The sequence below is a fragment of the Pleurodeles waltl genome, chromosome 7, assembly GCF_031143425.1.
Source record: "Pleurodeles waltl isolate 20211129_DDA chromosome 7, aPleWal1.hap1.20221129, whole genome shotgun sequence".
Lineage (NCBI taxonomy): Eukaryota > Metazoa > Chordata > Amphibia > Caudata > Salamandridae > Pleurodeles > Pleurodeles waltl.
Genome location: NC_090446.1, coordinates 618,854,190 through 618,926,278, shown reverse-complemented (window position 1 = coordinate 618,926,278; position 72,089 = coordinate 618,854,190).

Here is a 72,089-nt window from a genome sequence, read left to right as displayed (position 1 = left end):
ACACCCTCACCCAACTGAACACACACAGACACGCACCCCCACCCACCCAACCAAACACAAACAGACATGCCACCCACCCAAACGAACACAGACATGCTCCTCCACTCACTTGCATGCATACGCAGCTCCCCACATCCATTCACACACACACACCAACCCTCCGCATTCTTTCACACACACGCACAAACACCCTTCTTCATACATTCACACACTCCACCGCATAAATTCACATAGACACCACCATGTACGCATACAGTCAGACACACACACACACACGCAAACCCTCTGGCACACACACATGCTCGTACACATACATGCACACACCACACACATGCACCTACCACACACACATACCCTTCCGTTCTGTCCACCTACCTGTCTGGGCAGCACAGCAGCCTACGTTGAGATGGTTGTCCGGGAGGGGGTGTATGTCGGCGGTTCCCCCGCCAATGCCGCACCGCCTTGCAAGGAACACCATGCCATATTACTGCTCGCAATATGGCAGGCGGAGTACTTCCAACATGGCGGTACTAGAGTTGGAACCGATTCTCACCTGCCAGCGGTGAGATGCTTTTTTACTTTGTCATAAAAGATGACAACATCTGTAGTTTGAAGGGAGGCGAGTTGGTGACACTTTGCACATTAGTTACCATGCCTCTACACAGCTAGTTTCCATGGTTATTTGCTGATGGACCTGTGCCTCTTCCTGATGATGCTCTCTCCCTTATCATCCTTATGTAAGCATGCTGATTAATTGTTTTCACATTCTAACACATAGAGGAAGTTCCAGGGCTGTATTTTTTTTAGATGCCTCTTGATAGTTGTTTATCGCACAGTTTGCACTCAACAAACCTTGCAGATCCTTCTTCCCCCCTGGTGGTATCAAAAACCACTGCCACACATCACTCTCCTTCCTCAATGTACCTGGCTCTTCCTGAACTTCAGGATCTTCCTCCGGTCCCACAGAAGCAGGTGGAGAATTGCCTTCTGTCATCTTTCCTCTGGAGCAAAAGATTTTCATCTTTACTCCATCAAGAAATAGTACAGAAATAACTGCTTCTGGGTGTGGTATTATCAAAGAGTTGACTGTGGTTAAACAACCCATAGAAAAAGAGCTTTTAGTTTTGACATCAAGGGATCTTGCCACGGAACCTCGGATTCACCACAATTATAAAACAACTGATTTCTGTAGAAAAAAGTAGAGAGGATAATTTATAGTGTTTCACATAGGTTCAGCTTTAAGCTATAATTGATTGGAGAGATTCCTACATACTTAAAATATTTTATTTTAATTTGTGGGATCCACAGATCCAGATCTGCAAATCCCTCCGTATCATGTGGACAGAACAAAAACCATAGAGTTAGTCCTGTCCACATTCTATGGGACGCCTGAGCATTCATAGATGCTTAAATGTTAAAAAAATAATTGAGTAGATATACCTTCATTTAAATTATCAATACTTTCTTATTGTCTTAACCAATTTATTTTCTTCTCCTTATTATTTTTCCCTCATTTTCACTGCTTTCTCCTTACTGTTACAACTGTTTTTTGACTGCCTTAATATTGCTTTTGCCTCATTCTGACTGATTACTCCTTGTTTCTTCTCCTACATTTAGTATATCATCTTCTTACTTTTCCCTTGTTATCACAGGTGTTTCCTTGGTTTGTTTTTTGCCTTTTTTGAGTACCTTCTCATTCCTTTGGCATAGTTTTTACTAGTTTCTTCTTGCTTTTTTAGCCATGTTTCATAATTACATACTCATTCTTTTTCCCTTGTAGTGTGGGGTTGGAACAATGCAGGGGGTGCCGCAGGGCCAGACCATAGGCCAGGCCCTTCGGGCCAACCCCATCCTGCATTTTAAAAACACATAGAAATCCTCAGAGAAAAACAAAGGTTACAGGGACATTATAGTAAGGAAATAAAATGTAAAAACCTTGGAAATTCACTTAAAAAACAAATGTTTCGGGGATGCTATAGTTAGGTTTTGAATATACTTACACAAACCCAAAGATATTCAACAGTTATAGTTATAAGACCTACATATAACTTATGTCCCTGCAATACACTGCTCATGACCTCACACATTACATCACTCATGACACAGTCAGTGACATCACTGAAGACATCAGATTGGTTTTTTAAGCGGTCGCCATTAGGTAGTTATAGTTAGGACCTAGTTTCCATATAAAAAGCGTTTTTGACTTGCCTATATCTTTAGCACCGTTTCACGAATTTTCACCAAATTTTCCAAAACAAAGTGCCCTGGTGATTCTTGTTGAACATGGAAAGTGTCAGGGTGATTTGTCAAGTGGGGGCTGAGAAAAAGGGGTATAAAAAAAGTTACATTTCCCATGTTAATTTCCATATGACCTTTAGAAACAACTACAGCCTGAACTACTGGATGGAATTCCATGAAATTCAGCAGAAAGCTAGCGTTCAGTACGCAGATTATGCTTTGCCTTATTTGGTGATAATCCATGCAGTACTTTAGGAGATATTAAAGGGAAAACAAATTTGTAAATCTGGGCTCATGAATAATTCACGAATATTCATAAATCTTTGTGAATGCACGTGCAAAAATTAGCACTCTAATTGGCGGGCTGCAACCTGACTAGAAAGTTGAGACTGCAATTTTATTTCATGGGACACAGTCCCAAAGGGTGAAATCCTAATTAAAAGTGGCATGAGAGGCCAAGGTGGAAGAACCCCGACCCCAGGGGTGTGATATAGATGTGTTTTAGGGGAAAATTATGGGTCGAAAATAATTTTGTGTCACCATGCGCGAAACCCTTGAAAATCTGCAAATATTCACAAACATTTTTGAAATGTATTCACAAATTATTTGTGATTATGAACACATTGGGAAGAGAACCCATAGACTCATTCATACACTAATTCCTTCAATTATACTTTTGTTCTGAGACTCGTGAGCCCACTCAGACACTGACACACCCACTCACAAACCCACTCAGAATCTCATGCACCCGCTTACAGACCTACTCAGATACTGATGCACCCACTCACAGACCCAGTGAGACACTGATCCACCCACACACAGACCCACTGAGATACTCATACACCTACTCCCAGACCATTCAGAGCCTCATTCACCCACCCACAAACCCACTGAGACACTGACACAACCACTCACGACCCATTCAGACCCTCACACAGTCCCTCATGCACCCACTCACAGTTCCATTCAGACTCTCATGTACCCACTCACAAATCCACTCAGATCCCCATGCCCCACTCACAGACCCATTCAGTCACTGTCACACCCACTCACAGACCCGCTCACACACTGTTGCACCCACTCACAGAGCAAGTGAGACACTGATGCACCTACACACAGACCCACTGAGACACTAATACACCCACTCACAGACTACTCAGAGCCTCATGCACATAGTCACAGACCCACTCAGACACTGATGCACCCACTCACCAACCCACTCAGACCCTCACACACCCACTTGCAGAACATCTCTGACCCTCACACACCCAGTCACAGACCCACTCAGACACTCATGCTTCCACTCCCAGACCCACTGAGACAGTGGCACACCCACTCACTGACCCACTCAGTGACACATCCACTCCAGACCCACGCAGACACTCATACACCCATTCACAAACCACTCAGGTGCTCATGCACCCACTCACAGACCCACTCAGACACTGACACACCCACTCAGACACTGACGCAGGCACTCGCACACACAGACAGAGACTCTCACAGCCACTCCTATCCCAGATGCATCCTCTTACACCTACTCTCACACCCAAGGAGACAATCTGCAGAGGTTGGATTAACATATAGTAATGAGAATTACTAAACTATACAAATTCACTGAAAAAAACAAAAGTTACAGAGACGTTATAGTTATAAAATAGAATTTTTAAAAACATAAAAATTTACTGAAAAAAATAAAAATTATAGGGACATTATAGTTAGGAAATAAATTTAAAACAAAAACCTTAGACATTCACTGAAAAGACCAAAGGTTATAGGAACATTACAGTATAGTTAGGTGAGAATTTTCCACAAAACCAGAAACATTCAGCAGTTATAGTTACCTTAGCTAACTACAACTTGCGTCCCTGTAAGGCACTGCTTATGACATCACATATTACATCACTCATGAGACAGTCAGTGACATCACTGATGACATCACCAATGACATCTCAAATGACATCACATGACATCACTGATGATGTCATCCTCAGAACCACTCACACACCCAATCATACTCCTAGAAAAACTCACATAGATCACCACACATATAAATACTAAAACAATCATTGACAGACCAACACAACTACTGGCACACACCTACTCACTCACTCACACATCACTAACTTACCCACTCACTCATGCATACATAACTATGTGATTACCATACTCATACAACCATTCACACACCCGCTCACAGCCCAATTACCTACTGATATACCCTCTCACTCACCAATACATGACTCACAAATCTACTTTAAAATACATATATCCACAGACACATCCATTCACTCACTCATACAACAAAAACACACCCATAAACTCACCCAAACAGTTACACAACCACTTACCCACCAATACAAAGACTTACACAACCAATCACTGACACAACAACTCCTACTCCCAGTCACCAATATATATAGGTACTCACTCACCTACATACTCACCCATACATCCACTCATACTCCCACTTTTCTACAAATAAATATACTCAAACATTCACTCGCTCTCACAGTGACTCACTGGTACAGCACTCACTTATGGGAACAGCAACTCAAAGATAAAATCAGTCACTGATACACTCACTAAATCAGCCACTAACTGACTAATAAAGACGCTATTATGGCTACTCAGTCCCCAATTAAACCTCTCATACACATACATAATTACCCTTACAGCTACTAACAGATCCTCTTTCTTACGTTTACACCTTCTCAAACATACACTTACTGTACCACATAAGAAGTAAAAGAGCCACTTATCTGTGGATAGAGCCACTTATAAAGGCATTCACTCATCCATATTCTCAGTAACAGAGAGAGTTACACACTAACTCAGTTGCTGAAACATACAGGCAGTACTCTATACATACACTCACACACCCATAGTCTCACAGCTATACAACTACTTAGACACCCACTCACTCTACCAATACAGACTACCACACAGACACTTCCTCATATATACACGTAGTAACACATCCACTTATGGTTTCATACAGAAATTAACTCAACCATGAATGCACCAATCCAAGCACTCACACCTTCAGTCATACATACATATAACCACTTACAGATACTGGATGGTGTCATCAGTGATGTCATCACTGATGTCACTAGCTATGTCATGAGTGTTGTAATATGTGATAATAAGCAATGCATTACAGGGTGAAAGTTATAGTTAGCTCAGGTACCACTAGGTAGTAACAGTTAAGACTTTTTTTTTTTACCATAGACGGAGCATTTTTTGTTTTGCCAATAACTTTGGCACTGCTTGATGAATCTTCACAAATGTTTCAAAACTTATACTTTGGTCAGTTCAGCTGCATTCTAGAAAGTATCAAGGTGGTCTGTCAGACGGAGGCTGAGAAAAGAGGGGGAGTCCCAAAACACTCATTCCCCATTCCATGTCTAAGGGGCTTTTCAAAATTTTGAACATGACTAAAGCTCTGAACCGCTGAAAGGAATTACACCAAATTTGGCAGAAAGCTAGATATTGGTCCCAAAAGCACGCTTTTTGTGATTTGGTGTAAATCCATTCAGTAGTTTCTGAGATATTAGAGTTTAAAAAATCCAGATAGATATGGCTGGGAATTCGCTGGTTTGGATCCGTGGATTCAAGGGGAAAGCAAGGCCCTGATTGACTGGCTGCAACCTGACAGAAAGGTTGTGGCCGCCTTTTTGTTTTGTGGCATCGGCTTGGGTGGTGGGAAATGATCAGAGAAAAAACACATAAGGGATATCCTGATCCCATATGACAAATAGAGGAGTCCCTTAGAGCCCTCTCGTGGGCAACTAACTGACCTTTTTTTTTTTCCAATTCACAGGTGGAGCCATGGATCAGGAATTAAGACACTGCATCCAAGCTCATACTGCGGACGGCCGAAGGCGGTGAGCAGCTTGGGTTTGGGTGTGAGAGAGATCAAGTTTTATTAATAAATTAGTGGCATAGACATGGCATATGGCAACTAATAAATCTGTAGTTTAAAGGCATAACAAAGAAAACATTGTAGAAACGAAAACGTGCCCATTTAAAAAGTGGTGGACATTTGTGCCTCCCTTTCGTATTTCTAACACCACATTTAACTTATTCATACATGTGTGAATTAATAATGAATATTAACATGAGTATTATTTCAAAGTAGAAACAGTAGAAATAAAATGTTTTAAGACTAAATAGATCAATTTCATAATCAATTATGTGTTTAGATAAATAAGTACATGTTTTAAAAATTGTGTTGGCATAACATCAATAATATTTAGTAAAATAATGTGCTTTGCATATTCATTTTAAATTAAAGGTGCACTAATAGTTGTATTAATGTATAATTGTATTAATATGCATTAGGCTTTCTTAACATGACTAGGCCTAAAACTTCATTTTACAAGCAGCAATGGAAAATGGTGGTTTAATTTTCCCTTTGACATGAATTATTTTCTCTAGGCAGCAAGTCTAATTTTGAATGTTCTATTGTATTCTAGGAGAAGAGCATGTTTCAAGTGTAGCTATTGTAACAATAGTTGTTCTAGCTGCTGATTTGCACAGGAAGATTCATGAAGCGTATGTGAAAGAATATTAGCCTAGTTTATTGTGTCCCATGAGAAAGGAAATGTTAGTTGTCGATAATAAGAAAATGTAATATTTTAGCTGAACCATATGAATTCATAGTAGAAACAATGGACTATTGCTGAGAGAATTTCTTACAGTTGCAAAACTTGGTGGTTCCATCTACAGTGACTGGATGCTGAAACCAACGCCCACCTAATGGACCAATTGAATGGACTTTGTGTATTTTAATTAGTTAAGAACTTTGGAACAGATGTCAGTCCTCCTCAGAACATGTTTGATGTAAGTTTCCATCTGAACCTGCTTGATGTCAGTTCTCTTCCTGCCTCAATGCTGGTCATAGCCCAGCCAAAGTCTGCTCTCTCACACTCTGTTTCTCTAGTTTTCTTATGAATTTTCACATCAGAGTCTTAACTGCCCTATTCTGTTATGTGGTTCAGTACTAATAAGCCCAACTAATTCTGAACTGCTGAGCTGTCTTACATGCAGCTTGAGTTCTGCACTGTCCTGATGCTGATGCCAACTGATGCCAGAAGATGATGTATATTCTACTTGACGGATCAACAATGTCTGCTGTCCCCTAATGAGAGGTATAACTAAATGTGATTTCTTGTTTCCCTTTTATCTTAGTCACTTACACCAGCATATTTTTGTAGTGAGTTATCCTAGTTAGATGTTTTCCAAATTATTTTTGTCTTCTTTTATTTTTGCATTTGCCTGCATGTGTTAACCCGTTCTGACACATGCAAGTCCCAATCTTGGTTAGTGTTAGGAATGTCCCAGCACTGAAACTTGAAATCTGAAATTGAATTGCTAAAATTGTATTTTGATGATTTTCTGATGTCACCATCATCTGCTTTGAAGTGTGATAATCATGTGTATATTGTGTTGTTGCTAATCTACATTTTTTGGAGTCTCACAGTATTGATGTTTAGTAAGTTGAATCTTTTCAGACGCTTTGTTCAGCCTATGATCTTCATATAAGTTTATAACTTAGTTTTGCGCACCATTTATGTGACATTGATTTTGGGAATGTAATAAAGCTTTGAAACTTTAATCAGTTTGGAGTTTTGTTTTAGTGTTGAATAATTCATACTGTTTAATATTGTTTATTGGGTTTTATGTTAATGATTTGTGGTTGTTAGAGCCTAACAACTGACTTCATCATCAAGTCCAAAGGTTCAGTTCACCTCTGAGGGTGAGTATCTGTGATGATATCTTACCTGTGAACGCCCCAACAGGTGCATGGAGGAGGGTTGGCTGCTAGGCCAGTTCATAGAGGCCCTGCAGCTAACTCCTGCTACGCACGGCCAAAGGCCTTATAGGGGTTGGGTGCAGAGTCTGGCCAGTAGGTGCCTAATCTAATTAATGGGTCCCATTCTGTAACTCTGGGCAATAGCTTGCTTAATCTCCACAATGGCCCTCACAGCACTTGGATGCCTGGCTTCACCCTGGGGCTGTCCAGGAGTGGGGGCCTCACAGGGAAAATCCAGGAGGGGTTCCACAGCGGTATGCGTACAGCGCCTTGAGACCCTAACGGGTGAGTAGTGCGCTATACAAGTGCAAAGTTTACAGTTCAACATTGTCCAACTCCACCACAAGGGAGTTCTAAAACATATTCTGAAAAGTTTACATATTTTTCTGGGCACGATGTTAAAAATGCTGAGTCATATTATTTTAAATTGCCACCAACAGCAAATGTATGCATACTTTTGACAAATACGAAATGTATTTATTCTGATTCCTTTGTTTTCCAGTTGACTATAGAAGGCTATGAATATTGACTGAAGTTGATTGACTTAAAAATTGTGTGGGGAACGAGACATTGGCAAATATGGGGGAAGGATGCTTTATTTAGAGCATGCCTGATACCTGTTCAAATTATATTTTTAAATGAAACTGTACAACAAACAAGTTGTTTAGACTTAGCAAAGATTAAGGAATTGAACAAGCCCAGTATTCCTGCACCTGAAAATTTCATAAATGTCAAAAATATATACATGCAATTGAAGATCAGCTTGATGAATGGGTCCCGAATGGCACGTTTAATGCTTCACTGTCCCGTCCTGGCGAGTGGTAATTATGGCCAATAGATACCAATGTGTGTCATAAGCATTTTATAAATTGCACTGGGGTTTTTAGAACTAGTAGGCCGGACCCTCTCTTTATATATTATCCAAACATGCGGGTATAGTAACAACATACAGTGTAGGGAAACTATGCCAGCAATGGTTAAAGAGTTCCTCACTAGATGCAGTTAGAGAACACTTCACTCTCCTTTCTAATGATAACGGCTTAACAGGAATTCCTGTTAGGCCCCAGAAAACAACACAGAAAGTGCTTCTTATATGAAGTATATAATGAAATTTGGAAGCTTTCCCAACAGGAAACCGCTGCCCGGTTAAGGCAAAGAGACCAAGAAAACTTACAGAAGGCATAAGCTGTTGTAGATAATGGGATTAATACCCTGTCCGACCGGACATACACCTTAAATAACATTGTCTCTTCTGCTATAGACATCATACAAACAGATATGTCTTCCTTACCCATGGACCGAGTCAACTACGGTCCATTATGCACTTGGGTTGGACACTTCCAACACTGAAGGCGGGTCGCATTCTCTGGCAACATGTCAGTGCAAGGGAAATATTTTCTACATTTAATTTAACGTGACAACAACTAATGGCTAATCAAGAAGCGACTTATGTCATGCTAGACATTGAAAAGTTGCCTTTTACTGTTGCTTAAATACCATCTGCTGAGTGGTCATTAATCTGCCTATTTCCACACTTGAATTCACTTCCTGTTTAAAACACATTCCGGTAGGCAGATATGAAAGACTGGGAGATAGTTAAATCCATGAGGTGTGGGAGCTACCCTTCTCGTACAAATGTCTCAGTGGCATGAAAGAGGTCTTTCTTAGCGGTAGTGAATGCAAGACTTCTGTCAGCTATTCAATGGTTTGTAAACAGCTGTCCTTGCATGGAGCGTGTAATGCGTCTGCAGTGAACTTGGCTTGTTATCTGAAGGGATTTCCAGTCCCCTTGATTAGACCTACGTTCCGAGTGCTTTCAAAATTGCAGCTATGTCCTCCTCAATGGTGAAGACTGTTGTGTGATGCGAGCCGGAATAGTTTATGTTGTTTCGGTCTCTAAGATTGTTACATGCTGCAGGAATGTACTTTTTCCACTGACTAGATTAAAGGAAGTAGCTGACATTTGGCTCCATATTGCTACTTCTAATGTGAATTTTGACAAGTTGAGCAGACTCAAATCTTTACTGTTTCAGAAACATGTGGCTCTCACATCTGCACGCGAGACCTACGCACTTCAGGGGGCAAGGTCGTCTGCATAGATACAGTCCCTTTTAAGTACCAACTTTCCGAGACACTTTATGAACTCATTGAAAGAATATTTAATTTGTCCAGTACTACGGGAATCGCACATTTCTTTATGGCTGTTGGTTCTGGTTTTGTTCACACCTTCTCCACCACATTCGGTTTGATTCCATCAGCCATCTGTAGGAGGCTGGCCTGGCTTGCAGTGGGTACCAGAGGTACTTACACCTTGTGCCAGGTCCAGTTATCCCTTATTAGTGTAGAAGAGGTGTTTCTAGCAACTTAGGCTGATAGAAGGTAGCTATGGCAAAGCAACTTAGGCTGAACTAGGAGACATGTAAAGCTCCTACTATACCACTGGTGTGATATGCACAATATCATAAGAAAACACAATACACAAAGTTACTAAAAATAAAGTTACTTTATTTTTATGACAATATGCCAAAAGTATCTCAGTGAGTACCCTCAGTATGAGGATAAGTTATATACACAAGATATATGTACACAAACCAAAATTAGGTAAGTAATAGCAAGAAAAGTAATGCAAACAGTGTAGAATTACAATGGGTTGCAATAGGAGCAAATAGGTATAGGGGCAACACAAACCATATACTCCAAAAGTGGAATGCGAACCACGAATGGACCCAAAACCTATGTGAGCTTGTAGAGGGTCGCTGGGACTGTAAGAAAACAGTGAGGGTTTGAAAAATAGCCCATCCCAAGACCCTGAAAGGTAGGCGTAAAGTGCACCTACTACCCCCAGAGAGCACAGAACTTGTGATAGGGGCATTCTGCAGGAAGAACAAATACCAGCAATGCAACAACAGTGGATTTCCAGACCTGAGTACTGGTAAGACAAGGGGACCAAGTCCAATAGTCGCGACAGTGTTGAGAGTGGACAGGAGCTCAGGAAATGGCAGCTGAGGGTGCAAGGAAGCTGCCACCGGATGGAAGAAGCTTGCAGTTCCACAAGAAAGAAGAGAGCTAGGGACTTCTCCTTTGGAAGACCGATGTCGCACGTAGGTATGAAGCTTCCCACGGAGAAAGACCGCAAACAAGCCTTGCTAGCTGCAAGGGTCGTGGTAGAGGTTTTTGGGTGCTGCTGTGGCCCAGGAGGGACCAGGATGTCGCCACTTGGAGGAGGAGACAGAGGGGGTCTCCTGCAACTCAGGGAGCCCTCACAGAAGCAGGCAGCACACATAAAAGTACCTGAACAGGCTCTTGGAAGGAAAGTGAACCGGAGTCCACACGAAGTCACAAAAGGGAGTCCCACAACACCAGAGGACAACTCAGAAGGTTGTGCACTGCAGGAAGGAGTGTCGGGGACGCACGCTTGGCTGTGCATGAAGGAAATCCTGGAAGAGTGCACAGGAGCCAGAGCAGCTGCAAATCACGCGGTACCCAGCAATGCAGTCTAGCGAGGGGAGGCAAGGACCTACCTCCACCAAACTTGGACTGAAGAGTCACTGGACTGTGGTAGTCACTTGGACAGAGTTGCTGAGTTCCAGGGACCACGCACGTCAGAATGAGAGGGTACCCAGAGGACCAGTGTTGCAGTCTTTTGGTGCCTGCGTTAGATTTCTTCTAAGCTTCTGGTGCAGGGTGAAGACAGGCTACCCCCAGAGTATGCACCACCTGGAAACAGTTGAGAAAGCCGTCAGGATGAGGCGCTGCAATGTTGCTGGTAGTCGTCTTGCTACTTTGTTGTGGTTTTGCAGGCGTCCTGGGCAGTCAGCGGTCGATCCTTTGGTAGAAGGTGAAGAGGGAGATGCAGAGGAACTCTGATGAGCTCTTGCATTCGTTATCTAACGAATTCCCCAAAGCAGAGACCCTAAATAGCCAGAAAAGGAGGTTTGGCTACCAGGTTAGGAGGATTGCCTACCAAGAGAGGTAAGAGCCTATCAGAAGGATCCTCTGACGTCACCCGATGGCACTGGCCACTCAGAGCAGTCCAGTGTGCCCCCAACACCTCTGTTTCCAAGATGGCAGAGGTCTGGGACACACTGGAGGAGCTCTGGGCACCTCTCCTGGGAGGTGCAGGTCAGGGGAGAGGTGCCGCAGGAAGGCAGAAACCTGTCTGAGGGGTTGGCAGCAGCAGCAGCTGCAGTGGAGACCCCGGAAAGGCAGTTTGGCAGTACCCGGGTACTGTGCTAGAGACCCAGGGGATCATGGAATTGTCACCCCAATACCAGAATGGTATTGGGGTGACAATTCCATGATCTTAGACATGTTACATGCCCATGTTCGGAGTTACCATTGTGAGGCTATACATAGGTAGTGACCTATATATAGTGCACGCATGTAATGGTTTCCCCGCACTCACAAAGTCCGGGGAATTTGCCCTGAACGATGTGGGGGCACCTTAGCTAGTGACAGGGTGCCCACACACTAAGTAACTTTGCATCCAACCTTCACCAGGTGAAAGTTAGACATATATGTGACTTATAAGTTACTTAAGTGTAGTGGTAAATGGCTGTGAAATAACGTGGACATTATTTCACGCAGGCTGCACTGGCAGGCCTGTGTAAGAATAGTCAGGGCTCCCTATGGGTGGCAAAAGAATTGCTGCGGCCCATAGGGATCTCCTGGAACCTCAATACCCTGGGTATCTCAGTACCATATACTGGGAATTATATGGGTGTACCAGTATGCCAATGTGAACTGGTAAATTTAGTCACTAGCCTGTTAGTGACAAATTTGGAAAGCAGAGAGAGCAGAACCACTGTGTTTCTGGTTAGCAGAGCCTCAGTGAGACAGTTAGGCATCACACAGGGAACACATAAAGGGCACATACTTATGAGCACTTGGGCCCTGCCTGGCAGGGTCCCAGTGACACATAGACTAAAACAACATATCTACAGTGAAATATGGTGGTAACATGCCAGGCAAGATGGTACTTTCCTACACAACCCCCCCAAACGAAGGACAATAAGACTAGCCATGACCTGATGAGTCTTCATTGTCTAAGTGGAAATATCTGGAGAGTCCATCTGCATTGGAGTGGGTACTCCCAGGTCTATGTTGCACTGTATAGTCCTTTCCCTGTAGAGATATGGACCACCTCAACAATTTAGGGTGTCCAACTTTAATTTGTTTTAGCCAAAGTAGAGGTTTGTGGTCTGTCTGAACAATAAAGTGAGTGCCAAACAGTTATGGCCTCAACTTTTTCAGTGCCCAGACCACAGCAAAGGCCTCCCTCTCAATGGCAAACCAACACTTTTCTCTAGGGGTCAACCTCCTACTAATAAAAGCAACAGGTTGATCCTGGCCCTCAGAATTAAGTTGTGATAGGACAACCCCTACTCCTAATTCAGATGCATGTTTGGACAATGAATTTTTTGGAGTAACAGGGGCTTTTCAGGACAGGTGCAGAGCACATGGCCTGCTTCAGCTCCTCAAAAGCTTTCTGACAGTTTGCTGTCCATAATACCTTTTTAGGCATTTTCTTAGATGTGAGGTCATTAAGAGGGGCTGCTATGGAACCATAGTTTTTAATGAATCTCCTGTAATACCCTGTGAGGCCTAAAAAGGCTCTCACCTGGGTCTGAGTTGTAGGGGGAACCCAATCCATGATTGTCTGGATTTTCCCCTGAAGTGGTGCAATCTGTTCTCCACCTACGGGGTGTCCCAGATAAACCACCTTTCCCTGCCCTATCTGGCACTTTGAGGCGTTGATAGTGAGGCCTCCCTTTTGCAGGGCCTCCAAAACTTTCCAAAGGTGGACCAGGTGCTCATCCCAGGTGGAGCTAAAGACAGCAATATCATCTAGATATGCTGCACTAAAAGCCTCCAACCCTTGCAGGACTGTGTTCACCAACCTCTGAAAAGTGGCAGGTGCATTTTTCAAACCAAAGGGCATCACTGTAAATTGGTAGTGCCCTCCTGTAGTTGAAAATGCAGTTTTAGGTTTAGCATCCTCAGCCACTTTGATCTGCCCATACCCTGCAGTCAAATCAAAGGTGCTAACATACTTGGCAGTTGCCAGTGTATCTATGAGCTCATCTGCCCTGGGTATAGGGTGAGCATCAGTTTTTGTTACCTGATTGAGACCTCTGTAGTCTACACAAAACCTCATCTCCCTTTTTCTATCTTTTGAGTAAGGCTTTGGTACAAGCACCACAGGACTCGCCCATGGGCTTTCAGAAGGTTCAACCACTCCTAGATCAAGCATTTTCTGAACCTCTGGTTTTATGCAGTCCCTGACATGGTCAGGCTGCCTATAGATCTTACTTTTGACAGGCAAGCTGTCTCCAGTATCAATTGTGTGTTCACACCAGGATGTGGTGCCTGGCACAATTGAAAAGAGTTCAGAAAATTGTCCAAGGAGATTTATGCAGTTGTCTTTCTGTTCTGCAGTAAGACAATCTGCCAACACTACTTCATCCACTAAAGCATCATTTTCAGTGGTGGAAAGGAGATCAGGAAGAGGGTCACTCTCTTCTTCCTGTCCCTCATCTGTTGCCATGAGCAGGGTGAGATCAGCCCTGTCATATTAGGGTTTTAGGTGGTTGACATGAATCACCCTAAGGGCACTCCTGGCAGTGCCCAGGTCTACCAGATAGGTAACCTCACCCTTCTTTTCAACAATGAAATGGGGTCCACTCCATTTGTCCTGGAGTGCTCTTGGGGCCACAGGCTCCAATACCCAAACCTTCTGTCCTGGATAGTACTGGATCAGTACAGCCATCTGGCCATGCCATTGCTTCTGGAGCTCCTGGCTGGCCAGAAGGTTTTTACTGGCCTTTTTCATGTACTCGGCCATTCTGGATCTTAGGCCAAGTACATAGTCCACTATGCCCTGTTTGGGAGCTTTTAAAGGTTGTTCCCAACCCTCCTTCACAAGTGTTAGTAGACCTCTTACAGGGTGTCCAAAGAGGAGTTCAAAGGGGCTGAAGCACACTCCTTTCTGGTGTACCTCCCTGTAAGCAAAAAGGAGGCAAGGTAACAGGACATCCCATCTCCTTCTGAGTTTTTCAGGGAGTCCCATTATCATACCTTTGAGAGTTTTATTAAACCTCTCTACCAGTCCATTAGTCTGTGGATGATAGGGAGTGGTGAATTTGTAGGTTACACCACATTCCTTCCACATAGCTTTCAAGTATGCAGCCATGAAGTTGCTATCCCTGTCCGATACCGCCTCTTTAGGGAAACCCACCCTGGAAAAGATTCCCAGGAGGGCCTTTGCCACTGCAGGAGCTGTAGTGGTCCTTAGAGGAATTGCTTCAGGATATCTTGTGGCATGGTCCACAACCACCAAGATAAACCTATTGCATGAAGCAGTAGGAGGGTCAAGGGGGCCAACTATGTCAACCCCTACCCTTTCAAAGGGGAACCCAACCACAGGTAGTGGAATAAGGGGAGCCTTTGGAGTGCCACCAGTCTTGCCACTGGCTTGGCAGGTCACACAAGACTTGCAAAAATATTTAGTGTCCTCTGACATCATAGGCCAGTGAAACAGGTGGACAAGCCTTTCCCACGTTTTGATCTGGCCCAAATGCCCAGCCAAAGGAATGTCATGTGCAAGAGTAAGGAGGAACTCTCTGTACTGCAGGGGAATGACCAATCTCCTGGCTGCTCCAGGTTTTGGGTCCCTTGCCTCTGTGTACAAGAGGTTGTCCTCCAAGTAAACTCTATGTGAGTCACTGACATCCCCATTTTGCTGTTTGACAGCTTGCTGCCTGTGACCCTCTAATGTGGGACAGGTTTGCTGTGCCACACTCAGCTCTTCCCTGGCAGGTCCCCCTCCACCCAAAAGCTCAGCAGTGTCTGCCACCAGCTCATCTGGTGAAGGTTCTGCACAGGGAGGACATTATTCTTCCTCAGAAGGAGAATCATCTGTAGAGGGAGGGATAGTGGGTAGGGATTTACCCTTGCTACCCCTAGCTTTAGGGAGCACTTGGTCCATTGTTCCAGGATCCAAGTTAACCTGTCCTCTTTGTTTTTTGGCCTGAGCCCTTGTCAAAGCAAAAATATGCCCAGGAATGCCCAGCATTGCTGCATGAGCCTCCAACTCCACCTCTGCCCAAGCTGATGTCTCTAAATCATTTCCTATTAGACAGTCTACAGGTAAATCTGAAGCAACCACAACTTTCTTTGGACCAGTAATCCCCCCCAGTTGAGATTCACAACAGCCATGGGGTGGCTAAGAGTGTTGTTATGAGCATCAGTCACTTGGTACTGGTGACCAAGTAGGTGTTGTTCAGGGTGGACCAGTTTCTCTATCACCATGGTAACACTGGCACCTGTGTCCCTGTAGGCCTGAACCTCAACACCATTTATTAGGGGAAGTTGCTTGTACTTATCCATATTAACGGGACAAGCAATCAAGGTGGCCAAATCAATGGTACCTTCAGAGACTAACACAGCCTCTGTGGTCTCCCTAACAAGACCAACCCCAACTACATTACCAATAGTGAGCCCAGCTACTCCCTTGGATTGGCTATTTGTAGGTTTGCTCCCACCACCACTGCTATTACTAGGGGCACTAGACATTGCAGTAGGGGTTGTGGTAGTGGGAGATTTGGTGTTTTTCTTTGGGCAACTGGCATCAGTTGTCCAATAGCCTTTGGCTTTACACAAATAACACCAAGGCTTTTTAGTTTGATTATTGGAAGAGGATTTGGACCCACCACCCACACCAGAGGATTTTTGTGGGCCTGATGAAGACTCAGTTTTACTTTTATCCCCACCCTTGTCAGAAGACTTACCATCCTTCTTCTTGCCATCCTTGTCACCCCCTGTATGAACTTTTCTGTTCACTCTTGTTCTGACCCATTTGTCTGCCTTCTTTCCCAATTCTTGGGAGAGGTGAGATCTGAGTCCACTAGATATTGGTGTAACAAGTCAGACACAGTTATTCAGGATATGCTCGCTCAGAATAAGATTATACAGGCTTTCATAGTCAGATACTTTACTGCCATGTAACCACCCCTCCAAGGCCTTCACTGAACAGTGTACAAAGTCTGTCCAGTCTTGTGAGGACTCTTTTCTGGTGTCTTTGAACTTAATCCTGTATTGTTCAGTGGTTAAGCCAAATCCATCCAAGAGTGCATCCTTCAAAACTGTAAAATTGTTAGCTTCACTTTCTCTAACAGTAAGGAGCCTATCCCTACCCTTTCCAGTGAACGATAGCCACAAAATAGCAGCCCACTGCCTTTGAGGGACCCCCTGTACCATACAGGCACTCTCAAGTGCAGCAAACCAATTGTTGATGCCATCCCCCTCCTTGTGAGGGCGGACTATCTTGTGCAGATTCCTGGAATCATGCTCTCTAACAGGATTACTATCAGGAATACTGCTGCTGCCACCATGGGGTCCAAACCCCAACCTCTGTCTCTCCTTCTCAATGTCTAGGGATTCCCCATCTAAGGCCAGCTGTTGCTGTTTAAGCTTCAGTTTGGTCTCCTCAACCCTCAACTTTTTGAATTCCCTTTCTAACAAGTTATCCTCAGGGTGGGTGGGTTGTTAATGCTTGGACACCGAAGACAAGTTTGAAACAACAGAGGGGGATCTGTCCCTAACTGGCTGGACCCTAGCAACTTGGCCTCTAGGAATAAAGACTCCCCTACTGTTTTAGGAACCTCCATTACTACAAACATTACTGGGTGTCCTGCTAGTGGGCAGATCCGGTTCAGAGCCCTCCACACCTCCCTCAAGGAGATCCCCTGGGTCAGAATGGGAATCTTCTATTAACCTCTCATTTGATGTGCCTGCTTAGGACTCATCATTCACAATGAGCATGTTAAATAGAAACTCTTTTGTAGGGTTCTTTCCTATCACTAAACCTCTATCTAAGCAGAGACTCGTATTGACCATTTTAAGAGTAGAATCTTCTACAGACATGACAGTAAAAGGTTTAGAAATAGTGAAAAGGAAGAAAAAGTTTCAGAACTTTTTAAAGAACAGAGTAAAAACTTTTTCTAACTTTTAGAAAACTTTTAGAAGTTTTAGAAAACGTTTCAAAACATTGTAAAAAGTTTAAGAGGAGAAAAGCAAAACTTTTTGGTTAGGTGTACATACACTGAACTGTTTTGTATATTATTCTCTTATGAAAAGTACACAATGACAAAGTGGTAAGTTGTTACAAGTACTTATCCCACTGCTGCACAACCAATGTAGGAGGCTGGCCTGGCTTGTAGTGGGTACCAGAGGTACTTACACCTTGTGCCAGGTCCAGTTATCCCTTATTAGTGTAAAAGAGGTATTTCTAGCAGCTTAGGCTGATAGAAGGTAGCTATGGCAAAGCAGCTTAGGCTGAACTAGGAGACATGGAAAGCCCGTAGTATACCACTGGTGTCATATGCACAATATCATAAGAAAACACAATACACAGAGTTACTAAAAATAAAGGTACTTTATTTTTATGACAATATGCCAAAAGTATCTCAGTGAGTACCCTCAGTATGAGGATAAGTTACATACACAAGACATATGTACCCAAACCAAAATTAGGTAAGTAATAGCAAGAAAAGTAATGCAAACATTGTAGAATTACAATGGGTTGCAATCGGAGCACATAGGTATAGGGGCAACACAAACCATATACTCCAAAAGTGGAATGCGAACCACAAATGGACCCCAAACCTATGTGAGCTTGTAGAGGGTCGCTGGGACTGTAAGAAAACGGTGAGGGTTAGAAAAATAACCCACCCCAAGACCCAAAAAGGTAGGTGTAAATTGCACCTACTACCCCAGAGAGCACAGAAGTCGTGATAGGGGGATTCTGCAGGAAGAACAAACACTAGCAATGCAACAACAGTGGATTTCCGGACCTGAGTACCTGTAACACAAGGGGACCATGTCCAGTAGTCGCGACAGTGTTGAGAGTGGGCAGGAGTCCAGGAAATGCCAGCTGAGGGTGCAAGGAAGCTGTCACAGGATGGAAGAAGCTTGGAGTTCTGCAAGAAAGAAGAGAGCAAGGGACTTCTCCTTTCGAAGATGGATGTCCCACATCGCAATGAAGCTTGCAGAGGTGTTCCCACACAGAAAGACCGCAAACAAGCGTTGCTAGCTGCAAGAGTTGTGGTAGAGGTTTTTGGGTGCTGCTGTTGCCCAGGAGGGACCAGTATGTCGCCACTTGGAGGAGGAGACAGAGGGGATGCCGAGCAACTCAGGGAGTCCTCACAGAAGCAGGCAGCACATGCAAAAGTACCTGGACAGGCACTTGGAAGGAAAGTGAACCGGAGTCCACGCAAAGTCCCAAAAGGGAGTCCCATGACTCCGGAGGACAACTCAGAAGGTTGTGCACTGCAGGAAGGAGTGTTGGGGATCTTGCCTTATCTGTGCACGAAGGAAATCCTGGAATAGTGCACAGGAGCCGGAGCAGCTGCAAATCACGCGGTACCTAGCAATGCAGTCTAGCGTGGGAAAGCAACGACTTACCTCCCCCAAACTTGGACTGAAGAGTCACTGGACTGTGGGAGTCACTTGGACAGAGTTGCTGAGTTCCAGGGACCATGCTCGTCAGGATGATAGGGGGCCCAGAGGACTAGTGTTGCAGTCTTTTGGTGCCTGCGTTAGAAGAGGGAAGATTCCGTCGACCCACGGGAGATTTCTTCTGAGCTTCTGGTGCAGGGTGAAGGCAGGCTACCCTCAGAGCATGCACCACCTGGAAACAGTCGAGAAAGCTGGCAGGATGAGGCGCAACAATGTTGCTGGTAGTCATCTTGCTACTTTGTTGCGGTTTTGCAGGCGTCCTGGAGCAGTCAGCGGTCGATCCTTTGGTAGAAGGTGAAGATGGATGCAGAGGAATTCTGATGAGCTCTTGCATTCATTATCTAAAGAATTCCCCAAAGCAGAGACCCTAAATAGCCAGAAAAGGAGGTTTGGCTACCAGGTTAGGAGGATTGCCTACCAAGAGAGGTAAGAGCCTATCAGAAGGATCCTCTGACGTCACCCGATGGCACTGGCCACTCAGAGCAGTCCAGTGTGCCCCCAACACCTCTGTTTCCAAGATGGCAGAGGTCTGGGACACACTGGAGGAGCTCTAGGCACCTCCCCTGGGAGGTGCAGGTCAGGGGAGTGGTCACTCCCCTTTCCTTTGTCCAGTTTCGCACCGGAGCAGGGCTTGGGGATGCCTGAACAGGTGTAGACTGGCTTATGCAGAGATGGGCACCATCTGTGCCCATCAAAGCATTTCCAGAGGCTGGGGGAGGCTACTCCTCCAAGCCTTCACACCTATTTCCAAAGGGAGAGGGTGTAACACCCTCTCTCAGAGGAAATCCTTTGTTCTGCCTTCCTGGGACAGGGCTGGCTGGACCCCAGGAGAGCAGACACCTGTCTGAGGGGTTGGCAGCAGCTGCAGTGGAGACCCCGGAAAGGCAGTTTGGTAGTACCCGGGTACTGTGTTAGAGACCCGGGGGATCATAGAATGGTCCCCCCAATACCAGAATGGTATTGGGGTGACAATTCCATGATCTTAGACATGTTACATGGCCATGTTCGGAGTTACCATTGTGATGCTATACATAGGTAGTGACCTATGTATAGTGCACGCGTGTAATGGTGTCCCCGCACTCCCAAAGTCTGGGGAATTTGCCCTGAACGATGTGGGGGCACCTTGGCTAGTGCCAGGGTGCCAACACACTAAGTAACTTTTCACCCAACCTTCACCAGGTGAAGGTTAGACATATAGGTGACTTATAAGTTACTTAGGTTCAGTGGTAAATGGCTGTGAAATAACGTGGACGTTATTTCATGCAGTCTGCACTGGCAGGCCTGTGTAAGAATTGTCAGAGCTCCCTATGGGTGGCAAAAGAATTGCTGCAGCCCATAGGGATCTCCAGGAACCCCAATACCCTGGGTACCTCAGTACCATATAGTAGGGAATTATATGGGTGTACAAGTATGCCAACGTGAATTGGTAAATTTAGTCACTAGCCTGTTAGTGACAAATTTGGAAAGCAGAGAAAGCATAACCACTGAGGTTCTGGTTAGCAGAGCCTCAGTGAGACAGTTAGGCATCACACAGGGAACACATACAGGGCACATACGTATGAGCACTGGGGCCCTGCCTGGCAGGGTCCAAGTGACACATAGACTAAAACAACATATATACAGTGAAATATGGGGGTAACATGCCAGGCAAGATGGTACTTTCCTTCACCATCCACTCAATATTCTCCAGTATTTTCGGGGGATTTCCAATAACTTTGGCTATAATAGTTGGCATTTTGCTGTTGCTACTTTTCATGCGCAATGGCAGTCCCGCTGCAACAAGGAGGAATGAGAGCGCTCCCATCAACGCAGCTGTGTCGTGAACGTATGATGCAGTACTTTGGAGCAACACTCCTGCAGGAATTGGAGTGTGACTGGTCTCTGTCATTTAGACCGGTTTTGCCTTGTGTGTAGCCCATGTTTCGGTGCCTTTAGTGCTCTTTCGAACATGCACTCTAAATTTGTCTTTCTACGCAGCGCTTGTTTTCATTGGACGCTGATCTGTTGATGTTCTAGCTGAGGGTTCATTACAGGACATGCGCCTTGAGGGTGCGTTTGCTACGGTAAGCTGCTTATGAGATGCCCTTTTGGAGGATGCAGTTCTTAACTCATTATTGGGCACTCCACGGAATGCTGCCACCTTGGCTGAGGCTCAGACTAAGGAATACGACTGCTGCTTGGTCCTTCTCGGCAATGCCTTTCCAATTTTAACACCTGCAGAAGTGGAAGATTTCCTGTCCTCCATTGACCTAGATTCAAATGGCAACTTTAAAAATGACTCCGACTCTTGAAATTTGGCTTCTTTTTAAGCCACATGTTAACATTTAAAATTGTCCTTTTTTATATGCTAATGTGTTCTTTTAACTTGTCATTAATTACATTTTTTACATATATGTCTTAGGTTGAGTTTTAGTAGCTTTTATATGTATTTAGGCATTGAACCACCTTCAACTGACAAGGGGAGAGTGTTGTGTAGCCATTTTAATTATAGCTCCACACACGTTATTTTAGCATACTAGGCCTGCCGCTGTGCACTTTAACCTAGATATATTTTATTCAGCTTCATTTTATTACTCTTACAATTGCCACTTTTGCGGTCTTGTTGTATTTTTCTCTATCTAGCTGTTTTTACCTAGGCCAGCACTACGTTCTCAAACAAGACATTCTTGCTCACTTCGTGCTTCTTTCAAGACTGTAGTAAGATAGGTTGCCAGTGAACGTGGTACAAGTTTTGTCTCTTACATTCATAGAAAAACACACATCCTTACTTATGGACATTTTCTCAGTACATCAGCTGTTTTATTATAAAACACTTTCTTGTCCCTTACACGTTAGAGGGAGATTCCAGCCAGAGAACCACAACTGTATGCTGATTGCTGAACGCTTCACTACAGCTGCTTTTGCAAACTTCAGGACTTTGCTCAGGTGTAGGGTATGATGTCTTCCCAGGGGAACCTGAAGGGCAGAATTAGATCTTAACATGCTGTGCTCTATTATAGCCTAGGTATGAATTAGTCTATTGACTCTAGGGACAATATGGTAGCCTTATTTCTATGCTTTACTCTCCTTGTCACAATTTTAATCTTGTCATGCTATATTGTCGTGGTAATAGCAGCACATGCTTTGCTGTCTAAGATGCAGTTGCTTCATTAAAATCTTATTAAAACATAAACTGCCTCTGTTTGTCATTGTGTATGTGAGACTAAGGTAACTGGGAGAAATGGATGAGACCTGAGTGACCACGGTTTCCCTGAGAAATCAATTATGTCATGCGCTCGGCTGCCCAATCATCTCTGCCCTTGGGTAGAGATGAGGCACTGCTGGTTAGCCGGAGCAAAAACTGGATTGGGGCGACAGGCGTCACCTGTAGTGGGTAAGACTCAGTCTCCCAAACAACAGGCAATTCTGCCGCTCAAAATCCAGTAGTCTCATTAGAATAATGAGAGCCTACGCGACACACCCAGGCATGTGACCCGAGACAGGCTACAGGCACAAAGGGCTAGGGGCAGGAATATGCCAACTTTCTCAAAGTGTAATTTTCTAAATTATTATAAAGAATCCAACATTACAGTTAAAGAGGGTTTAACATTACAGTATCATAGGTACCAAACATGATATATTTCCCTTCTCCCTATTAGGAATTACAGCCTATTAAATGTAATGAGAAACCCCCAATATTATCCTATGGGAGTGGTAGGTCTCACAGTAGTGAAGAACGAATTTAGGAGTTTTACACTATTAGGACATGTAAAACTTAAAAGTACATGTGCAGCCTATTAACTACACAGGACCCTACCCCATGGGCTACTTAGGGCCTACAATAAGGGTGACTAATATGTTGAAAAGGGGGAGTTTAAGGTTTGGAAAAGGGGATCAAATGCCAAATCGACATGGCAGTTCAATACAGCATTCAGTCTGCAATTACAGGCCTGGGACATGTGTTAGAGTTCAACTTAAATGGGTGGCGCAATACGTGCTGCAGGCCAACTGGTAGCATTTAACTTACTGGCTTTGGTTATATGGTAAACCACTCTACAAGGGACTTATAAGTAAATTAAATATGTCAGTTAGGTATATCACAATCAAAACATGTTTAGTGGAGTGAGAACATGCACTTTAGCACTGGTTTGCAGTCACAGACTACACAGAGTCCTAAGGCCAACAAAAGTAATAAGCATTGGCAAAGCCAATATGTCTCGCCTATGCAAGAGCTGTTGGCTTTGCCAATGTGTTTTAGCCATGGTGTTCACAAACATGGCTGCTGCTCAGCATGGTTAAATGTTAGTGCCATAGAGGAGAGTGGCGTGGAGTGTCGTAGAGTGGAATGGTGAAGACTGCAGTAGAGTGTTGTTGAGTGGAGTGGCAGAGAATGCAGTGTATTAGAGAGGTGTAGTGTGGAGTTGTGTAGAGTGGCATACACTTAAGTGGCATAGAGTAGAGTAGACTTGTGTAGAGTGCATTGGCATAAAGTGTTGCACAGTATGGTGGCGTAGAGTGCAGTGCCATTAAATTCAGTGGCGTACAATGCAGCATAGTAGAATGCAGTGGTATAGATTACAATGGTGCTTAGCAGACTGCAGTGGTCCACAGTGGAATAGAGCAGAGTGGAGTGACGCAGAGTGGATTCACACAGAGCAGAGTGGCTCAGAGTAGAGTGGTGCAGAGTAGAGTAGAGTGGCATAGACTGCAGTGGCGTAGAATGCAGTGGAGTAGAGTGGGGTAGTGTGGTGCAGAGTTGAGTGACATAGAGTTGAGTGATGCAGAGTGCAGTGGTGCACAGCAGAGTCGAGTGGCAAAGAGTGTAGTGGCATAGAGTGCACAGTAGAACTGAGTCGCAGAGAGTGCTGTGGCGTATAGTCATGCAGAGTAGAGTAGCATAGATTGGTGGGGGGGAGAGTATAGTGCCATAGAGTGCAGTGGCATAGAGTTCAGTGGTGTATAGTGGAGTAGTGCAGAGTAGAGTAGCATAGAGTTCAGTGGCAGAGAGTGCAGTGTTGCAGAGTAGAGTGTCAGAGTGCAGGGGGGTAGAGTTGAGTAGAGTGGGGTAGAGAGCAGTGGCATAGAGTACAGTGATGCAGAGTAGAGTGCAGTGGCATAGAGTGAATTGACATAGAGTACATTTGTATAGAGTGCACTGGCAAAGATGGCAGTGGTTAAGAGTAGAGTGGCATAGAGTGCAGTTGCATAAAGTGGAGTGGCACAGAGTAGAGTACAGTGGAGTAGACTGCAGTGGCATAGAGTAGATTGTTTTGGAGTAGAGTGAAGTTGCATAGAGAGAAGTGGTGCAGAGAAGAGTGCAGTTACATAGACTGGCATAGAGTGTAATGGCATAAAGTGGTGTAGAGTGCACTGGCATAGAGTGCAGTGTTGTAGAGGTCATTAGAGTGGCATTCAGTGGATTGGCGTAGAGAGCAGGGGCATAGCGTTGAGTGTTACAAAGTAAAGTGAATTGCTGTATTGTTTGGCATAGAATGCAGTGATGTAGAATGCAGTGTTGCAGAGTGGCGTAGAGTACAGTAGTGTAAAGTGAAGATGTGTAGAGTAGATTGATGTGGCCTAGACTGGATTTGTGTAGAGTGCAGTGGACATGAATGCAGTGTCTAGAGCAGAGTGGCAAAGAGTGCATTGGCATATAGTAGAGTGGTACAGGGTAGAGTAGAGAGGCATAGAGTGAAGTGGCATAGAGTGCAGTGGAGAGAGTGGAGTGGTGTAGAGTGCAGAGGTGGAGAGTAGTGTAAAGTGGAGTGGTGCAGAGTACAGTGCAGTGGTGTGGAGTGGTGCAGAGTAGAGTGGAGTGGCTTAGAGTGGCGTATTCATGGTGTGGTGACACACTGCCATTACGGACAAAACATTTTCAATTGAAATTACCATTACATTTGCACACACATACAGCTTTTCTGATAAAACTATACAGTGCACAAATGAAAATGTATGGAAATAGCATCACCTAGTTTAATGATTTGTTCTGATCCTATTGAAGTATGTGTTTCCAACACACCTCAGAAATAACAAAAAATGAGCTCCAGAACGAAAATTATCATAATTCTGATATATTCAGAAATACTTCCACAGTTCATTTAAATGTTGCTGTGAACTAGAAAAAAACCTCTTTCATATCCCCGGTATCCAGCAGGATCGTCAGTCCTTTCACTTTAAATTCAGAGAAAGATAAGTAAACGAGCCCCCTTGGAAGACTGCCCTGACGTTTGACCTTGGTTTTTGAATGCACAAAAAATGTTACAAGATTAGAACAAGATATAAAGGGCTGTTAACAGAAAGGGAAGGCGAAGAATACAGAAAACACGCTAAAGGCAACTGGAGGGATAAACTGAACCCGGAGAGCCTTAAGCAAGTAAAACCATCAACTGGGAAGCCAGAAAGTGAGTTAAAAAACACCCAGCCAATGGTAATCATCGAGCAGAATGCATTCCTAGGTCAACTTTCTGAAATTCCCAATTAGGTCTGCGACCTAAATATTCAGCAAATATTGGCAGTAAGTAGGAAAACGTTTGGGTGAAGACCACCCTAAGGCTGTCAGCCTTAACAAAGTTGATGTAATTATCAGGCCTGGAAAGACTCATGGACTTGAAAGGGTGTTTGTTAGATATAATAGAAGGATAGCCTAAGTTATGGATGATTTGAAAAGATCTGCTCCCTTTAAGAATATGATGGAATTCGAGGACGTTCACATTGAGTGATCAGGCAATGAAAGAAAGAAACAGAGTTTGTTTTTCTCAAGAGGGTAAACAATTAATGGTGCAAATATGCGGATATATTTTTTGAGTGCTCAAACCTGATTGGGTGCATCTGTCAAATCTAGGAAGGGAACTACACCTGTTGAAAATGATGACTATGGGGGTCATTACGACCTGCCGCCTGCCAAGATCTGACCGCCATTCGGCCGCCAATGCGGCCGCCAATGCGGCCGCACCCCCGCCGCGGCCATTTGGAGATCCCCGCTGGGCCGGCGGGCGGAAACCTGGTTTCCGCCCCTGGCCCAGCGGGGATCATGGCCGCAACAGAGGAGCCGGCTCCAAATGGAGCCGGCGGTGTTGCGGCCATGCGACGGGTGCAGTTGCACCCGTCGTGCTTTTCACTGTCTGCTCAGCAGACAGTGAAAAGCCGCATGGGGCCCCCAGGGGCCCCGCGACTCCCCGTACCGTCAGCCTTTTCCTGCCGGTTCAGACCGCCAGAAAAAGGCTGGCGGTCGGGGACTCGTAATCCCCTGGGCAGCGCTGCCCTGGCGGATTACATCCGCCGGGGCCATTGTGGCAGTAAACCGCCGGCCCCGGCGGTGCGCCGCGGTCAAAATACGCCAGGTGGCACCGCCAGCCTGTTGGCGGTGCTCCCGTCGTTTTGGCCCTGTGGTTATAATACCGCCAGGGTCATAATGACCACCTATGTCATGAAAGCAATTAAAGAAACAAATTATGGGACAGTGGGTGGTCAGAAATAGACATTTGAGGATTTTTTTATTTATTTACCAGAGGGAGTAACATGGGTTTCAGTGTTTCTTTACTAATAGGAACTAGAATATCACAGTGGAAACCAAAATCAACCCTGCTAAAAATGTTCAAATCCACGCCATGCTGCCGCAGGGACCAAAAGTATTGGGGCCATCAGAGCGTTCATGGTTTGGTCTTGGCAGGCCATGCAGCTCTGAATACACCTCTATAACCTAAATTCCACCTGGGAAATGGCAAAATACCCATTCTGGCCGTGTTGGCAGTTTCTTTAGGGAAAGTCATGGTGATGAGATACAGCAGCGCTGCTTCTAAGAACGATCCAGAGGACAAGAAGCTACCTGGTGTAGGACTGCTGAAGCAACGGAACAGAAGAGCAATTAACGATGTAATTGGAGGTTGGATGGGCTGGTTCTCATCAGAGACAAACGGAAAAGGGGACATTTTTGAGTGGGTGGGGAAGGTATCGTTTTAGAGCTTTGCTAACTTCGTGGCAGGGTTTGGTTTGTGTAAAACTCAGGGGTGTTTAACATTTGGACGCAATATTCTGCCTGAATTAAAACAGCGTTTTATCAGGTTAAAGAGATGTGTCTGCAGCTCCTTCGCAGAACTTCCCAATGTCAAAACGACTAAAGAGATGGGGCAGGCAGAGGTGTGCTCGGCGTGCGCAATCCGCCACAATTATTAGTCGGGTGGCACCACCTGCAATTCCAACTCTGTAACGTAATCAGACTTTGGTCACCCGGGTTAGTCATTTCGCTGTCACTAAGACTTTCACTCAGCACACTTAAACCCCCGCTCCGCCTACTCTAGCCTCTCTGGGCTCATTAAGAAAACTTGTTGCGAGAGAACATTTTACAGAACCGTTTTTTTTTTCGAGCCGCCTGCCAAGTCTCGTTTTACTTTCCTCAGGGACTCCGGAAGTAACAATTTTCCGCACAAAGCCCTGCCCACCAGCGCTTTCACTGTGCTTGCGTAAAGAAAAGATAAGAGCTGCGCACGGGGCGAGCGCGGTGCACTGATGGCAATTGTTTTCGCTTGTTAGTTTATTTAGAGAAAGAAAAGGCTCATAATTGCAACCCTCAGTCCTCCTCCTCGAAAATGTGTGGTTAACCGATGTCCATACATTGCTGGTGAGGACAAGGCGCTTCCTTCTGGCTGCTGGTGCTGCCTCACCTTCTACAGTTGTCTGGTGGTCGCCGCTGCAAACATGGGAGTAGAGGGATGCTTTCGTTTTCAGTGTTGAACTAGTTGTATATGCTCCTTAGCTTTCCCAACCCCCAAAGTGACTAGGCAAGTACCTGCACAAAGAGTTAGGAGAATGTACCTCCAAAGTGATGTGCTGCCAGCTGCCTCCTACCTATTTCTCTTCTGAAACCCAGCAGGGTTCAGCAGTTGCACCTTTCATCCTGCCACATTCCGTGGTATAATCCAGCAGAGCTCTGCAGTCTTGAGCAGTGACCAGGCCCCATTTTACAGTAAACAGCGAGTGACCCCAAAGCTATGAATATACAATTAAAATGTCAACCAGCCATCTCGGGCAAATGTAATCCTGGATTTCCTTGTATAATTTTATTAACATATGAAGCAGGACGAGGTGATGCAAGAATTAATGCTGACCTAAGTGAAGCAGCTTTCTGGCACCGCTGACTCACCACCCCACATCCACAATCAACCCTCTCTCTGGCTTGGTGAGTGGGGTGGCATGATTTGCTTCTTAAAGGGTCGATAGTATGATGTCCCTTACCTCCTGTGATTGAAAGCCTCTCAGGATAAGAGCAGATGGATGTGGCAGTCACAGTGAAACAGCTGATATCTATTAGATAGGTTGTATAGACTACATGTCCCAGACCTTCTTTGCCAGCCTCAAACTTCAAATGTGGGGAAACCGGCAAGTGTGGAATTTGAAACCAGCATTACCACACGTTGTGAGGAGGAGGGGAAGCAGAAACTTGTGACAGTGCGAAGCACAAAAATAAAATAAGAAAACAGAATTAATAAAGTGCAAAATAGATTTAGGAGATTAGATAGATCTTAGAATAACACCACCTAATCCCTCTCCTAGCAACAGCCTCAACTGAAGCTCCCAGTAACCCAAAGGCTCCCATGAGAGCCACCCCCCTAATATCTCTCACAGTAACACCTTACCTCGAAAGAAGCACCTTGTATTACATCACGTCATATACAATGACAATTGCTTTGCTATCCAGTGTTGCTCAACGCTGCTTTGTGGGTTTGTCATGTTTTGGAAACCTCTGATTGGAGCCAGCCCCATTGCAAACTGCTGTGAGAGCAGTCACTTTCTACAAAGACTGTCTGGAGAGGAGACTGGAAATGGTATTTCAAGGAGAACTAGCTCACATCAGTTAATAACTCACATCCTCTGGCTGAAAAGTGTTTTTAAAAGTGGGATTCACATCTTTGTCCCCATCCCAAGTTCTTCTTGACCAAGGAAGTGAGTGCTTCACAGAGCCCTTGAGCTGCTGCGCAACCAAGGCTGCATTCTGCCTGACAGCCAGTCTTCCAGGGATGAGGGGACATCTGAAATTACCACTTTCTGCTGGACGAGCTGACGATCTGGCAAGTCTAGAAGCCTGTCTGCTTCCTGAGCGAGGGATCTGTGCCTGGCTTGTAGGAGGAAAGAATGTCCAGGAGGAGAAGACATTCATATTGCTGGCATGAGGGACATACAGAGGAAGCTGACAACCCAAAAGAGAGCAATCCAGGAATGACCTGTGCTGTGAAGAGATTCCCCTCAGAACTCTGCTCACTTCCTGAGTGACATGTAACAAGGCAGTAATAGAACATGAAGACACATGTTGCCCGGCAGCCTGCCACAGGCTCAAGAAAATGGTGCTGCCTCTTCTGAAGGGAAGGTGAATTAGCTGCCTCTGAATAGGCAAAACTCATCATCCCAGAGGCTGCAACTGCTCTAAACAAACCATGTGAGAGTCTCGACCTTGAGGCTGCAACTGCCACAGGTAAGTACCACTGAGCACCCAACCCAGAGGGCCACTGCTGCTGAAGCCTGTCACTGTCACTGTCACGCAGACCCGCCTCCCAGAATCCATCCCGCTAAGACAGTCCTATATGAAACAGCCACCGTGGTATAATACAAAAGAAGAATCAATTCTGTGAGGCCCAGGGTGGAACAAGTGACCACCGCACCCTTCGATTGCCACTGACAACCAGAAGAAAATGGTGGGGACTAGTCTTCCATTGGGAATAAGAGACTGAGGTGCACTGGCAAGTTTGCAGAGCCTGTTTGACACTTTGAAACAAACTGCAAAAGATATTGAGCTAATTTGCTTATTTAACTCATGACAACCTCTGACCCTAATCTTTGCCTATGGTCATGGTGATAGGGTAGTGGGAATGGTAGTTAGGAGCTCTTGACCCTAAGGGGAGGGAGAATGCTTACCGGGATGGGGATGTTTAGTTCCTCACGGTGTGTAGTGCCTCACTGTTATGTGAGACACCTATATGACAACTATAAGATATCTGTAGTATTGTGTAGTATTTAGTTCTGCTGTGAGATTAAAGTACTTTCTTCTTCCATAAAAGATAAGCACTTTGATGGGTGTTACTTTATTGTGTCTGTTGGTTGGGAATTGAACTCTGAACTCTTGTTCCATCCTCCACCTCCCTGAAAAGACTGTGACCCTGAGAGCGAGGCCCAGTTTGAATAACCATAAAAGACAGACCCCAGGGTGCCAGAGGCAAACAACCTCAGTCTCAAGAACCTGAACCACCACAGTCGTGGTACAGAAGTTTTTGCCTCCTCTGTACCACCACCACAAGGTCCCCGGCTCAGGTTTGACAAAAATGTTTGACAAAGCACATCTTCTTCTTTTGGCTAGAAATGTTAAGGAGTACATTGAGAGTTTAAGGAATACATCAATAGTTTAGGAGTATGCCTTGACCCATGGTTAGCAATGGATTATCAAGCTAAGAAAATCTCCTCCACCTGCTTTGGTACGCTAAGACTCCTCAGAAAGGTATTTAAAATACTCCCATTTATTGCAAAGAGACTAATTATCCAGGCACTCATTATCTTTCGGCTGGACTATGGGAATGCCCTCTACATCGGTGCTCCAAAATATGTTAAAAAGAAACTACAAGTGGTGCAAAACACTGCCGCCCGCCTTCTCTTCAAAATACCTAGACATGAATCGGCCAAACCAGCTCTTTCCACTTTGCACTGGCTCCCAGTTGAGCAGCGGATAAAATTTAAAACGCTGTGTTTCATCCACGGAGCCCTCCACAACAAAGGTCCCCATCTCTTAACCCTTGCCTCCTTCCATATTCCTGCTAGATGTCTTAGGTCCTCCTTGGCGGCCCTTGCCGTAATCCTTTTAACAAAAAAGGCTAAATGGGGTGGAAGATCAGTGGCCTTTCTTGGTGCCAAGTTGTGGAACTCCCTGCCCACAGACTTATGACAAACCAGCACGAACTTTCCTTCCGTCGCCTAATTAAGGCCTGGCTATTTTGATCCTCGTCTGTAGCCTGTGTTTTGAAGTCTTTCGTTCAGCGCTGGGAGGACATTGTGTAGCCATGCACTATATAAGACCTCATAACATAACATAACATGGTCCTCATGTTCCGACATATCTAAAGTAAACTAGTTAAACAAAGGAAGATAAGGCAATATCATACACAAAACAACATAAGGGCACAATTAAAACATAACAGGGCAAATCACAACAAAATAGTAAAAATAAAAACACAGCACGACAACTACAATTATAAGATATCCGTAGTATTGTGTAGTATTTAGTTCTGCTGTGAGATTAAAGTACTTTCTTCTCCCATCCAAAATAAGAAAAGACTGTGACCCTGAGAGCGAGGCCCAATTTGAATATCCATATGAGATGGACTCCAGGGTGCCAGAGGCAAACAACCTCAGCTTCAACAACCTCAACCACCACGGTCAGGATCCAGAAGTCTTTGCCTCCTCTGTACCACCACCGCCAAGTCCCAGGCTCAGGTTTGACAAAAATATTTGACAAAGCACATCTTCTTCTTTTGGCTAGAAATGTTCTTCATGTTCCAATATATCTAAAGTAAACTAGGTAAACAAAGGAAGATAAGGCAATATCATACACTAAACAACATAAGGGCACAAATAAAACATAACAGGGCAAATCACAACAAAACAGTAAAAATAAAACACAGCACAACAACTACAGTGCGATACAACAACATCACATTGAGCAACTGAAGCTCAACTACACAGCAGCACAAAAACAAAATAATGCATTAACATCTCAGCAAAATAGCACACAACAAACGTACAAAAACATTCTTGTGCAGCTCACCACCTCCAGAAACCATCCTGCTTTCATAATATGTTGGTAAAAGGTGTTTGCACCAAGCCTCGGCTTAACTGAGCACCAGTCAAAAACATTTTGTTCCGACCCATACATCATGCCACCCTAGGCCTCCTGTTCACCTCTCTGCAGCTTTCTTTCTTCTCCCTCTTCCCTCTTCAGTGTTTTGTTTTTATGCTCACCTTTCCTTCTACAACTTTCTCTTTCCATCTCCATTGTAATTGTGCAGCTTTTCCTTCTCAATGTCACCTCTCCTCCTTCAGGCTCCCTTTTTACACCGCAGCTTTAAACAATAGATTTCACCAGTCATTGTGAATATTTCTGAATTTTCCTTTAACCTCAAATTCATGCCTATGTCTCGTGGAAATATAAGTTCCAGGGCCCATGGTATTCTACTACATCAGGCACCACCCACAGCTGTAGTCACTGCTGCAGAATGGCAGTACAAGCATTACCTATGAAACATAACTCTTAAACAAGTGTGACATTTTGAACATTTCAAGTCACACCAATCTATATGGATTGCCTGGAAACACAAGTTTAATTATTTTTTAATACATTGAATTGCTAAATATTTGTGCTGGTATGAGGATTGTGGTGTATTATATGATGGGGTTGTGGGACCTCACTGTGTCATACACTCACAAAACCATCTTAGGTCCAGTCAGGCTCATTTGTAAAACCTCTAGCTCAATTTTGGGTAGCTGTGGCTTCGAGCCTCAAGGTTTAAACAAAGGAACTAATGTAAAGCATCTAGACCCATCAAACAACAAAATAAGAAAGTCAGATTACACGAAAGAAATAAAACACCAATTTATAAAAATAGATTCAATTTCTATGAGTTTTTAGACACCAAGATGAGCAAAATCCACTGGAGGGTTCCAGAGATATAGATTTTAAGCAAAACAAAAATCTCAGCTTTATAGTGCAAAGTGCAAGCAAGCATTGGTAACCAGCATTGGTAACCTTAAAGTGTGAAAACTTTCGAAAAGTTTTAAAGAGTTGTGTTTCACTACTTTGGCCCAGTTTGGGTGACCAAGTCAGATGGCGTGAAGGTCAAGGGGGGCCAGTAAAGAGTATTTGGACAGTTACCTGGTCACCATCAGAGTCTCCAATCCAGTACCACACTTTATGCATGGACCTCCTTACATTTCAAAAGAGTGGCCCTGATGCCGAGGATACAGGATGCTGAAAGAAGCTCTGGGTGTGGTCAGGGGTCTTCCTGGAGTTCTTCCTCAGTCCACAGTTGAGGTGGAGAGACTTTGGCCACAGGATTCAGGTCCCTCTAAGTCCTCTTCAAACAAATAGAAGTCCAGTGGCAACTGGTTTACTGGTCTCCAGTCATAGCAGGTCCAGCGGTTTTCTTTGGCACAGGCTACTGTCCTCTGGTGACCAACCTGGACTCAGATAACTCTCCCAGGTCCAACAGACATGGGTGCAACTTTTGAGCACAGTGGTGTGGTCTTCTATGCTGCCCCTCAGCAGTTAGTGGCTAGCAGCTATTCTTTAGAAGTGTCTACTTACTAGCCAGAATGGAGTACTTCATCTTTTATGGCCCTAGCGCTGGAAGAGGGAATCAGCCAACTGCCTCTTGAAGTTCACCTTTTCTGTCTGGAACTCTATAGTGACCTTTCCACAAGCCAGGCACAACAGGCAGAGTGCTCTCTTTGCAAGTTCAAGGAGAGGCAGGTGTAGCCTAGCAGTTGGTGCAACTTGTCTTGGCAGGTTCAGGGGTCAGCAGGGCATTCCTTTGTTCCTGCCTAGATGTGATCTAATGTTCAAGTTGGTAGGGGTGCTATTTTTAAGCCCAGAATGTGCCCTGGAGGGATAATGCTATCACTAACCAATGTGTTACTAGGATCCATCTCACCATATGATGACTTCTGGCTGTGTGTTGCATCCAGCTATCCCAGAGTTCATTATTCTGCCCACTCCCAAGGTATCTCAACCATCGCTTCAGTTTTGGGGAGCTTGGTAGCAGCCAACCCTAGAGGTGTGGCTACCTGTTGGCTACACGCCCACGGAAAAAACAGTTTGGCAGCTGGTTTCCCCTATCTTTTTCCGCCGCCAGCCTATCCACCTGAACAAAGGGAGAGCTCCTCTCAAGTGTGGTTGCCATTGGCAACCAGATAAACTGGGCTACAGAATGGCAACTTTCTAATGGTTGCTTTTCCTTAAAAGTGACATTAAATTTGACTTGGGCATTACGCCATGTGTAATGTCGCGATGTATTTGATACCTTGAAGTACCAACTTTAGTAGTCCCATTCCAAAGTTGTCAGGGCTGAGGGGTAAGCCTGTAACTCTGTGATTGTCAATGGGGCTACTAGCCTTTACACAGAAAAAAAACCTGTTAGGATATATTAAAGAACATGTCCTACTTAATATTAGACACCTCCCTACCTTATGGCTTGACAGGCCATAGACAAGAGGAGACTGTTATATAGTGTTAAGGGCACTTGGGTCTTTGCCATATGTTAAAACTGCAACATTAAATTAGCAGTTCAAAACTGCCCTTCCCAGCTGCTGTGGCAGGCAGGGAGCCATATTTTACTTTGTCACACTCAGGGTGGCGCAATCAGTGCTGCACCTATGGGTGAACCCTTAAACTTACATGCTCTGGGTAAACTTGGTACCATGTACTAGTAAGTTAGTTAGCTTATACCAATTGGGTGCAGCCAGTTCAACATATATTTTGTAAAGGGTTAGCACACTGGTTCTGAGGTCTGCTTAGCAGGCCTCAGTGCACTCTAAGATTTTAAAAATTGGATTAGTCTCATCAGTCTAAAACATTGGGGGTGATTATGCAAAAAGAGACATTTCCTTACAGCTGTGCGTTAAAAAAAAGGCTGAGATCACCACCATCTGGTGTACTCTCATAAACAAGTGTATGTGTTTAAAAATAAGTGCCAGTGCTGAGCAACAGCCAACACAAGCACAAATTAGGCACTGCTCACCTCCTCTCCTGCAGCACTCCCTGCCCCATGGGAGCTTTGATCCTGCCAATCTAACTTCTTCCTCCCCAAACCTTGTGGAGTTTTCCCTTCACCCTCATACATCTCCTTCAGTCCTACATTCATCTTCTCTCCTCTGGCAGATCCCCATCACTTCTCTTTGATGAATATTCCACTCTCAGTCCTCCTCTCCCTTCTACCTTTTACATTTACCTCTGTGTTGCAGTAATGATGTAATATTTCAGGAACCATGAGACCTCTATACTTCCTTTTGGTGTCAAAACATAGGTTTGGGGGGGTCAAGTACTCTTATAGAGTCAGAAAATAACAACCCTTCCGTCATTTTCCAAAATGGCGTCTCCACAATTATGTGTTTTAGCTATCATATTGGTAATTCTTTTTAAATATTGCTTTTGTTTCAGGTTTTCAGTTGATTCAAATTCATAAACACGAGGGAAGCAGGTGGTAGCAGAAGATCTTTTCCTCCTGATAGAGTGTTGCTTACTACAAATTCTGTGGACTCCTTCAACAAAGAAAAATGTGTCATATGCCAAACTAATCTGAAAGAAAAGCTAACATCAACAGAGGCTGTATAGCAGAGAGTTAAAGATGTTGCAGAAATACAGCAAGACAAAGTTCACAAAATATTGAAACTAATGGGTGAAGAGGATCAAATATTTTATCATTGTAACAACAAGCGATACAAGCTGTATACAATAGAAAGAAGCCTGGAAAAAAAATGTAAAAAAAATAGCAGACACAAGTGAATCACAGCAAGAATCTGAGTCTTCTGAGAAAGCGACAACAGCCAAACCCAATGCCCATCCACTTAGAAGATCGATGACTACCCCGCGTCCACCTCCAACAACTGATCAGAAAGCAGAGAATCTTCAATGTGTTACCTGTAGTTGAGCCAGAAGAAGGACCAAAAGGATTGACGAAAGAACAAAGTACAGAGTAAGTGAGCCTCAAATGGCAAACATGTTTTTATCTTCAGCTAGTTTCTTCCAAGATGAAGTTTTTAGCCGAATAGCTGATCTAAACTGCGAGGTGAATGTATTTGCAGCGGATCTGAAAATGTGAGTGTACAATGAGCTCCCAGCAGCAACGTATTTGCCAGCCTTCAGTTAAGTTTGCACTGTTTGAAAAAGCAAATTAAGTTTTAAAGCCAGTCTTGAGTGCTGGCTACGGGTTAACACTCAGTGAGATGAGAGAAATAACGGTCAACATTGATGAAACTGTATTCATCCACAATAAAGAAATGAAGATTTTTTTGGGTTGAAATGTACGATGATAGAGTTGGTTTTTGTCAGTCTAACAAAAATAAATAGTCACTTATGGTGTTCTGACCTGATTTGACTCCTGAAGTTCTTTCTGCCAAAATAAGATCACAGGATGCAGTAAAATCAGCAGGAACCATATAAAGAAATGTCCTGAAAGATTTAGATTTTGGACTTAATGACAAATTTTGTGATGCCCTAGAGCTTCACAAATCATGAGAGTCAACAATAATGCCCGATGTGGTTTTAAGATTTTTTTTTACATAATTGTTTAACATCAGCAAAGCAAAACTGTTACAAACTAAAGTTCTAGAGTTCGGAACAGAAACCAACAACATTGATGATGGCTTTGAAGATATAAACGAAGTAGTGGAAGACAATCTAATGAACCTATATGCTCATGTTGTGCAAAGGTACTTTCTTTTCCAAATCATGTTTTATGAATTACATCATGGCAAAAAGAAAACTCTGCTACACATGATGACTGCCCACACAATCTATGACAAGTGCAAAAGTAGACAGCTAATCACTTCAATAAATAGGATTGATGTATCAGCAAGTTATAATGACACAGTAGAGGACAGGAACATGTTAGCAGCTCCTGTTGTAAAATCTTGTGAATCTGTCAGCCACCACTTGCAAGACTTCTTTACCAGAAAATGATTTACAATTGCTGCTCTTGATAATTTTGATTTTGAAGATGGCTCTTCTTTGTCTGGAACATCCAGCACCTTTAACACAGCATGGTGCTTTTTCAAGACTATATTAATGAAGTAGCTGCTGGACAACAAGCTGTGTCAGTTGTAGGCATAAAAAAAGCTGCAAATGTATAACCCAACTACCTTGCCAATGTGTGCAAAATCACTACAAGCCATCAACAGAGCTCGGTTTACCAGAAAGTTTCAGAGTGGCTGAGGACTTGGCTCTTCTTCTACCTGATGCTGCGGTCCGCAAAACTGATTTAACTGAATTTAGCATATCACTTATTCGGTGCGGATTGAAGGATGAAGAAAAGTCAGTTTCTCCATGTGCTGGAATTCATGCTCTGATGTCCCAGAATACCATCCCACTGAAGAAGGGTGGGTTTTTACTAGTAATACAATCTCCAGTCATAAACTATGCAACAGTATACACATCTCTAAAATATTTTAAAAATATGCGTGATCAGCTTGAAGACCAGTCTAGCCTGCCAAATTGGTGTTTTTCATATTGTAGCTGACATTTTTATGAGCAATCCTATAGAATTTGATGTTCTTTATCCAACAATGGGTGTTTTCCACATGACGAAAGTTGTGTTGTGGTGTGCAGGAAGTTATCTAAGACAATGCAGTTATTGAGGCTGAAATCCTTGGAAGCAAAACTGTCCAGTCAGTATTGAGCAGGACTCATAATGTTAATTCATTACAAGGTACGCTCATCATATCTGAGGCTATAGAAACATTGTGATGCAATGCTTTCTGGATCAAGAATGTCAAATTAGGTTTGACATATCTAATGCCAGAAGTGAACAAGTCACAGGGTGCACTTCATTCAAAAGACATAATGCAAAGCCAGGCAATGTGCAATACACTCAGTTCAAAATCAGAAAACTTGCAAACCAAGTTTGTGGAGTTTGTCATGGAATGTGAAGAAAAATCTGAACTTTGCAAGTACTGGGGAAATGTTTTACACATGATAGCTCTGGTGAAATACTTGATAGATGCTGATCGGGAAGGTGATTGAGAGCTGCACATGAAGACTGTGGAGTCACTGATTATTGTGTTTTGCTAATTCAATTGCATAAACTACCCGAAATATGGGTCCTGGGATTTGAAAAGATTGAAGAAGCTAGAGGTGGAAAAACATTCCTCTGCAGAAAATTCATCCAAAGACATCTTGTGGTGAAAGGCAGAGAGAGAAGTTTAATGCTGTGGCTCCAGATATGAAACTGGAACAGACGATCCAGAGATCACAAAAAAGCTTCATGGGTCTTGTTGGTCATACACATTAAAATGAATATATTGCTTAATGGCAGCTAGTTTACCATGAAGTCCTTTCTATTTACAATAATTTCAGAGGGATGACAAATTCAAAATTGACGGACCATCGTGAAACTGTTCCTCACCATGAACTTATGGGAAAGAGAGGGGAATGTTTTAATAAACATGTTGACAGCCTTTTTCATTTCATGCAGCAGCAAGGAAACCCCTTTGCAATGACTGAGCCTGTGCGACTACACAACTTTGTGACCAAACAGTATGTGGATAGCGATATAAATACATGTCTACTAGATGTCCTAGAACATGGATCAAAACTATACACAGAACTGTATCAGGAGAGATTTGTATTGAAAGAGATAAAGCTGTTTGACATAATCACTAAAATTAAACTTCCACACTTTAATTGCCATAGTAAGAGTTTCATCCAACCAGCCACTACAAAACAGGTTAACAAAAAAAATCTTTCAAAAGCACATAGAGAGAGATGGTTGTAGCAAAAGAAAGATGTGAATTTATCAAGGACATTCTGTGGCATGATTGTCCAACAACCGCATTATTTGAGATGCTGCAACCAAACCAGTGAAGTACAAATTCATAAAAGAGCTTAACAAACTTTCACCTGAAGAATTTCAATTTGAATAAGCATCCTCATTGAAAAGGTCTGTCGTTGTGGACTATATGTCACAATTGCAAATGGTCAAGATTTCATCTATGCAAAACTTCGGAGACGTCCTTCAGACTGCTCTACAGATATCAAAGTCAGTGTGCACCTCGCAACATCTACATATTGTCTTTGACAGTTATCTTGAACTGTTTGTCAAAGAATGTGAGAGAATCAGACAAATGTCTACAAGTGGAACAATTGACCTAGCTTGCATCAAAAATTCTACACTTATACCTCTACAACTTGGTAAATTCTGGTCATCAACATCAAACAAGATGAACTTGGAGATGTTAACTCGCCAAAACATTGCTGATGCTTCAGTGAACACTGCAATTCCAATTATTGCAAGTGGAATGATTGTTAATGAGGATTTGGTGCCTGAAGAGATATATTCAAAAGGTACAAGCCATATTGTTCAAGAATTTAACAGCAAACTGGAGGAAGCTGACCTTCGTGTTATGCCACATGTTTAGTGGGCTGTTCAAAATGATTCCAATGGTGTCATTGTACTGTTAAATGGCACAGATTTAATTATGATGCTACTTAGATTTGCTGCCATGTTCATAAGTCAAGGATTGTCAGTGTTTTGGATATGTTAAGAAACAGGTGAGAAAAGACACTCTGGCCCTCATTACAACGCTGGCGGTCTGTTGTAAAGCGGCAATAATACCACCAACAGGCCGGCGGTAAGAAAAATGGAATTATGACCACGGCGAAACCGCCAACACAGACAGCCACTTTAACACTCTGACCACCTCAGTGGTAGCAACAAACTCCACGGCGGTAACTGCCAACAGCCAGTCTGCCCACTCTATTATGACACACCAATCTGCCAGCTTTTCCAGGGCGGTACCAACGCCATCAAAAGCATGGAGGAAACAGTACACAGAAGGGAAACGACTCTCCTCTCGACACACAAGTAAGAACTACGATACCATGGAGCCTGAACTCCACATATTTCCAATGCTGGTCTACCTCCTCCTACACCAAAAACATGAACAGCGGCGAAGACGACCACGGTGAGTACTGCACCTAGCACGCAAGGAGGGGGAAGAGAGTGACACCCACATGCAACACACAACACCCCCACCCCCAACAACATACACACAACCAGATGCAATAACATCACATATTCACCCCCACCACTCAGGAATAATGCAAGCACAAAAGGAATTGATTAAAGTTACTGTAATATAAATGTTTTTAGATAAGTACGTCCTTAAAGCAATAAACAGTATGTACAATATATACAGGTGGAGGGACAATGCCCACTCCAAAATGTCCGTGGCCCCCAGCGCCATAACCCATACGCCAAGGCCACACTTGACTCCTGCCTCAATACGGAGAGAACACTGCAGGGGCATCAGGTCGTAAACACACAAGCACCTCAGGGGACAGGGAATGGGGGGCCACCTCAGCCGGAAGATGGTACAACGCCACTGCTCCTGGAGGGCGCTACATGCCCTCTGTGATGTCCTGGGGAGTGCAAGGCCACAGTCTCTCAAGTGGGTGGTTTGCCCACGGCTTGGTCCTGGGGAGTGCAAAGCCACAGTCTGTCAAGTGAGTGGTTTGCCCACTGCTTGGTCCTGGGAGTGCAAAGCCACAGTCTCTTAAGTGGGTGGTTTGCCAAATGCTTGGTCCTGGGGAGTGCAAAGCCACAGTCTCTCAAGTGGGTGGTTTGCCCACTGCTTGGTCCTGGGGAGTGAAAGGCCACAGTCTCTCTAGTAGATGGCTTCTCCACTGGTGCTGGAGGGGGCCTTGTGCCCAGTGTGCTTCATCCTGCCAAGGAGGGGGTGAGTGGATGCCTTCTTCCAGTGGTTCTGGAGGGGGCTCTGTGCCCAGTGTGCTTCATCCTGCCATTGGAAGGGGTGAGTGGATGCTTTCTTCCACTGGTTCTGGAGGGGGCTCTGTGCCCAGTGTGCTTCATCCTGCCAAGGAGGGGGTGAGTGGATGTCTTCTTCCACTGGTTCTGGAGGGGGCATTGGGCCCAGTGATGCAGATCCTGGGTGTTGCAAGGTCACAGTCTCTCACCTGGGTGTCACACCTACAGGTGTTGCAGGGGCCAGGACGCACTACAGCCCATGTAGGCACTACTACACACTTCTCACCGGTGGTGATGGCTGCTCAGTGGACGGCAGTTGGGCTGCAGGTGGGGGCGCTGTTGGTGGTGGTTGAAGGCTCCAGCCCTTCCCCTGCAGCCTCGGACGGCTGCCCACTGGGGCTGCTGCTGCTGGCAGTGGTGCTGCTCGCAGTGCAGGTGGCGGAGCTGCCGGCGGTGCAGCTGGCGGTGCTGTCAGTGGTGGGGGGAGGCTCCAGCCCTTCCCCTGCAGCCTTGGATGGCTGAAGTGCCTTGGCTGGTGTTGTCTACCCAGATGCTGCTCCAGCCCCAGGCAACAGATCCATCCTGCCTGCGGTGTCAGTTACCTTTTCATTGCCCTTGGCAGATGGTGGTGCCTCCTTGCTTCTGCCAGCTGGTATTGCTTTCCTGCCCTTGCTGGCTAGTGTTCCCTCCTTCCCCTTGCTGGCTGGTGTTCCCTCCTTCCCCTTGCTGGCTGGTGGTGCCTCCCTCGTCTTGCTGGCTGGTGTCCCCTTCTTGCCCTTGCTAGCTGGTGGCCCCCTTCTTGCCCTTGGCAGGTGGTGGAGGCACACTGGCTGTGTGGATGGGTGCCTCCTCACACCTGCAGTAGCTGCAGGAACTACAGTGGCAGTGGACTGGGTGGCTGAGGTGTTGGCCTGGGTTCTGCCCACCCTGCCCCGAGGTGAAGGATGGGTGGGAGGGGCAGGGGATATGTCAAGGTTGGAGAGGAAAAGCCTTTTACGGACACTGGGGCTGGAAGAGGGTGAAGGTTTGGGAGTGGAAGAAGACGAAGTGGTGGTAGGAGGTGTCAGTCTGGTGTGTTTGGGTGCAGGTGCATGGGCCTGATGCTGTTGTGAGGTGGATGGCTGTTGGGTGTCTGAGTGCTTGCGTTTGTGTACTTTGGGAGGAGGGGTCACAGATACAGCGGGAGAGGACACAGGGGACGTGTGCATGGATGTGGGGGTGGTGACTGCCAGGGAGGGGCGTGTTGTGATAGGTGTGCTGGTGATGGAGGTAGTGGATGAGGATGTAGTGCATGCAGGTGTGAGTCGAGACGCAACTGGGAGGGAGGTGGACGAGGAGGAGGATGGGGACACAGTGGAAGCAGTGGATGTTGGTGTGTCTGCATCTGGATGTTGCTTGTGTGAGTACCTGCAGGATGAAGTGTGGTGCTTGTGTTTGCCTGAGACACTTCTGCATGTTGATTTGGGTGTATGCTGGTCTGAAGGTGTGCTTGGGATAGGCTGGGGTTGAGGGGAATGGGACTGGGTAGAGGAAGTTTGAGAGGGCAGGCTAGAGACAGGGACAATGGCTGCCATCAGTGAGTTGGCCAGAGCCTGGAATGCTCTCTGTTGGGCCGCCACGCCAGAGTGAATGCCCTCCAGGTATGCATTTGTTTGTTGTAAGTGCCCTGCAAGACCCTGGATGGCATTCAGTATGGTTCACTGCCCAACAGAGAGGGATCTCAGGAGGTCAATAGCCTCCTCACTGAGGGCAGCAGGGCTGACTAGGGCAGGGCCTGAGGTGCCTGGGGTGAAGGAGATGCCCACACTCCTGGGTGAGCGGGCACAGGAAACTCGCTGAGCGGCTGCTGGGAGGGCATGGCTGGTACGGGGGTGGTGGCTGTACCTGTAGTTGGGGTGGGCACAGAGGTGTCCACCACCACCAGGGAGCTTCCATCAGAGGAGGTGTCACTGTCAGAACTGTCCACTCCTGTCTCCGTTGTGGTGCTCCCCTCGCCCTCTGTCCCACTGGTGCCCTCACATTTTGGTGGATCCGACCTCCAGGCCCATGTGGGATGCAGCTCCCTCCATCACCAGTGCCTCTGCTCCTCAAACAGATGAAGCTAATGCACACAAAGACAGGGTGACAAAACAAAAAGGGGGGGAAGAGACAGAGGATTCACTTGGTCAATGCCAGCAACAACACTACCGTTCGCTTACACAAGTCACAGGAAACAGCCCTATGCACTAGGCCATGCACTACTAGTCTCCAGGCCATGGGGTAAAATGCCTAAGGCCATTAGTTGCACACCTGAAACCCACAGGACCCTGCCCAGTAGTAGATGCCCACTACCATTATTGGGTTGGAGTGCATCTGAGCTTGCCCATAATGGAACCTTCCCTGCCATGTTCGCACTGGCCTAGGGGCCCACACAGACCCACATCCCCCACCCAGGTAACACCTTGACGCACGCAAAGTCATGATTCTGAATCTGTACTCACCCCCTTATGGCTGCTGTGATGCCTTCAAGCGCCCAACCAACTACGTATAGGCCACCGCCAGGATGCGGAACATCAGGGGGGTCATGGTATGACTGGCACCCCTTCCTCAATGGGAGGCCAGTCCCAGCTGTGCTCCGCCATCTTCCTTGCCCAGCTGCGCAGGTCCTCCCATCGTTTACGACAGTGGGTGCTCCGCCTGTCAAAGACCCCCAGGGTCTCCACCTCTTGGTGATGGCACGCCAAGTACCCTTTTTCTGATGGGCGCTGATCTGCAGAAAAAATACAGCAGAAAAGGTCTGATTCACACCGTCCGGACTGTTAAACTCATGGCCCACCATATCCCTCCCATCCCCTTATGCACAGACATTGCCTACCGAACATTCAGCACTGTGCCCAGGACCCCTCAGCCCCCCCCCACACGAGGCTTACACACACAGCACTCCATACATTCATGCTTCACGCATCGTGCTCACAGTGTACTCATCTGTTTGTCTGGAGGACCATAAAGTGAAGGGTACTGGTGTAGGACCCCATCCACTAGTCTCACCAACTCCTCTGAAATGAAGGCAGGGGCCCTTTACCCAAACACTCGAGCCATGGTCGCTTCCAGACGTAGGCCAGAGCAGCACTTGCAGTGTAGGTCCTCTCCTGTTGAAGGTCAGGTAGCAAGTGAGTGAACAGATAGTAAATGGTGGTCACGTCCACGGCGGTGCGAACCGGTAGGCCCAAATGATAACCAATGATGTGTTGCACGGCGGTCGTCAACTGCCTACCGCAACAGCGCACAACGCCAGCGGAATTACCTCATTTTCACTTGTCCCTCCTCACAGGTCAGGCGGCCGCCATTTCAGGGGGACACAGGCCATGGCACCTAACTGTGTCACAGCAGACATTGGCACATCAACGGACCTACACATTCACATACTGTTTCTGTAAAAAAAGAAAGGCATATTGATTTGACTATATATTTGATTATGACCATCTGCTCACTGTTCTTCACCCTAGAGTTCAACCGCTGAGAATGAATAGGAGATGACGACATACCCCCATGTACAGACCCCTGGTGTACCTGGCGACAATGGAAGACAGGCGCATTATCCTAACCTACAGACTTGATAGGGCCACAATCCAAGAGCTGTGTGCCCAATTGGAGCCAGGCCTGATTTCAGCTATCCGCCACCCCACAAGTATCCCTCCTCCAGTGCAGGTCCTGTCAGTGCTCCATTTCTTTGCAAGTGGTTCCTTCCAAGCAACAGTGGCCATGGCATCAGGGATGTCACAGCCTATGTTCTCAAACGTGCTGACCAGAGTGTTGTCTGCCCTGATGAAACACATGCATAGCTAGATCATATTCCCCCAGGTGGATGATATGGCCACAATGAAGGCTGACTTCTATGCAATGGGACATATCCCCAACATCATTGGTGCCACTGATGGTACTCATAGTGCCTTTGTCCCGCCCCGGAGAAATTCACAGGTGTTCAGAAATCGAAAGAGCTTTCACTCTCTGAACATGCAGATGGTGTGTTTGGCAGACCAGTACATCTCCCATGTCAATGCAAAGTATCCTGGCTCTGTGCATGATGCCTTTGTCTTGAGGAATAGCAGCATCCCTTATGTAATGTGTCAACCCCAGAGGCACAGGGTGGGGCTAAAATGTGAGCCCATGGTCCTCACCCAGTTGATGTAGGTATATGGGTGTGGGGTTGACCCTAAAGGTGAGTGTGTGGCTAACAGGTATCCCTTGATATTTACAGGTGACTCTGGTTACCCCAACCTCTCATGGCTACTGACCCCAGTGAGGAATGCCAGGACAAGGGCAGAGGAACGTTACAATGAGGCACATGGGTGAACAAGGAGGATCATTGAACGCACCTTTATTCTCCTGAAGGCCAGATTCCAGTGTCTCCATCTGACAGTTGAATCCCTGTACTACTCACCCAAGAAGGTCTCCCAGATTATCGTTGCATGTTGCATGTAGCACAACCTGGCCTTGAGATGCCAGGTGGCGTCTGTCGACAGTGACGAAAGGAGGCAGAGGAAGAGGATGTGGACAACAGAACTTCCAGCGACACACAGGTAAGACACTGTAACTTCACCTTCCATTACAGTTTTGTGTTGGACATTGTACATGGCAACCTGATTTTCCTATTTCTATGCCACTTACTGTACCCTTTGGCATCTCTATTTTCAGATATCTGTGCCCCACTCTGGCTCCTGGTGTGTTCACTGCTGCCCACAACAGGTCATACCTATGTAAATATAACTGTCCTTTTGAATTGCAATGTTTACAGCTTGTTAAGCTAATGCATATTTCAGTCAATTGACAGACTCCATACTTGTTTATTTCTGTGATAATAAGTGTAGGGGGTATTGCAGTGGGCTGGGTTGATGGTGGAGGAATGTCCAGGATAGAGTCCAGTCTATTGGTATCACAAATATATTGTCCAAGGGGGCATAGGGAGTGGGGCAATGGTGACAGAGTGGGACACAAGGGTGACATTCAGGGGAGTCTTATTTCCTGGCGGGGGTCTTGGCAATGTTCTCTAGTTTCTGCCTGCATCGCATGGACCTTTTGTATGGTGGTCCTCCTTCTGCAGGGTGAGGGGTGCTGGTGGCCTGTTGTTCCTGTGGGGTTGCCTCCTGTCCACTAGCGTCGGCTGAGGTGGAGGGCTGTTCTTCGGTGTGGTTAGTGTCAGGGTCCCGTTGGTGTTGGCCATGTCTGCCAGCACCCCTGCAATGGTGACCAGGGTGGTGTGGATGTCTCTCCGGTCCTCCATGATCCCCAGGTACTGTCCCTCCTGCAGCCGCTGGGTCTCCTGCAGCTTGGACAGTATCTGGCCCATCATCTCCTGGGAATGGTGGTATGCTACCAGGATGTTGATGAGTGCCTCTTGGAGAGTTGGTTCCCTTGGCCTGTCCCTGTCACACAGCAGTCCTCCCAGCTTCTCTGTTGTCCTGTGCCTCTGTCCCCTGAACCGTGTGCCCACTGCCACTGACCCCAGGTCCCTGATCGGCCTGTGTTTGTAGGGTTGGATAGGGTCCCTGTAGTTGTGGACACACTGCTGATTGACGTGTCCTGGGGACAGAGGGATGGGCCCGCTGGGTGGGTGCTGTGCTGGTGTTTCCTGAGGAGGGAGGCTCTCTGGTGGTTTGGGACTGTGGCTGGGTCACTGACTGTCCAGAGGTCCCTGATGGGCCAGGTTGGTCATCCTGCAGAGGTACTGTTATCACTGTGGACCTCTTCTGGGGGGGACTGGATTTTGCTGGCACCTCCTTTCTGGTGACGATGTGTGGGCGTCCTGTGGGGATGTAAATGCAGTGTTATTGTTTCTGCGTGTGACATCTTGTGCATGGGTATGTTTCCCTCTGTGGTTGTTATTACCAAGGCAGCTTTGGCTTGTGTGAGTTGTGATTTGGTTGGCTAAATAATTGTCACTAGTGTGCATGCTGTGGTGATGGGTGTCCATGGAGGTCTGTGATGGGGGTCCATGCATTGGTGTTGCATGGAGGGCTTTGTATTTTCCGATCGGTGGATTGTGATTGTGGGGTATATGTGAGGTGGTGGAGTGATGGGGGTGAGGGTAGGGGTAGGAGTTTGTGATGGCATGCAGGTGGGGTGGTGAAAGTAGTAGAGAGTTGACTTACCAGAGTCCAGTCCTCCTGCTACTCCTGCCAGGCCTTCAGGAGGCATGATCGCCAAGACCTGCTCCTCTCATGTTGTTAGTTGTAGGGGAGGAGGTGGGGGTCCACCGCCAGTCCTCTGTACAGCTATCTGGTGTCTTGCAATCAAAGAACGCACCTTACCCCATAGGTCGATCCACCTTGTTGTGATGTCATCCCTTGTTCTGGGGTGCTGTCCCACGGCATTGACCCTGCCCACGACTCTCCGCCATAGCTCCATCTTCCTAGCAATGGACGTCTGCTGCACCTGTGATCCGAATAGCTATGGCTCTGCCCGGATGATTTCCTCCACCATGACCCTTAGCTCCTCCTCAGAGAATCTGGGGTGTCTTTGTGGTGCCATGGGTGTAGTGTGTGTGGTGTGTGTGAGGGTGTGTGGGGTGATGTGTTGGGGTGTGTGCTGTGAGGTGCGTGGATGGTGTATGGGTGATGGTGTTCTGTGGCTCTGATTCAGTGGGTGCTCCTGGCTAGTCTCTCTCTCAGTTGTCAATTTTTTTTCTCGTAAAGGTTTGTGGGTAGTGTGTGTGTTTTACATTGGTGTGGGTGTGTTGGTTTGGTGTGTGTATGTGTGTCAGGTGTGTGTAGTTTGAATTCTCCAATGTGGTGTTGTTTTATAAGTGTATGTGTATTTTGAGTGTGGCGGTCTGTACCGCCAACGGTTTACCACGGTTGAATGTCTGATGTGGTGATTCGTGGGTCATTATGCTGTGGGCATATTTCTGTTGGCGTAACGGTGTGGGTTTTGCTACTGCCCTTTTATCACTGACCTTTGGTGTGGCGGACTTGTGTGTGTGTCTGTATAGTGGCAGATTTCTATGTGTGTTTCTTAATACGCGGAGCGGTATACCACCGCGGCATGTTGGCAGCAGTCAGCATGGCGGTAAGCAGCACTTACCACCAATGTCATAATGAGGACCTTAGGCCCTTATTAAGAGATGGGACTCCTAATCCCCAGGGCATGCCTACCGAGGCCGATTAAGACCCCAAGCACCGCCAGGCTGTCGACTAGTGGCTACCTGGTGGTGCCGGTGGTTGGACCGCGGGGCTCTACAAGATCATAATGTGGATGCCGGACCACTGCTTTGGTGGCGGTCCGACCTCCACCGCGAGTCTGGCGGTCCCAGGACTGCCAGACTCATAATGAGGGGCTGAATCTTGCTTCATATTCTGTACAAAAACCTGACCCAGAGATGCCCATTGTTCTTATCAAGGCCATTATTTTATGGGTGATGACACTATGAGTGACATTGGAGCAAAGCTTAGAGCTTCAACTTCTGAACCTGTGAAGTTTCTAAAAGGATTTGCTGAGACCGAAGAAGAATGTGACTTTAAAGACGTAGAAAAATGCCTTGTCCGTGTGTGGAAAATGAGTTCTGACTGTCACAAATTTGACAATCTTCGGTACAGTGAGTTCAAGAGATCAGTTCCACTGAGTGACCTTCCTCTGACGTTATGTTCTGTGCATGGCCACATTAAAAGATTGTTCTATATGATCAGAATATGTGTAAATGTTTTGGATCATGCAGATGTAGAGAAAGATCCATGTGAATTTGGCTGGGAAGATATTGATGGGGCGCTAAAACCTAAGAAATTTTTAAAGTCTCTACCCACTTACATGTATATGTACTTGCAAAACATGTGCTATGAAAAGATGTCCCTATTGATATTCTCTTCTCAAATGTTCAACATTCTGAAAATGTACCATGAGCAATTGCTGAAACAAAAGAAATAAAGTGAACTATGAAAATGTGTCTGAAACAGGAGTGATAAACATTTATTTCATATTCAGATCATAAACATTGTTTGGTGTATATACAAAAGGGTTAAAAAACATTATGATTTGTTTCACTTCTATATATGTTTCTTCTTCCTCTATTATAGCCTCCATTTTAGACACTGGTGGAAGGGTTGCTCTGAGGAGTTATTTTCTGCCTCTATGAGTCTACTTTACCCCCAAAACCTATGTTTTAACTCCAAAATGAAGTATATATGCCTCATTGTTACTGAAATATTACATCATCACTGCAACACATAGACCATTTTTTAAAATATCGTCCAGAAATATTCAGCCCGGATCAGCAATGTCTGCCCCAGCTAAACTTCTTCTCTAATGATCCAAAAACATAAATCAAAAATGAAAATCTCTGGACAACAAATGTTCTACAGAGATATATCTGGGGGCCTAGATTATAACACATCTCTCAATTGTAATTGCCGTTCAAGGAACTAATACATTCTGCTAGTTCTAGACTAGTTTGCTTTGAAGAGAATAATGCATCGAACACACATGAATTGGTCATAAAAATAGCCTTGATTCATAATGGTCTGCTCAGGCAGGGGCCTCAGGAGCCAGAGAGTTAACTTAGCTGAGGGCCCCAGTGTCCAGAAGGAGAACATGGAGGTGTGCAACAAAGACAAAACAGTGGTAGGAAGCAAAACAACAAAAGGGGTCATCAGATCAAAAGTGGTGGCAGGAAGCACTGTGATGCAAGTATGAGTATGAAGTTCAAATGAAGGATGTGAAACTCAAACAACTATGACTGACCTGCAGTTCTTGAATAAGCTGCCATGGCCATTCCAGCGGGCAATGAAAGGGGGCTCTGGATGGGGGGAAGTAGACACATCAACAGCGTGTGAATTTGATTCACCCACTCACCCATGTCTAAAGGACTGGAACTAAGGTGAAAATAAAACACTACAGTGAGAAGGGTAATAATCTTGTTATCAAGTGCATGATAATGAAGTCCCCAACGCCATCCAAAAGTTGGCCGTATTTGAGGGGAAACCTTGCAACAGCAGGTTTTGGATGCAAAACGACAGGACTGGCTAAGAATTGAAAAAGATGGTATTACTCCAAAGAGTTTGACTTCACTTAATGATTAATGATGGATTATTGTCAAGTTTATTATGAGTTCTCATAAATATTAAAATCCAGTCAGCACTCAACACAAATCTAAGCTCACAGTCCAGCTAGGCACTGATCTTGGAAAAACTACTTTATTTTTCTGTACTTCAGTTACCATTGAGTGGCATTTTTCCTGATGAATTGAGAAGAGAGCCAAGAAAGTTATCATCTCATTACAAAAATCCAAATTACCCTAATATTCAGTAATCACTTTTACTTTTAGCTCTTTTAACCACCTATTAGTCAAACAATGGAAAAACTGCTGTTTCCTCACATACTTCCTTTCTTGTAAGCCCCACACCCTCTTCCTTCCTCTCCTCTTCCTTCACCATGTATGTTGAGTTTCAGACCTCTTGTATATTTCTATGTGGAATGTATTCAGAGAGCCCTGTTTTGTGGTTGTCACTAAATGTAAAGCACACTAACTCTATTCAGTATCATATTGGAGCTAAAAAAAATCATAAATTCATTATTCTTCTCAATGAAGTGCTTGCAAAGATGATTAATATTGGTATTGAGTGCCATGTAAAAGACGCACCTACATTGGCATAACTGTCTTAATTCTTGGCACACCATTCAATTTGTTAAGAATAGAGATGATGAAACATTAAATATGCTTCCATAGTTCTTGAAACTCAGCACTTCACAAAGGAGTATGAAGTTCCTCAGAATTTACCAAAGCCAGGGAATTTTCTCCCACCCAACATTCAGATGTCACATGAAGGCATTGCGGACACACAATAATTGTCACTCAACTGCATCATCTACTTTATTCTCTTCCAAAAGCCTTGCCTTGGATGATCAGTGATGGAGGTAGGAAATATCGAGCAGGGAGTATCAATGTACTACAATATCACTTGCCAAATATCAGGAACATAAATATTGACAGGTGAGTACATAAAAAGATTACTATACTTAACTCCACATGCACGTACCTTGACAATACATATATCTTCAAGGTATGTGTATGTGATTCATTTATCTTGCAACCACTTTCTTTCTCTTACTCCTCAAATCTCCTCCATTTGCAACACTCTCTTCTTTTCTCCTTTACTCTTTCCATCTTTCTCATGTTCACCCTTCTGTCCTTTTGTTTTACTTCTCCCTTCCCTATTATTTCTCTTCCTCTCTCCTCTAATCTCTCTTCTCCTCTCCACAGTGCCTTTAACTCCATGCTGCAACCTGTTTCTCTGCTTTGCATCGCTAAGAACTCAATGCCACTCCACTCAATGCAACTCTACTCCACTCAGTGCCACTCCACGCCATCTCACGCAACTTCATTCCACTCCAACAAAGCCAATAGTTCTCACATAGGCGAGACCTATTAGCTTTGCCAATGCTTGTTAGCTCTTGTTTGTAACTTGGACAATTTCCAGGCTGCACAACAACTTTGTGGTGCTCTCAAGTGCAGCAGCTGTAGGACCGCCGCAATTCGCACTATGCCTTGAGCAGGTGCAGCAGGGTCCGGTAGTGCCACTGAGCAAAAGCTGCAATCCCAGGAGGACATCTGGTCACCCTGTGACGCGTCTGATCTGTGGCTGTTTTCTATGAACATACGCAATAGCAAGAGAGCAGGCGCATATGGAATTGTGAGATAGCGTAGATAACCATATCAAAACAAAGGGCAGCTGCAAAACTGGTTTAGTTCACTCCACGCTACATGACTGATCTTTGAAATTATAGGTACAACAATCAAGCTCTGAGTATTATCTGCGCATCCTTTTCGTCAAAGAGAGGGCCAGCACTCCTGCACAGAACAACAATACTTTTTATACACAACAGCACTTCTTAAAAGGATGTGCTTCTCTGACTCATTCATTACTTGTGATTCATGTTTTCCGAGCACAGACCGTCTTCAAAATCTACCAGTTCTTGCTAAACACATCGGGCCACATGGGTAACACGAGTGTTGTGTGCTGAACCGAAGTGACCTCCGCGGCCAACTCAGCAGCTATTCAGTAGTGCAATAGGAAGATCAATACTGAAAAAACAGAGCAGTCGAAAAAAAATATTAGCAATTTCTGTATGCTTTTAAAGAACTGCATCGCACCTTGACCTGGCTCTACCTCATTTATATAGGCCTGGATAAAATTGTAATTTGTTGATTAAGTTCGCAAAATTCTAGAATGTCTGAATTTGCAAAATGTCTCGAATTTTCACATGGTGCGATTTTCTAACTGTGTTTTACTCGAGCAAGCACTTAACATTAAAAAGTCTCATAAGATAGCAGTGAATGCCGCCGAGAAAAATGTTATGCACTAATCTGTCGCATGCTGGTATCTCACATAACTCGCAAGTCAGTTATTGACATGGTTTGCCCATGGTTTGCACTTTCGCCAACCCCGAGTTTCTGATCGGTCCATAATGTCCTGTTGAGATTATGTTCAGCAGTGGGGCTGGTATGAGTAGAACAAGCAGAACATTAAGCAGAGAAACTCTGTTAGTGCACAGGGGGCGGTGGAGCTTGGTCTCTTCGAGCAGCTCTTCTCTGGTCTCGCAGTTGGGCCTAATACTTTAAAAACAAAGGATGGCCGAAGGTGTTCCACATTCAGCTTTCCTGAAGAGTGGGGTCTTCACTTTCTGTCCCATAGCCGTGAGGTTGTTCTCAAGCTAGGCATCATGGTTTTAAGGGCTCTTCCACCATGATTAATGTGAACATAATAAGTGGTTCCCAAAAGTAAGTGCCTGCCGGTTCCCAAAAATAAGCATTTCGGGTTACCAGATTTTAAAAAGCAAAAACCGGGACTGGCTGCCGCCTGTTTCCCACTAGGCTGCTAGGCGGAGACCTAGCGGGAATCACCTAATAGGTCCGGTGGGGTGGTTGCCACTACAGTGGCGGTCACCTGGCAGGAGTTTGGCAGACAGGCCAAGACTAATGAGGCCCTTAGTGTTACTTAGTGTTACCTGAGAGACCTACACTGGTTCCCCATCAACAAGAGGATCACCTTCAAGCTCCTCACCCACACACACCAAGCACTCCACAACACCGGACCAGCACACCTCAACAAACTACTTAGCTTCTACACCCCGAACCGACAGCTCCGCTCTGCCGATCTCGCCACCGTTCCAAGCATCCACAGGACAACAACCGGCGGCAGATCATTCTCCTACCTCTACACCATCTCACAATTCCTAAAAAGAAAAAGGGAGCACATTGCCTTGCACTCAAGCGGAAAATAGCCCCAAGGCATCATGGTAAATGCAGTCATTTAAATATAAATAGCGGGAATTTTTCAAAAACGTATTCACCCTAAGTAGGTGCAGCAAGTGCTGTGTCGATGTAGAAAGTCTTTCACCTAAAGCAGGTGCAGTGAGTGCTGTATCTCTGGACACGTGTTTCTGGCTTTCGGCCGTCATCCGCAGAGAGCATATGTAACTGAAGGGGTCGCTTGAAATGCCACCAAACGTCTTCACAGGTTTTTGTACCACTCAGTAGGCGCACAGGTGCATCACTAGTGCATATCAGGAAGAGGCTCACGGGAGCCGTCATTTAGACATCCAAAAAGAAAAAGGGAGCACACTGCCTTGCACTCAAGCGGAAAATAGCCCCAAGGCATCATGTAAATGCAATCATTTTAATAAAAATAGCGAGAATTTTTAAAAAACGTATTCACCCTAAGTAGGTGCAGCAAGTGCTATATCGCTGTAGAAAGTCTTTCACCTAAGGTAGGTGCAGTGAGTGCCGTATCTCTGGACACGTGTTTCTGGCTTTCGGCCGTCATCAGCAGAGAGTGTATGTAACTGAAGGGGTCGCTTGAAATGCCGCCAAACGTCTTCACAGGTTTCTGTACCACTCAGTAGGTGCACAGGTGCATCACCAGTGCTCGTCAGCAAGATGCTCACGGGAGCCCTTATTTAGACATCCAAAAAGAAAAAGGGAGCACACTGCCTTGCACTCAAGCAGAAAATAGCCCCAAGGCATCATGGTAAATGCAATCATTTTAATATAAATAGCGAGAATTTTTCAAAAACGTATTCACCCTAAGTAGGTGCAGCAAGTGCTGTATCGCTGTAGAAGTCTTTCACCTAAGGTAGGTGCAGCGAGTGCCGTATCTCTGGACACGTGTCTCTGGCTTTCGGCCGTCATCAGCAGAGAGCGTATGTAACTGAAGGGGTCGCTTGAAATGCCACCAAACGTCTTCACAGGTTTTTGTACCACTCAGTAGGCGCACAAGTGCATCACTAGTGCCCGTCAGCAAGAGGCTCACGTGAGCTGTCATTTACTGTTCCTGTTTATGCGTAGCCTTGTAAATGTGCCAACATGCGATCATATATGTATACTTAAATATAAAAGTGCTGTGGGCCTCGTTAGCAAAAATTAAGCACTGTAATGCTGAAAGTTTTTACATACCATGCTACAAAGTTCTCTTCATAAGCAAAAGCAGCAACATTGGCTACCTGGAGATACACATCAGTTACCATCTGAAATAACTTGGAATTGTACATTTGTATACAGAGTCAGGAGTGGTCCTATACACAGACGAGCTCTCAGCCACCATCCTGCAAGAATAACAGGCACAAAATACTCTCTCCTCTGACACCATATGCCAGAGAGACCTGCATTTGTTTGCCTTTTGACTCCTAGATAATGCCTCGTCAGGGGTAATAAGCTCTTTATAATTAAAATTTAAACTTTATCCTTTCCCCATCCTTTGAACAATCGTGTCATCACCCCTCCACCATCCATTAATCTTTTGTAGTCAGGCGGTCTCAAGGTGAGGGCGGCTACAACATTTTGGCAATATCCCTTGGACAATTACATTTTTTATTGAGTTATTTTTTCAAAGTTTATTTCTGAGCAGAGTTTGGAAATGGCAGGCTGGGCAGCGGGTAATAGTCGCTCAAGTTTGTGTCATCAGCAATGGTATGTGAAGAAATTGGCTATCAGAATCAAACAATTATACATTTCTCACTCGTCTAGTCAGCTTCTGCTCCTATCAAAGAGTATCAAACTAAACTAACCACTAAGGTACGCATTAGGAGTAGCCCAGAAACGTATTCCCTGTTTGGGATATTTCTCCAGACCATTGCAGGCTTCCAGTGTCTCCAGGCACAGAATTATAGGCTCCCCAATTCCCGGACCTGATCATTGTGGTTCCCCAGATACTGGGGGTTGACTTGTCTTGGAGGCTATGGGGATTGTGGCAGCTGCTAAGCCTGGCACCTGCGCATCTGCTCACTGCAGCATGGGGCAGGAACAGAAAATACTCCCAGCAGAAACTAAATCAACTCCACTACATGCAGGTAGTAATAGCAGCTTTTTGGACTCTTGTTTCCTCCAAACGGGGGGAAAAGAAGTGCAATTGGACTTGCTATTCCCTGGATTTCAGCTTATCGCCAATGTTGGGTGTAAATAATATGTATTTCATGGGTATAGGTGTGGGGATACCAGCCACGGTTGGGATCCCCCACACCTATGCTTTCTTATGTACTTTACATAGATGCCAAGTTAATGTGGATGAACTTCCATATAGAAGCAAGCTTGTGAAACGCTTATATGTGTAGTCATGACAAGAAAGTATATTTATATTTCTTCTTTGCTTTCTTTGCATTGTGTTACTTGGCCTCATGCATTTTTAGTGAAATAATGAAAAAGATATAAATAGGACAAGGAAACAAGATGTTTGGATCTACTACATTGTGAGATATTCAGGCCCATATTTATACATTTTTAGCGCTGCATTTGCATAATTTTTTGATGCAAAAGTGGCGCAAACTTACAAAATATAACTGTATTTTGTAAGTTTGCGCCGTTTTTGCATCAAAAATCGGCGCAAATGCAGTGCTAAAAAAGTATAAATATGGACCTCAATATATGATTACCTGTATGCACGATGGCTAGCTCATGCTATAGAGACCTCTAGATGCTCAATTTTAGACATGGTAGCTCATGCCAAGAATTGTTTTGTCAGTAAATTCTAAATGTAGTACTGCTGATAAAAAGTGGAAGGTCAAGATGTGCAACAAAATAAACAGGATGTGATGAACTACCTACACAGGTGATGGTGCTAAGCTTTTCTGCTGTTGTCTGCACTCTAACTGATAAGTCGGAATAAAGCCTTCCTGTACTACCTGTGTAGGAGGCTGGCCTGGTTTGTAGTGGGTACCAAAGGTACTTACACCTTATACCAGATCCAGCTATCCCTTATTAGTGAAATGTAGCCAGTGTCTAGAAGCCAGGCTGTCTAGAGGTCGCTGTAGGTAGAGTAGCCAAGGCTGAACTAGGAGACATTCAAAGCTCTTGCAATACCACTGTAGTCACACAGTACTCACACACATGAAAGGCAATACTCGGTGTTACAAAAATAAAGGTACTTTATTTTAGTGACACAATGCAAACATACCTTAGAGACTATACTCCCTTATGGGGTAAGTAATATACACAATATATACACTAGTAACCAAAAACAGGTAAGTAAATAGTCAGAAAATAATGCAAACAGTGAAAATCAAATTAGGTTTGAATGGGCCTGGGGGAACACAAACCATATACTAAATAGTGGAATGAGAAAGCAGGTTTCCCACCTAGGCAAGTCTAGTGTGTAGAGGGGGCACTGGGAGTGAAGAAACCACCAAAGGTAAGTAATATACCCCAGAGCACAGGAAAACAGGAGTGAGACACAGTAAGTTTCCTGAAAGACACAAGAAGTTGTGATAGAAGATTATGCAAGAACTAGAAGAGACTGCAAGACATCAACAATGGATTCCTAGACCTGAAGACCTGTGAAAAAAGGGGACCAAGTCCAAGAAGCACTGAAGAGTCCAGGGAGAGCAGGAGCCCCTGCTGACCCGGATGAAGGTGCAAAAGAAGAACCACCGGTGAGAAGACAAAGTCAGTATTGCACCAAAGAAGGCAGATGCAGGTTCCTGGTTGGAGCAGAAGATCGTCCATGCCGGATGGATGAATGCAGTCTGGTCTGCATCACTCGATTCTGCCAACAAGCCTTGGCACACATAAAGCTCGCAGTCAGAGAAAAATGGCGCTGCCTGGGACCAGGAGGGACAGCAGCGCACACAGGAGACCCACAGCATGGGGACAAGGAAGGTGCGAATGGAGGCCCATGCAGTTCAACACAAAGGGATCCCATGCCGCCGGAGGACCACTCAGGAAGCTGTGCGATGCAGGATGGTGTGCTGGGGGCCTAAGCTGTGCTGTGCACGATGAACTTCTTGGAAGATCACACACAAGCCTTAGCAACTGCAAGACACACAGTGCATGGGGGTACTGTCTTGCGTGGGAAGGCAAGCTGTTTTCTCCACCAAAGTTGGACAGCTGGACGTTGGGACTATCAAAGTCACTTTGGTCTACCACCCCTGTTGCTTGATCCATGCCTGTCATCTGGAGAGGGAACCCAAGCCACCGGTCGTTGCTGCAGAAAGGTGCCTGCTGAAGCAGGGAAGTGACTCAATCACTCCACTGGATTCCTTTGGTGCTTCTGGTGCAGGCTGAAGGCAGGCAGTCATAGGAGGATGCATGGCCTGGAAACTGTTGCAGTTGCTGTGAGGAGCTGAAGTTACAATGTTGCAGAAGTAGTCTTGGCTTCTTTGTTGCAGTTTTGTAGAGTTCCTGGAGCGTTCAGTGGCTGTTCTCTTGGTAGAAGATTACGTAAAGGATGCAGAGGATTCCTGCTGGAGTCTTGCAATCCAAATATGGAGAAACACCCAGAGGAGAGACCCTAAATAGCCCTGAAAGGGGGATTGGTCACCTAACCAAGTAAGCACCTATCAGGAGGGGTCTCTGACATCACCTGCTGGCACTGGCCACTCGGATGCTCTGAGAGTGCCCCACCTCCTGGGAATCTAAGATTGCAAAACCCAGGAACACTCTGGGGGAGCCCTGGTCACCACTCCTGGGGTGGTGATAGACAGGGGAGTGGTCACTCCCCTCTCTTTTGTCTAGTTTCGCACCAGAGCAGGCACTGGGGGTCCCTAACCGGTATAGACTGTATTATGCAAGGAGGGCACCATCCGTGCCCTTCCAAGCCTTTCCTGAGGCTCTGGGAGGCTACCCCTCCCATGCCTGTTACACCTATTACCAAAGGGAGAGGATGTAACATGCCTCTGCTAAAGGAAATCCTTTGTTCTGCCTTCCTGGGCTTGAGCTGCTCAAGCAACAGAAGGGCAGAAACCTGTCTGTGAGATGGCAGCAGCTGGTGCTGATTGGAAAACCTTGAAAGGCTCCCATGGCAGTACTGGGGTACACTGTGGAGCCCCCAGCATGGGATTGTGGAACCAATACTGGAATCAGTATTGAGGTGCAATTCCCAGTTGTTAGATGCCTTACATGGCCATATTCGTGGTTACCAGTGTGAAGCTGGACATAGGTATTGACCTATGTCCAGTGCACGCGTGAAATTGCATCCCGCACTCACAAAGTATGGAAAAATGGTTCTGGCCGATGGTGGAGCACCTCCTGCTAGTGCAGGGGTGCCTCACACTCAGGTACTTTGCACCTAGCCTTCAGGGTTGGAAGGCCTGACATATAGTTGGCTTATAAGTGACCTGGTGCAGTGAAAATAGCTGTGAAAGGTTGTATGCACCATTTCATGCAGGCTGCAATGATAGTACTGCAGAAGCCTTTGCATGTGCTCCCTGTGGATGGCAAAAGTAATGCTGAAGTCCATAGGGATCCCCTGGAACCACAATGCCCTGGGTACCTAGGCACCATACACTATGGACTTATAAGGGGTGACCAATATGCCAATTTGGAGTGAAATACTGGGTTACCAGTATGTAGTGACAAATTTGGGAATAGAGAGAGCATAAGCACTTGGGTCCTGGTTAGCAGGACTCCAGTGACACAGTCAAGCATGCTGACAAAAACAGTGAAACATACTGACAAGTATGTCACAAACCATAAGAACTGGGGTCCTGGCTAGCAGGATCCCAGTGACACAGTCAAACACACTGACAAACAGGCCATAAATGGGGGTAACCATGCTAGAAAGAGGCTACTTTCTCACAACCTGCAGCTGCCGACTTTCAAAGGTCCAGGTGTAAGATGCTGGTCCACTCCATCTTTTTTCCTTTGTATTCTGGATTTTGTTGCCTTGTTTTATATTGGAATGGACACAGCTACAATTCCCAGAATTCAAAGAGAAAACCTTGACATGAGCAGCGCATCACACATAGACCTGGAAACCTTGATAGGGCTGTGTACCTACCCTGTGTGTACCAGAGAAGCTTGCACTGCTAATGACCATATTGTAGCAGTTCTCTGGTAGGAGGACATGTTTGTGCAGCTACTGCCGGAGCTCAGTTATGTGCATGAGAAAAGCTTGCACGTGCACATGAGAAAAGCTTGCACTGATTCTGACTTGTAGGCACCATTATCATTAGCTACAGCACCTGCTCCTCAATAGTGTTCAAGATTCCACATTCCATGCCCATTAAAAATTTGGTCTCTTCGCTGAGACTGAAAATAGTAGTATAGCAACCCTTCAGAATTCTGGTTCTCTCAAAATCAAAATAGCAGTCATCACAAGGAGATCCAAAAAGTGGTTCAGGGATAAATAGACGCTTCAGCTGGAGATACCCAGACACTAGGGGCCATATTATGCATGTTACCCTGCAGGTGCAGCAGGCGTGTGCAGCCACTTTGCACATCCCAAGAGCACTATGGTATTACAGAAGTGGCTGCAGATGTTTGTGCAAACCCTTCTGTAGTACTGATAGCACTGCAGCACATGTAACACCAGCGATATCTAGAGAAGGTGCCTCTGCACTCACCTTGTTATAAATGTCGGTAACAAGGCGAACTGGCCTTTAGAAGGTGCAGTGCCAGTGCATATGTATATCGGATGAAACATTGCTTTGAGCGTGATGTACATTTGTGGCCACACTTTATAACCCACTAGAGAAGATACTCAGTAAATCAGTATGGATGAGACTAACGATATTGGATGTAGTATTGTGTCTTTGGTACATAATTGAATGAGGCCCTGATGAAGGTGGCTTTGAGAATCATTATACATTGGGATGCACCGAAACACGCGTTGGCAATCAGTAACAAGACTGTTAGAAGGAGCAGTATCAAAACTGTGCTGGGACCTGGCAACTAGTATCAAGTTTGAGTGAGCAGTATCAAAGTATCAAGGCTGTCCAAGCGAGTAGTATCAAAACTTTGCTGAGACTTGGGCAAGCAAAAGTTGTAACTCTGCCGGGACCTTGGCAAGCAAAGTTGAGGACAGACTTGCTGCCGACTGAAAATAAATTTTTTCATCGTGGTTCTATCCTGACCTAAGGAACACTGAAAGTGTACAAAGACTCTGATGAGTATTATTTTGTTATATCATCTCAAAATTATGTGTAAAGCAGTAAACAATTACATTTTGAAAGATTAATATAAGTAATCAATTACAACAAAATATGCAGGACCTGCAATTCATATAGGCTGAAAAATTATATGTTAAAGTAAATCTTTATAACGATACAATTTATTTGATTGAAGATTATCTGTTTAATGTGTTATCATTTATATGTTTTCTGAATTATATTTGTTTTATAAAACTGTAAACCTTGCACTTGTATAGCATACTGCTCACCTGTTAGGGTCTCAAGGCGCTGTATGCATACCACTATGGAATCCCTCCTGGCTTTTCCCTGTGACATGCCCACTCCTGGGCACCCCCAGGGTGAAGCCAGGTATCAAAGTGCTATCAGGGCCATTGTGGAGATTAAGCAAGCTATTGCCCAGAGTTACAGAGTGGGACCCATTCATTAGATTAGGCACCGAGGCGAGAATGATCTGGTCCAAGGGAATTGAGCCCAAGACCTGCCCAGGTGGGACTTGAGCCTTGGTCCCGGGCCAGATCTCTGCATCAGGGTCTGCCACTCTAACCATTGTGCCACACTTCTCCGGCCTGGTGGGTGGCTGTCCTGACTTTGTGTTGTATTGTCACCAGCTAGAATTTGTTTAATGGTAGATGTCTTTGTCATAGTACATTTATATTTTAGTTTTGTCTTAATATTATAATAAAGTTGAAGTTTTTTCTATTCATTAGAATTATTTATATTTATTGTTATTTATATTAATGTAGGAGAGTTGCTGTTGTTACTTAATTGCAGTGCCAGTGGGCTACAAAGACATAGTGCACTGTCAGTGTGCTACCTGAGGGCAGCCGTCTGAAGAGGGTGAGAGGGGGTATTCTGGACTCCACAAACATCATCCTGCAGGTGGGTGGAGTCATTCACTGCACCTGCCTGCAGGGGATCTCTACATATTCTTTAAAGTGGAGATGACTGCCAAGGAAACAAGGAGCAGCTTATAAACAGCCACTCTTCCTTTCACTAAGTGTACTGTCCCCAGAGTAGTCGCAAGTTCACAACTTTGGGGGCAGCACACTTATGATGATAGGATAGACTATCTCAGTCTGCACCAGGTGCACCTTTTGTAAGGAGCACCTGGCACAGACAGGGACAGTGTACCTGTTCTGTTATTGGGGTCCAGTTCAAGGAGACACAACTAAAGAGCTGCAGGAGACATAGACAATGGGACAAAATATTCTGGCACTAGGAAAGGGTACACAGATACTGAGCCAGGAAATTAGAGACTCTAGTACATCCAGACTCAGACATTGGCTCAGTGAGAATCAAACACTGCAACAAGGAGGTAGGGACACCAACACAGGAAGAGAAAAATATCGGGGCAGAGAGTCACAGACATGGGAACAAAAGCATAAAAGCACCAGGACAGAAGGACACTGGCAATGGCAGTAACATGTACATCAGGTTGAGGAGACACAAAGAGCATGAAGGATGATGAAGTAAGGTGGTCGTGTATGGTAATGCCATTGAAGCCAAAAGAAAGGAATATTTGTTTTAGGATAAACACATTTTAGTGTGCTCGTTATTCCAATGATTTTTTTTTTAACATATTTGGAAGGTGAAGATGATACAAAGTAAGTTGATCCCTTCCAAAAGTTGGTGATTTGAGCAGTATGCTTTTTGTAAAATAGCACTTCATATTGCCATTTGAAGCACTATAAACAATGGATGGTCCTAGTACCTAGTGATGTTCAATTTAATAATGTTGGAAGGCTTGGATGGGGTTCAAAGGTGTGACATCATGATGCAGCCCTCAACAGAATTCTATGGTGAATGTTTAACCTATGGAGCTACTTTGTTGACATGAAAAAAAGTTGCTGGAACATACATATGGGTATGTACTCTTGGCTTTATAGCCAACACTTTAAATCCTGGGATTTGTAGTTTTGCTTTTTACATTGTATGTGGCCTCAATAATATCAGCATAACGAGCAATATTGGCTAAAAACCCATCTCCGGATGAAAGCAGCTATTGATGCCTCCTGTTGAAGGAGCCACTTGGTACTAGACAATCAAAAATCAGTTGAATCACAAATGCCATCCAGCTAAGCACCTAGCAATGCTTACTTATGTGTTTTTACCAGTGATTCATATTTCTCAATCATTAGTTGTCAAGCTTTCTTAAAAAATGGCAGTGAATGAATCACATTTCTCTTCACTTCTTCATACTTCTAAGTGGCCCTGGGGATTGCAATATTTGCTTGGTTTACTTTCACATAATTATGTGAAATTTTGGAGAAATTACACTCAATTGGGTGAAAGGCAAACCCATCATTTCACACTTATTTTTAGTATAAAATGTGCCCTCACATACATTTTTGGTTTGAGATTGCATTAAGGTAAAGTGCTGCAAACAGCAGCAGGTTGAGTACTATTGTTTGTTTTCATTTGCAGTAAATTATTACCTGAAATGTCACATTTCACATTAAAGTTTTACAGCGAGTGACACATAATTACACGATGTAGCATAATGGCGCAACTTTGGGAATTTCACCTAACAAGTGTAACATGAAATTCTCGGAATTAAGAAAATTAGATGTAATACAACACTAACTACTAATAAATCAGAAGGATCTTCCGGGTATATTTGAGGATTTCATGAGTCAAGTATCATTCTTCTTCTTCCTATAAGGCCATAGTTGCCACATAGCGTTCTACATGTTCGGTTACTACAACCTTTTTTCAAACAGCACTTTGCATCTCAGGTCTTACAATTTTGAAGCTATCTTTTAAAATAATCAGCTTGCTTATGGTGTTGCACATGACCTGGAGACATTTGACAGCTATGTGCCATTGCTGGTGTATTATCACTATGAAGGACATAGGCATAAACCATGAGCTGAGCTTGTAAGGGCTGTAAAAAATCACTTCAATCTAATTGCAGACAGAGACTTGGCCAAAATTACATAGTAATATTGCCCCATTCAGGCCAGAGGGGAGAGAAGTGGTTTGTAAAAACAAAAAAAAGTACTGCATGGCTTTGAAAGAGCAGAGCTTAGCTGTGCCACTATGTCTCTGAAACTTGAATGAGTGTTCACTTTCTGGTGGTCACAATTTAGTGATCATGTTCTGTATAACATAATGAAGTGCTTTTATCTAATTACTGCACTGCAAAGCAAATGAGTGGAGTGCACCACTGGATGTAACATTTAAGTAGCATTTCATGTACATGCATTTCAAACGGACACTTTGAAAGTATTATTCTGCATAATCATTTAATATATTCCTACATGCAATACTTATAATTCATTTCATTTCAAAGTATATTCATGTTTATTTTAGCTTGGCCAGAGTGAAGGCCTACACACGTACATTTCTTTTTTGTGGGTAACTTTCAACGTTAAGTTGTTTTTCTCAATGTTTTTCTCTGAGATGCAGGTGTTAGGAGCTGAGATGGAGTTAACAAGAAGTCATGTGCATCAGACATAAGAAAGCCTGAGACGAGCTATGCAAGGACGAAGAGGAGTATTCTGGAACTTGGCACCTGAACCTTTTTGATTGAGCAGAGACCGAAGTGTATCAAGGTCGCTGTGCGAGGTCTCTGTAAAGTTGTAACTTCTATTCAAAATTAATTGAGAGTTCAATCAAGAACACTTTACCGTCATCGTCTTGGGAAACTTTGACTTAAAGAAGATTTAGTTAGTGAGAGAGACCAGATTCCTTTCACCCTTTGAGTTGAACTGAGCTTTCTGAGGTTTAGACCGCACACTTTGACCTTATGTGGCTACATGTCACACACCTCTCTTAACAGAATATTCTAAAGAATTCCTATTGGAAGGCCCGTTCTCAAATACTCTTCTAGAATTAGAATAGTTTAGGTTTTCTTTTAAATAGTTGAACAGGAGAACTTGTTTCTAGAGACAAAGAACCACATGTTTTTTCAGATTTTCTATATTGTGGTAATCAAAGTCTTAGGAGCTCATTACGAGTTTGGTGGTTTGACGAGCCAACCACTAAACGTGCGGGAGTGAGACTGCTTTCAAGCCAGCTGCCTCACCCCTGGCTGTATAATGATTTTCCCACCGGAATGAACAGAGAGAACATCGTATTACTATGTTCCCCTCCGGTCAGCCCAATGGGATCAATGCTTAATGATCAGAGGCTAATACCATAGCCTACAGCACCCCTGGAATGCGCACTGTCTGCAAGGCAGACAGTGCACATTTTGAGGGTGCTGGGCAGGAGGGCACCTGCACTGCCCATGACATGGTTGTGGGCAGTGCAGAGGCCCCCGTGGCTTCCTAAGCTGGGTTTCTGCCAGCCTTTTCATTGCGGGGTCCCCGCTATGAAAAGGCTGGCAGAAGCTGGACTTGTGATTAGCGGGGGGCTGAACTCAATGGTCAGCCACTGTGACTGACCATGACTCCGACCGCCATCAGCCCATTGGGAACCATGTTCCTGATGGGGATGGCGATCCCCTGGCGGTCCGACCGCAATGGTTGTAATGTGGTGGTCGGACTGTCTGGAGAGCAGCGGTCCGACTGCTGCTGAGACAATGTCAGTCCTAGGACTCCCAATATCTTAATGAGGCCAATAGTCTTGTATGTGCTGACTAAGTTTAATATTGTACCACGCTGCAGTTCTCCTTTGGGGATTTCATATAGCTATACTATGGTTTTGAGACTCATTTACGTAATGTTGACTTTGAGTCTGTAATAAAGCCCTTCGAATCTCTAATTTGACTCTGAATATTATTGTGACAAATTTGGGTTGTGCAGAAATTGTTCAAATGATTTAATACCTGTCTCTCTCTACCTCTTGGAACTGAGAATAAAAGATTAATCGAAACACAAAAGTGGAGAAAGGGCCCAGGCTGAATCAGCTTGTTGGGTAATCTAAGAATTACAGCCCCTTAATATTATTGCCTATGCTAGGCTCCTGCAGATACTTCCAAGGAGGTGGTATGTAACTTGAAAGGCGAAGCTGTCTCCCTGGGATCACGTTTCCTCTGTCAATCATGCTAGGCAGCCTGGTCTCCTTGATGTGTTTCTACTACAGAAATATTTATTTTAAAAGCCACCCCTGTTCCTTTAATAGACCTGAACTGCCTTTCTAGTTTGGGAAAGCACATGTAAGAATTGTTCCCTGCATTTAAAACCCTTCAAAGGGGGTTGTAAATTGCAACTTGCATAATATATATTTATTAGGCACATCATTTTACAACCCTCTCCAAATGCACATTATGGGCAAAATGTATCAAAATTCCATTTTGCATTCGCTAAATAGCGAATTTTAGAAATCGTTATTTAGGGAATGCAAAATAAATAGTATGTAAAAAAATAGTGAATCTCTAATAGCATTTCCTACAAAATCCTAATCGCTATTAGGAAATCGCTATTAGGGAATCGCTATGTGGGATTGCGACTTCATTTGTTCCTAAGGGCCTGAAAGCACATTGGTGTGAATGGCTTTGCATTATGTAAATTGTGATTTCCTATTAGGAAATCACAAAATTGGGAAATGCAAAACCAAGGGTGCTGAGGGCCTAAGGCCCCCTTAGATGCACCCTGTAGGAGTCTGGCCTGGCTTGTAGTGGGTACCAAGGGGTACTTACACTCTGTACCAGGTCCAGTTATCCCTTATTAGTGTAGAAGAGGTGTTCCTAGCAGCTTAGCATGATAGAAGGTAGCTACAGCAGAGCAGCTTAGGCTGAACTAGGAGACATGCAAAGCTCCTACTATACAACTGGTGTCATATGCACAATATCATAGGAAAACACAATAAACAGACATACTAAAAATAAAGGTACTTTATTTTTATGACAATATGCCAAAAGTATCTCAGTGAGTACCCTCATTATGAGGATGCCAAATATACACAAGATATATGTACACAATACCAAAAATATGCAGTAATAGCAAAAGGAAGTAATGCAAGCATTGTAAAGTTACAATAGATTGCGATAGGAGCACATAGGTATAGGGGCAACACAAACCATGTACTCCAAAAGTGGAATGTGAACCACGAATGGACCCCGAACCTATGTGAGCTTGTAGAGGGTCGCTGGGACTGTAAGAAAACAGTGAGGGTTAGAAAAATAGCCCACCCCAAGACCCTGTAAGGTAGGTGTAAAGTGCACCTACAACCCCCAGAGAGCACAGAAGTCGTGATAGGGGGATTCTGCAAGGAAAACCAACACCAGCAAAGCAACAACAGTGGATTTCCGGACCTGAGTACCTGTAAGACAAGGGGACCAAGTCCAAGAGTCGTGACAGTGTCGAGAGTGGGCAGATGCCCAGGAAATGCCAGCTGAGGGTGCAAAGGAGCTGCCACCGGATGGAAGAAGCTTTGTGTTTTGCAAGAACGAAGAGGACTAGGAACTTCCCCTTTGGAGGATGGATGTCCCACGTCGTGAAGAAGCTTGCAGAGGTGTTCCCACGCAGAAAGACTGCAAACACGCCTTGCTAGCGGCAAGGGTCTTGGTTTGGGTTTTTGGATGCTGCTGTGGCCCAGGAGGGACCAGGATGTCGCCACTTGGATAAGGAGACAGAGGGGGCGCCCAGCAAGTCAGGGAGCCCTCACAGAAGCAGGCAGCACCCGCAGAAGTACCGGAACAGGCACTTAGAAGAGGAGTGAACCGGAGTCCACCCGAAGTCACAAAAGGGAGTCCCACGACGCCGGAGGACAACTCAGAAGGTTGTGCACTGCAGGTTAGAGTGTCGGGGAACCAGGCTTGGCTGTGCACAAAGGAAATCCTGGAAGAGTGCACAGGAGCCGGAGCAGCTGCAAATCACGCGATACCCAGCAATGCAGTCTAGCGTGGGGAGGCAAGGACTTACCTCCACCAAACTTGGACTGAAGAGTCACTGGACTGTGGGAGTCACTTGGACAGAGTTGCTGAGTTCCAGGGACCACGCTCGTCATGCTGAGAGGGGACCCAGAGGACCGGTGATGCAGTCTTTTGCGGTTGCAGGGGGAAGATTCCGTCGACCGACGGGAGATTTCTTCAGAGGTCCTGGTGCAAGAAGGAGGCAGGCTACCCCCAGAGCATGCACCACCAGGAAACAGTTGAGAAAGCCGGCAGGATGAAACAATACAAGATTGCAGTAGTCATCTTTGCTACTTTGTTGCGGTTTTGCAGGCGTCCTGAGCAGTCAGCAGTCAATCCTTTGGCAGAAGGTGAAGAGGGAGATGCAGAGGAAATCTGCTGAGCTCTTGCATTCGGTATCTGAAGAATTCCCCAAAGCAGAGACCCTAAATAGCCAGAAAAGGAGGTTTGGCTGCCTAGGAAGGAGGATAGACTAGTAAGAAAGGTAAGAGCCTATCAGAAGGAGTATCTGATGTCACCTGCTGGCACTGGCCACTCGGAGCAGTCCAGTGTGCCAGCAACACCTCTGTTTCCAAGATGGCAGAGGTCTGGGGCACACTGGAGGAGCTCTGGTCACCTCCCCTGGGAGGTGCAGGTCAGGGGAGTGGTCACTCCCCTTTCCTTTGTCAAGTTTCGCGCCAGAGCAGGGCTGGGGGATCCCTGAACCGGTGTAGACTGGCTTATGCAGAGATGAGCAGCATCTGTGCCCATCAAAGCATTTCCAGAGGCTGGGGGAGGCTACTCCTCCCCAGCCATCACACCTATTTCCAAAGGGAGAGGGTGTTACACCCTCTCTCAGAGGAAATCCTTTGTTCTGCCTTCCTGGGCCAGGGCTGCCTGGACCCCAGGAGGGCAGAAACCTGTCTGAGGGGTTGGCAGCAGCAGCAGCTGCAGTGCAAACCCTGAAAAGGCAGTTTGGCAGTACCCAGGTTCTGTGCTAGAGACCCGGGGGATCATGGAATTGTCTCCCCAATGCCAGAATGGCATTGGGGTGACAATTCCATGATCTTAGACATGTTACATGGCCATGTTCGGAGTTACCATTGTGACGCTATACATAGGTAGTTACCTATGTATAGTGCATGCGTGTAATGGTGTCCCCGCACTCACAAAGTCCGGGGAATTTGCCCTGAACAATGTAGGGGCACCTTGGCTAGGTCCAGGGTGCCCACACAATAAGTAACTTTGCACCCAACCTTCACCAGGTGAAGGTTAGACATATAGGTGACTTATAAGTTACTTAAGTACAGTGGTAAATGGCTGTGAAATAACGTGGACGTTATTTCACTCAGGCTGCACTGGCAGGCCTGTGTAAGAATTGTCAGATCTTCCTATGGGTGGCAAAAGAAATGCTGCAGCCCACAGCGATCTCCTTGAACCCCAATACCCTGGGTACCTCAGTACCATATACTAGGGAATTATATGGGTGTACCAGTATGCCAATGTGAATTGGTGAAATTGGTCACTAGCCTATTAGTGACAATTTGGAAAGCAGAGAGAGCATAACCACTGAGGTTCTGGTTAGCAGGGCCTCAGTGAGACAGTTAGGCATCACACGGGGAACACATACATATAGGCCACAAACTTATGAGCACTGGGGTCCTGGCAAGCAGGGTCCCAGTGATACATAACAAACATACTGACTACATAGGGTTTTCACTATGAGCAGTGGGCCCTGGCTAGCAGGATCCCAGTGAGACAGTGAAAACACCCTGACATATGCTCACAAAGAGGCCAAAAGTAGGGGTAACAAGGCTAGAAAGAGGCTACTTTCTCACACACCCCAAAACTAATTTGTGCACATGTAAAGCACATAAATGCCCTAGGGGCATGTGTGCACTAAATGGCACTTTAAAAATGTATTTTTAATGCATTTTTTAAAGTTGCTTATGGTTACCACCAACTTGAAGTTGGTGATAATAGCATTTCCTAAATGCCCATTTCGCATTTAGGAAATGATTGTTACATGTATTTGGGAATTACAAATAGGAAATCCCCAGTTGCTATTTCCTATTTAGACAATTGCAAATTGTGATTTCATATTTGAAGTCGCAATTTTAGGGAATCTCAAAAAAATGTGATTCCCTAAAATTGCACTGCCTATGCCTATCTTACATCTGGAAAGACTATTTTGCATTTGCAAACGGTCAAATTTACTGAATCGCACGGTTTGCAAATGCAAAGTGGGTTGATATATCTGCCCCTATGTGCTGTGACATTTTAGTATATAGATCACATTGGAAGAGGCAGGTTGTAACAAGTCGGTGTACAATTTGCATACATCTTGCTCTAACTTTCACTATGTTGCGTTTTGTAGACGTCTCTGCAAGAGGAAAATGAAGCACAGGTCTAAAAAATTGGTTTCAATTTTATCTCTGGTAGATTCATGAATGTTTTGAAAAGTATCCTTTACAAGGCAAATCCTGAAAAACACCACAGTGGAACTATGCATGGTAAAGACCAAACCCAATGGCCTATGTGAAACCTGGCCCTAGTTTAGGGCCTGGCCATAGCAAACCCTGCCATGGATGGAAATGGTACAAATAGAGGGCACGTATTAAGGGGCATTGATCATTACGTTTTTTTGACGCAATAGAAACTCCTTGTCATCATCCTATCCCTTTCTCAGTATTTCACTTTCTACGTATTTTTCTTTCAGGCTGCACCTTTGCCTTTACCTTGCTTTCATTTCTGTTTCTTAATATCTTTTCTACCACTTTGCTAACAAGCTTTCTTTCCCTTAAAATGCCTCATGTTTTTATCTTTCTAGGAAGGATGCTCAGAACAACGACAGGCCTGCTCTTTTGTCCTTTCCAGGAGCTAATGGACAATTTTCTGTTCTTTCTGTTCTTTGTGTTTGCTTACTTCTTTTGATGTGTTTGCACATGATACCAGACTGCTGTATATTAAAAACCATTGCACTTACCTGACCTTAAAGCTGACTCAGGCTTCACTCCGTCTTTCTCTCCGGGCTGGCAGTTTATCACCAGCACTACTACAATGAAGTTCTACTAAAGGTGTCCTTTCAAATTTTACAGCAAAGGGACTATATTTTAGGTACAAACATTGCCGTATGTGGTCGGACAGGAGGTGACATTTTATGAAATAGGAGGGCTACTGACAAGGCACTAGTCAGACAAAAGCAGGAGTGTGAATGAAAGCTTCGCACAGTAGGTGGAAACTCATACAGGCTCTGTTAGACTTGGCCCATTCTGCAGGGTCACCCCCAAGCTTTCTGCCTTCACCCTCCTGTTTTCTGAACCTGTTCTTGTTGGCTTGAGGTGCACTTTACCGCTGAAAACCAGTGTTCAAGTGCTTGTGCTCTCTCCTTTAAACATGGTAAAATTGGCTCACACCCAATTGGCATATTTAATTTACTTCTAAGTCCCTATTAAAGTGGCACTACATGTATATAGCGCCTGCAAATTAAATGGTACTTGTGGCCCTGCTGCACTGATTGTGCCACCCACTTAAGTAGACTTTTAAACAGGTCTCAGGCCTGCTATTGCAGTTTGTGTGTGCAGTTTTCAATCACCAATTCGACCTGAGCAGATAAACCTTTTGCCTGGCATAAACCTTCCTTTTTAATTCATATAAGTCACCTCTAGGGTAGACCTTAAACAGTCCATAGGGTAGGGTGTAGTGTATTCAAAATGTTTGACGTGTAATTGTAACTTGTACATGTCATTGTAGGGATCACTGAAACAATAGAGGCATGCACTATCAAAACACAAAAACATTAGAAAATAAATATCAGTAACAAAAAATTGGCTTCCTATGCTTAACTAGTAAAATCACAAAATGTCAACAACACAAATTTATTGTTAAAAATATTGATTTTGCCAATATCAAAAACAAAATTATCGGAAACAAAAATATTGTTACCTTAAAAAATATATATAATATGTCAAAAACATTGATTCACACAATATCAACTACAATATTATCACCAAAATAATGTAACAATCATTAATAAATACATAAAAACACTTTTTACGTAAAAGAATTACTTCACATAAACCCAAAACATTTTATACACATATTTAAATTAGACATTATTTTAACAAAATCTTTACTATTCAGCCCTATAAATTATATAACTAAAATAATAACAATACAATTCCAAAAATTGTTAGCATTAACTACAACATTAACTACAAACATTTAAACAGCAACCTTCTGTTTTTAATATCTTTTCTACCACTTTGCTAACAAACTTTATTTCCCTTAAAATGCCTCATGTTTTTATCTTTCTAGGAAGGTTGGTCAGCACAACTACTGGCCTGCTCTTTTGCCTACCCCACCTACCGCTAGAAGTACCAAACCATACACATACATGAATATGTAACAATTACACATAATGAGGAACCTTAGCTATTAGATGACAAGCCAAATAATGAATAAGGAATCCTAATATTCTCTACAGCTGATAACTTACTAAAATGTAGCCAATGTCAAAAAATGTCAAACAAGGATGATGGGCAGACCTGCAAAATTTGTCCCAAACCATTCCCTCAGATGTACACCAGACATGGTGACAACCAAAACAGAAATATCCCCTTTATATATGCCCTACTACCAAATAAACAAAGCAGCAGCACTTACTACAACCTCTTAAACTGTATCAAACAAAAAACTACTATCTCAAAAATCAGTCATAGATTTTGAACAAGCCACGACTCAAACCATTCTAAAAATTTACCCTCACACAACCACAGAAATCAAAGCATATAGAGACACCTCCAAACATCTGAACTAAGGACCTCATTATGAGTGTGGAGGTCCGAGGACCTCCATATTCATGGTGATGGTCGGACTG